Source organism: Brachyhypopomus gauderio, chromosome 16, assembly GCF_052324685.1.
Source record: "Brachyhypopomus gauderio isolate BG-103 chromosome 16, BGAUD_0.2, whole genome shotgun sequence".
In the NCBI taxonomy this organism is placed as follows: Eukaryota; Metazoa; Chordata; class Actinopteri; order Gymnotiformes; family Hypopomidae; genus Brachyhypopomus; species Brachyhypopomus gauderio.
In genome coordinates, this window is record NC_135226.1 from 21147378 (window position 1) to 21219466 (window position 72089).

Genomic DNA, 72089 nt, shown 5'->3' on the forward strand with positions numbered 1-72089 from the left:
AAAGCAGGAAGAAAGCATAAGCTAACAGTAACAACTTGAGGTAAAACAGAGAACATGAATCAGGCAAATAGATAAACAGAGAATACTACGGATCAGAAAAGCAAGGAAAGACTCGTACAAAAACTGACAAGGGTCGACACGGCAGGGGAAACTAAATACACAAAAACATGGAAGTAAATGAGACACAGGTGGAAACACTGAGGATGGGGGCATGGAAGACAGAAGGGAAACCAAGGAAATGGGGAAGCTGGGCTGGACAAGGGAGGAGGGTGGAGCTGGACGTGACACTAGACATGCGCAACAGCGGGTCCTTTTTTGACCAATAGAAATTTCTAGTGGAATTTTTTATGTTTTCGGAAACAAAATTACAAAAGAACCAAGTAAGCAATTTACAACATTGCAAGACTTTTACTAGTAGGTTACCAAATCAAATTTATAAATGGCGAATCAGATGGAAAGTGTAATCACAATACACAGGAAGTGCTTGCTGCTAATCTTTGTGTCAATCAAACTAGTGGAGTTTGTGGAAGGCAGTAAAGCTAAACTATGTTTTCAGCCAGTTGGCATGCTTTTGTTTTTCTTCTTCTAAATTTACTATTTATGAATATAGATTTAATATAGAATATATAATATAATATAGACTTATAGAATATAACAGATTTTTCACAACAAATTATTTAATGTTGGAAACAACCTGTGTAAGCAGAACAGAGTCTGTCAATCTCCAAACTGTTAGTAAGCACAGTGGAGTTCTGTTAACTCCTCCTCTTCAACAGAGCACCTCCAGAACAGTATAAATACATTAGACAAATGACCATTTGACCAATAACCACTCTGACTGTTTTTCTCTTTTCTTTTCTTGCTATCCAGTTTTCTAGTGAAACCCATATCAATTTGTGAGTGCTGTCTTCAGTGAGACTGCTCGGGGTCAGTTGTATTCTTTACTCTTTTTTATTCTGTCTTTGTATTTCCTGGTTGCAGAAATGCAGAGCTCAGGTGTTAACAGCAGCTTAAGCAATAACATGCAATCAAATTTTTCTGTATTTATGAATATTGTGGTTCAAACACTAGTGAGCATCTTTCTCTATGTGAACTGTTTGATGATTTACACGTTTCTGAAGAAGGAGGTGTTCAGGGAAGATACTCGTTACATTTTGTTTGCACAAACCTTATTTGTAGACTCTGTTTTAATGGTGTTGAGTGATACAATGTCAATTTTAAATATCCGGGTTTACCCTATCCACTTAATTGCTTGTATATTTCTGTGTACAGTTACAACTAATCTCACAATTTGTACTCCGCTGACTCTGGTGGCAATGTGTCTGGAGCGCTACGTTGCTATATGCATGCCTTTAAGACACGCTGACATCTCCACCAGCAGGACCAGATTCCTTGGACTTCTTACAATATGGGGCATCAGTTCCATAATTCCACTGTTCACCTTAGTAGCCTATATATCTGTTCTTCCTCCTGGTGCTCTGTTGTCCTATGCTGTGTGCACTGTGGATTTAATGTTAGAGAAAGACTGGCAGGCACAATCACGTTCAACCATTTTTCAGCTTTTTTTTCTCATTATGATCATCATCATTGCCTTTACCTACGTTAAGATAATGATTGCAGCCAGAGCTGCCTCATCTGAGAATAAAAAATCAACCCACAGGAGTCTCAGAACTGTGGTTCTTCATGTCATTCAGCTGTTTCTATGTTTAATACAGTTTTTAAACCCTTATATAGAAATGGTTGTTTTAAAAATAGATGTTTTGGCATATGTTTATTTAAGACATGCCAACTTTATTATCTTCATAATTGCCCCACGTTGTCTAAGTCCATTAATTTATGGACTCAGAGATGAAAAGTTTTTCCATGTTTTAAAACAACATGCTATATGTGGTCTTGACAGTCTTTTCTCAACATTGTTCAAAGCTGATCACTTTAAAATATGTCCGAACCAAACTCAAAACACTTAAAATTATTGCACTTTTCATATTTTCCCAGTGTGCTTTAATTTCTCCACAGTGGGAATCAGTACATCAGTGTTTATAAGTGTGATTTAATTACATTAGTTTTATCATGTAATCAGTATATCAGTGTTTTATATTTTCATCATGTTTGGCATGGATGTTTAAATGATCTATTCTCTGGTTTTTGACTAAGATATGAAACTGGGTTTTATTCAATTCACATTCAATGACGGCATGCGTTTTGTGTGTAATTATTAGAGAAATCACAAGAAAATAATTTTCAAATTGGAATGATTCAAATTGGAATTTTTGGAGTGCAGATTAATTTATAGATTATGAATCAACAAACATTCTGAACATTTCATACAAAAATAGAATGTCACTTGTTTGAAACTCCCTCACCTGTTCCTAACCTGTTTGGCTAATCCACATTAAACACACTTCTTTACCACAAGGTATTTCATTTGATGCTCTTTGGAACATGAAGCTTCACCCCAGCTGACATGTCATGTATGATTTGAACTTATGACTTATGACTGATTCTAGCATATTTGGGTATTTCTTTAGTGCTGATGTAACCATGCAAAATGCACATCTGCCTAACAATGTTTCAATGTTATGATTACTGGTGTTTTTAACATCCTGAATACAACAAAGGGGGGTGCAGAGTAGAGTTATTATGGGTGCCATCCACATAACAGTGAAAGTGTAGGCTATGTTTGCAAATGATTTGACCAAGGGGCAACATATAAATAATGAAGAGATGTGAACCAAGGCACACCTCGAGTAACTGAATCTGCTGGATTTGTCTAACAAGGAAAACAAAATGTGATATATTGGAGATAGCACATGAACAATGTAGTCTCGGTACTGTGCAAAGTACGAAAACCCGATTGAAAAGGTTCATAAAAGATATAACCAGACAGATAGACATACAATTTAAGAAGAATGACAATGAACAAATATAGATGTTAAAGTCCCCAAGTTCAATCAATGCTGAAATCAATGCTGAACATGTAGAACTGAGGATCTCACTGAACTTAGATATAAAATTATCAGTGAGGGTTGTAGGTGGCTGATAGATCAGTAAAAATATTACTGGTGGGGACAATGCAACTGTAAGTGCCATGAACTTAAATTACTTTACATCACCAAAGCTATCATGATGACTAACACTAAAAGCGCTGTTGTAAACAATGGCTAGACCACCACCTTTCCCCTGGGCCCCTATAGTTATAACCACCAAGGGTCAAAAGATTAAGATGGAAGAAATCCCCAGGTTCTTGCCAGGTGTCAGTAAAAAAAAAAGCATGCTGAATTTATTCTGGACAGTAGAGGGTTTTTCATCCACCGAGTTTTTGCGCATTTTGAAAATGCGCATGAAAAAAGCTAGATGGAAAAAGTCCAAAATTCGGAAAAAGCCCCAAATATCGCAAAAAGATTTTTACGCTAGGAGGAGGTAGAAAAGTTAGATTATCGCATCGCCAAAATTTGGAAAAACTGGATGGAAAAAGGTTTTCCGCATAAACGATGACGTATCATAGCTCAAGTCATGTGGTTCTGTACAGGATCGCGATGTAAAGATGGCAAATGCATACAAAAACAGTTCTGGAGAGAGCAAAAATTGAATTTAACTTCTCCATGTATAGAAAAGAAAAAGAAAAAAATGTTTCAAAACCTCAACGTGCAAAAATGCGTAACTGCCAGATGGACGTAAAACCACTATTGTTTGGAGTCCTCTCACGTGATCTAAAGTTTATTCGCAGAACTGTAATGAATGGAAACAAGGCTTAATTCGCATTTTTTTCTGCCGAAACTTGGAAATTGCGCATTATTTTTTCGAAAGGTTTGGATGGAAACCCGGCTAATGATGTCATTACAAAAGGAGTAATGCAAAATTACATTTGTTGGACAGAACAAAGTCACTTTGTTGTGGAATACGAAGATCATTGAGGTTTAGCCGTTGGGTACGTGAAAGGGGTCAGATTGTCAGTCCAGATTGCCAGAATAATCCGAGGCTCCTAGAATTTTGTGAGCGATGAATATATCATGGATGGCATGTAATGCAGTGTGACATTGCATTTCATATATGTCACAAAATCCAGCTGAGAGCAAAATCAAAAACTATGAAGTTGAGCAGACATTTACTAAAGGAGCCATAGTCCATCCGTGGAGAGCAGGACCAGAGTAGATATGTTCCAAGGCAAAACAGAAATATTTGCGTAACAATAGGGAGCTAAGAGGCGGACACTGAGGAGAGCTGAGGAGAGCAGGGTTTAATAACTGGGGTGCTGACATGTAGGGTACAAGAACGGCAGGACATAACTAATTCAAACAAAGAACAACAAAACAGCAAACCAATAATGAGACAGGATAACTCACAGACCAGGAATATAATACACCAGGGATTACCAACACAATCACTACCCACCAGTGTTGCGAATAACCGTTATGTAATACCGTTAGGTAACGGCGTCATTTTGTCAGTAACAGGTTAATATAAACTTTTCCTGTTGTTACAACGCCGTTGACATTAATGGTCATTAAAAGCGGTGCATTACTATATATTGATATACTAACAGTAATGGGAGCAGACAGGCTAGTGAGGAGTAACAGATCTCGATAGGTCACAGTTCTCGGTGTAACGCCTGTTTAACTTAACAAGTCAGTAAGCGATTGGCTAAGGCACCGTTATGGTAACCAATCAGAGCCAGTGTTTTTACACGCGTGCCGAAGCACGCCAGTGACACACCAAACAGATAAGAGGCAGAAATGGCTCTTTTTTTTACTGTAATGCAAATACTTTCCCTGGTAATGAGTTACTTTTATTATAGAGTAATTGAGTTACTAATTCAGTTACTGATTTTTTTTACTAGTGAGTAACTATAACTAATTACTTTTTTAAAGTAATGTTCCTAACACTGCTACCCACAGAGAATCTACAGGAGTAGGCCTATAACACATTGATTTACAAAGAGAGACAGGAACAGAGAGTACAAGTGGTGATGTCAAATTTGAAACGCGGAATCGAACTGAATCGATTAATTTGAATCACGGTGTTTCGAAGTTCGTATCAAAACGGAAAAGTCACGTGACTGTTCCAAAAATGGCTTTCTTTACGTCACGCTGTACATTACGTTTCGGTACATTTCGAACCTTTTTGCGCGTTTTAGTCTGCAATTAAGTTCAAGCAGCTGGTCTGAGATCAGAATGTTTACTGATTACTTATAATTAGTTGTGATTATAACTGATTACTTGTAATGTTTAATAAATAAAGGATTACACAAGCATTTCCCTACCTTGCAATGTAAAATGAATAGTGTCAGCTATAGCATAATGAAAAATACATCTTAGACCAGACCTGGGCAAACTACGGCCCGCGGGCCACATCCGGCCCGTTGTGCGTCCCTGTCCGGCCCGCGAGAGGCCAATCATAAATTAAACAAATATCTATGTCGTGCGTGCAATACAACTGTGACGCTTTTATTTTGAAAGCGCTACGTTTGTGTTAAATCCGTGTGGACGTACCTGCGTGTGTGTGTGAGCTGTGCGAGAAACACTGTAGGTGATCAGCGACAAGTTAAGTGAACGTTGCACCTCGCGCGAACCTCCGCAAATGGCGGAAAATTTACGTGACGAATTTTAATTGTGCATTGTGTTCCAGGTTTGAAAAGTGCTGGAATTTAGGCTAAAGTACTTGAAAATGCTTGAAATTGTAATTGTATTTCGATTCACAACAAATAGCTGACTGAACAGGGGGTATTCCAGAAAGCGGATTCAGTGAAGAAACCGGGTAAGTAAACTCAGAGTTAACGAAAACTCAGGGTTTTCCGTTCCAGAAACCGAGCTTAGAGAGAACCTGAATCAGCTGGGAAATATTGAAATGGACATTGAAAGTGCCGTAGAAGTGCTTTAAAGCTAGGTTTAAGCCAGGTTTATACTTGACGTGGCGCGAGCGGCGCGAGCGTCCGCGCGGTGAAAATTATGTATTCCCAGCAGGATTATATAGAGTAGTGCGGCATCTCTTAATACCATACAGTTGACATAGTTGCTGGATAAGGACACTTTCAAAACTGCGGCCCTGATCAGAATGCAATCGGTTTGGAACACCAAACTTACAAAACCATTCGTTCACCAGGACCTGGGCCACACTTTGAGCATGCTGATCTCGGGTGGGGACAGCTAAGGTGTATTTGCTGAAAACATAGGTCAGAACCAAGACATTCTCTACCCCATTTTGAGATGGCTCTGTAATAGCACTGTAAGCACTGTAAAATCTATGGCTAAAATCTCATTAGGGCATGACGCCAAAAGGTGTCCCAGGTTGAGAGAATTTAATTAAATTTGATAGATGTAAATGCTCTTTATATAGTGTAACTGTTTCCTTTTTTTTTTTTACAAAGATTTGGGAAAGGAACGATAAATCAATGGCCTCCAATTTCTCCTGCAGTGCCACCAGTATCTATAGGCCAAACGTCTGCAACTCCTGCTATTAAACTGACAACCTGGACATCACTCAAGGTGCCTAACAGAATATGAGGACAAAGAGACACATTGTTGGTCCCCATATTAACAGTAGGGACGTACCCCATCCCACCATGCCAATTTCCCAAAGCAGAGGAGGCTAATAGACCTTCCGGTGACCCAGAATCAGTAGGTTCAAACAATACTGAACCACCATGCTGTTGATTCCACCCAGTTACTGGCACAAACTTTACGGAGCCATCAGGAACATGCTGAATCCTTCTGCCACGCACCTTTGCCTTACTCACACTCGAGAGATGGGCTGAGTTGATGCTCTATGACAGTGCTGCAAGGCCTCCTGAACCGAGCTGGGAACCTGTGACACAACAGGTGAGTCAAATAAAAATGGGCCATGTTGTCCAAACAATTCTTGGTAACATTTACTGATTACATTAATTCCCAGCACACCAGGGACATCACCCGGCGAACCTCCTACAGGGTCTTTAACCACCAAAACCCCACACTTTGGTACCACCTTACTGCACAACCCTACATCCAACTCCAGGTACCCAAGGTAAGGAATTGCCAGCCCGTTTGCTGCTCTAAGCTGCAGCCACTGACATGAATGAAGGCAATCTGAACCCCAGGGCTCAAAGTGAAATTTCAGAGAAATATGTATTTGATAACTGGAATAGATGAAATGATGATATATCAGTCTTATTACCGAAGGTGAAGCTCAGAGTCTGTGCAGTGACCTAATACCACTGGTTGAAATATATTTGCCACAGTAATTGGTTTAATGAATAAATGCAAATATCAACAATTTAATGTTGTAATACATATGTTGCATAAGGTCGAATCTGTTTGGTTATCTGCTTAGTTGTTCAATAATCTTCTTATTCTCCCACATTTGCGTCTCACTCGCCTGATACTAACCGTTACAGAATGACCGATGCAGCGGACAGATTTAGGATTGCTGCTTCTTCTCTGGTGCTACTTAATCTCACGGTGGCAGAGAAATGACAAAATCTATTAGCGGCTCACCAAGTAGCCAATGTTATAGACTGGCTATATGAAAGGGACACTACCAGCCTTGGTGAGGCTAGAATCAGCAATATATCTGCTGACGCAACGTCCTTGGTAAATATGTATGCAAAGGCCCACAGAGGACTATTTCAAGCTCTCCTTTATCCGATGAACTGTTGGACCTTTCCGTGGCCTCAGTATCAGTTTCCAGCTTGCTCAATTTCTCTTCTCTGCCCCAAATCCAGTCCTCCAAGGGGAAGGCCTCCAAAGAATATTTTTTTTTGGGGTGGGGGGGGGGGTGGCTATAGGCACCAACTATTCTAGCTCTAGTTCAGGGGTGGCCAACCTGCGGCTCGCGAGCCGCATGCGGCTCTTTGCCTGGTTTCATGCGGCTCCCCAGCCGGTCCGCGGGCTCACCTGCACAAACGGGGCGACACACTGCTACATTTTCGTGGTGCGCGGTTAGTTTACAAGCCTAGCGAGCCGCTAATACTTTTAAAACCGGCGTAGTGGAAAACACGCATTTGACTGTCTTCACAGCTAATAATTTACACTCGCCCATGTACGATGTGGCTCGTTGCCGTAACACAGTAAGAAAAGTGGCTCTTGGTCTATGACGGGTTGGCCACCCCTGCTCTAGTTCAAGCCCCGACAGGCCAACCCCATCAGCTATGTGGGTAGGACAATGGGCCTGAGGGCCAGCACTTGCATGGCTACAGCGCCTCCCAATACCTCCTCGTCTGCTGTGTCCTCACACGCCTCCTCGTCTGCCTCGCTGCCATGCGCCTCCTTATCTGCTGAGTGTCCCTTGTCCCTCGTCGATTGTTTTGACTGTTTGGATGTTTCATTGTTTCATTGCTCGTCGTGTGTTTCCTGGTTTGTAGTTATTGCTTGTTACTCGTGTTTCTGTTTGTCATGCCCGTCTTTGCTTGTTTTTCGGACTGCCCTCCTGTTATGAACCCGGACTGGTTATCAGACGACGATGATGGTATGCCCTGTAATAAATCTCGCTCTTCTCAGCGTTTGTGTCCGTCCCCTCGCTCCGCAGCCCATGCTGCGTTACAATACTTATATACTTAATTCTTGGATTCCCTTGATATTGATGTTTTTGTGGAAATCCAGACACATTTCTTGTAGCGATGTTTTGGTTTCATTCCAACTTCTAATTCCGACTTCCACTTTAATTTGCTTTTCTTACTTTTCTTAGGTTACGAAGTTTTAGTATTGATCCGAGGGCTATGTATATTCAAAGTTAAGGCATTTACCTCCAGTTGGACACAAAAGCAAGATACAGAACCATGGCAAAGATAGAAAAACTTAAATTACATATCAACAGGCATGGAAAAGTGTATACTTTAACTACAGGTTGTCATGGAAATTTTCTGAAAATCGATGAGGACTCATGGTTAAAATTATTCATTTATTAAAAAGATAAAAATCACGCAGACATGAGTCTCATCTAAGCATGACAACTCTGAAAACAAAGGGGCAGTCCCCCTGCTTATATACAATCCTAAACACAATTCAGCAATTCTAGCAAGCAGGTTATCTTTAGCACAGCATGTTCCAAAACATGGGCGCCCAACAGGCTACTTTGTCTCACATATGTGTATCTCCTAATATGGACTTCCCTAGGCTTTAGTGGAAGAAACTGATGTATCAGTTGAACGCAGAGAAAGCTGAATTACCCAAGTATTGTAGACTAGTGACAACCAGTTAACAAAGTACTCTTACCCTTTGCACTCCCCCTGACCTGGGTCACAGTATAGCACACATGCATAATATGAACTGAACATGGTTACACTGTATCACACTACTTCATTATTGTAGTCCTTCTGCTTAGTCAAAATGACAAAGTTCATAATGATCTCTTATAATCTAAATGGCATGACCTAATCAAGAATGACATAATTTATGTCACACACAAAACAAAAACGCAATGACCAACAATGAGAGGTCAAAACACGAAGGTTTAAAACACAGATGGAAGAGATTTGATGAAAGGCACTTTTTGGGGCCTCATGTACAAAAACTTGTGTGGATTTCTTACTAAAAATTGGTGTACGTACAAATCCAGGACATGGCGTACCCATTAAAAAATCCGGATGTATCAAACTGTGTGTACGCCGGAATCCACGCACATTTCTTTTGTACATCCCAATCAACGTAGAATTGAGCGCACACGGTGACACGCCCCCTTTAAATATGCAAATTCATTTAAATTTGCCCTGCACGGGAGAAGTTTGCTCTCTGATCTATCACAAACCATGTCTAAACGGGGAAAAAAGAGGAACTTCACCGAATGTGAAAGTAGAGACGCTCCTGAATGAGGTAGAGGTGCGGAAAAATTTTTTGTTTGGCACGTTGTGGCATTACGGCAAAGCGCAAAAGGTCTGAGTGGGATAGCGTGTGTGAAGCTTTAAATGTTGTGGGGTCAGAATAATGCACACTGGCAGAATAATATAATGCACCTAAAAAATATCAGTGATGCGCTCACTAGCATCAGCGACTCAATAAAATAATTGGTTAAAATTTGCGCTGCGCATTAATTTGTCCTGGCTCTGTGTAACGATGTGTGTCTTGTGCAGCTTAAACTCGGACGACAGGCTCTGGTCAGCTTCTTTCTCCGACTTTATTGCCAGCAGAACATCTACAGCAGAACATCCGTTCAACTGAGTTAATCTGTATGATAATTATCATCAAAGCTCATACAGACATTCATACAAAAAATTAATAAAGTTGACAAGAAAATAAAACCAGAATAACAGAAAACTGTGATCGTATAGTGATTATTACATCAAAAAAACTAACCATATCATTCCTACATTCACAAGGCATTTCAGTGATTGTGCGATTCGACATTCATAAGAAATTAGCTTGCTGTAAAACTCACACCGCTGCTTAGCATATATAGCACGGGTTTTTACGCTAATAACGTCTCAAGGCGTCGTAAAATAGCGCATCAAATGTGGTGAATGAATATCAAACGGAAATAATTGCGACCCTGAAGAGTATTACAACTCATTGATAGATCAAGGATATGTATTGTGTGTATATATATACATATATATTAAAAATAAATCTTTAACACCGGAGCGCTCTCTGCTTGACCTACCTACAGCAGAACATCCGTTCAACTGAAGCAGGGAGCGCGCGAAGACTAGATAGAATAGACAATAGAACCGGAACCTCCAAGTTATTATGGACACAGGGTATTGTAGTTCTTATATACATATGCAAATAAAATGGGAACAATAACTTATTAACTAACTATACATATATTCATTTTGACAGAATTCACACAGGTGTTTATCCTACTTTCATTTTAACTCTGTTACACCCACCCCCACTGAATTCTGACAAAATAAGCACATGAGACTAGCATCACATAACTTCCATCATATGAGTTACACAATCAAGTAAACCGACTGCTCAGTATCCATTTAGGATATAGTGGTAAGAGAGGGACGTCAGACTCTCCAACCATCTACCGGCTGTAGGGTGCCTTGTACACCCCACACAGACTCAAATCACAAAATTTCTTAAATCAGTAATGTCATATGCATACAAACACACCCTCAGTGCTTAAGAAACCAAACCAATGTAACATAACAAAACAAACAAACAAACAAAAAAAGCAACTGATTCAACTCTTAAGAGCTTGAACAACAGAAGTGCAGGCAGAACGAATATTCTTTTGGAAGTCTCTAGCAATTTTCTGGTTTGACATAGTGTACAGTAACCTACTGACGGGCCTAACAACACGTCCTACTCTGGTCCTGCGTCGGGTATCAAGATCCCAACCCTGAACAACGTTGTCAGCGTTACCTGAGTCACTGCAATATTCAGACTGACCTGTATGAACACTAGAGCAATCAGCATTAAGTGAGCTGTCACAGCCAGAAGCAATTTTACCGCCTCGCCCGGAGGAAAGGTCTTCAGAGACAGTGCTGCTTGTTGGTCCGTCAGTAGTCATGTCATCAGACGCATGAGGTTGTTGGTCAGTGCAGTTACCGTCACAAGATGTTGAAACCTGACCCTCACTAGGAATCTGCGTAATCCACTCTCTGGTCCTTGCCGTGGTGTCTGTCTGTGCAGGGACCGGTAACACGCTCACAACTTCCATTCCATGACTATCAGGCACATCCCTCACCTGCAATGTTACATCAGGGGTTACAAGAGGTGCATCAGTACAGCCATCGATCTCAACGCATCTGTCAGACTGAAGCGAATGAGCTTCCTCTCCACTGAATGACGATCCATCAGTCGCAGCATCACTATCGTCGCTAGCAAGTGAAAGCTCAGTAGACAAGGATGGTGCTGGACAAGGCACTTCTGGTCCATCTCCGATAGGCAGGAAGTTCACCAACATCAGGAGATTCCGATGGACAATTCTCTCGAGGCCAGTAACAGTGTCACGAATCTTGTATGTGTGTGTTCCAGCATTTTTATCAATAACTGTGTAGACCACCGACTCCCATCTGTCAGCAACTTTACGTTTTCCTCTCTCTCTCTTATTGGCTACGAGAACTCGGTCACCAACTTCAAGTGTAGCACCTTTGACTCTCTTGTCATACAGCCTAGCCTGTCTGTTCTGCTCTTTACTCACATGCTCCTGAGCAAGTGACATCGCTTTCTTGAGTTCCTCAGTGAGGTCTGCCACATACTTGTCATAGTCTGATGTATCATGGTCAGTTAAGACATTCCGGAACAGGACATCCACTGGAAGACGGGGAATTCTGCCATACATCAAGTAAAAAGGAGCATAGCCAGTAGTTTCATGAATTGTGCAATTATACATGAACGTCAGTGTCTGTAATCGTTTGGGCCAGCTGATCTTCTCCTCTGAAGGCAGAGCTCTTATCATATTGCCTAATGTCCTATTGAAGCGTTCAACTGAACCATTCCCCATAGGGTGGTAAGGGGTTGTGTGCGATTTCCTAATGCCCGATAACCTAAGGAGCTCAGCAAACAGATCACTCTCAAAATTAGGGCCCTGATCACTATGGATCCTCTCAGGGAACCCATAAACACAAAAATATTTGTCCCAGAGGGTCCTAGCCACTTGTTTAGCTGACTGATTCTTGCAAGCGAAAGCCTGCGCTAGTCTGGTGAAATGATCAGTTACAACTAAAACATCCACAGATTTATTGCGCGAGTCCTCAGCTGACCAAAAGTCAATACACACAAGCTCAAGTGGTCTTGAGGTGGTGATACTCTCCAATGGAGCCCTGCCATCAGGCTCCAGCACCTTGCTTACAACACAACGATGGCAATGACGCACATGATCCCTAACGTCTCTATCCAAGTGCAACCAAAAAAATCTCTGCCTAACAATGCTGAGAGTCCTGGTCTGGCCCTGATGACCGGCGTTCTCATGAACTCCCTTCAACACGACAGCTCTGAGGGACTCAGGCACAACATATCGATGACGTTTGGCCTTCAAAACTTTGTCATGAGAATCCCTGAATAAGATGCCATTGCGCAACACTAGCTTCTCCCAATGCTTTAGAAATCTCAACACATCAGCCGGCTCCTTATACCTCTCCCGCCTGGAGGGCCTACGACCCCTATCAACATAAAATAGCACCCGTGAAAGAATTCTATCCTGCTGTTGAGCATCACGTAGGTCACCGTCTGTGTAACCGGGTAGGTCATACACCATATCAGGGATGTGTTGTGGCAGATGACACGCCATCTCTAACGCACGAGTTCTAGCACCTAACTCCCATTCAGTGTGAGATTCCAGAACTGCTGAAACTTCACCCGCAGTAACTGTCTGTGACAAAACATGCACCGTTTGCGTGTGGGTGTGTAGGGTCGGAACATGGTATTGTTCAGAACACATACGTGTGGACTGTGTATCTGTGGTCGTATCAGTTGACAATCTGAACACTTCTTCAACCGCATTACCACACATGTTTTTGGTTTCGCTGAGGAGTTTGCCATAGGGTTCGTTGAGCAGCCTGAGGCCAACACTTGGTCTAACGAACGGCTGGCGGCTAAGGGCATCTGCTACCACATTACGCGGGCCTGGCACATACTTGATGTCAAAGGAGTAGCACGCCAGTTTGGACACCCAGCGCTGCTCGCAACAATCCAACTTAGGCTTGGTCATTATATGCGTAAGCGGATTATTATCAGTCCATACAGTGAAGTCATGACCCTTCAACCAATGACTGAATTTATCGCAAATAGACCATTTAAGCGCTAAAAACTCTAATCTATGAGCTGGATAATTCCTCTGAGATCGTGTTAGGGACTTGCTTGCAAACGCTATTGGCCTAGCTCTTGTCTCGCCCTCTTGGACTTGTGATAAAACTGCTCCAAGACCATCCAATGAAGCATCAGTAGACAGCTGAAAAGGTCTGCTGAAATCCGGATGAGCTAACACAGCCGAATTCACAAGAGATGCTTTAAGGCGTTCGACAGCAGAGTCATGCTCGTCAGTCCAATCAGAAGGGCTCAGCTTGCGATTAACTGGGGAACTCCTGCCTATTTTGCGATGCTTTGATTTCCCCCCATGACCTGCTAAGAGTGAGAAGAGAGGTCGAGCAAGGGCAGAGTAATCAGGGATGAAATGCTGATAATAATTCAGCATGCCTAAGAAGGACCTAATGCGTTTTTGGCAAGGAGTAACACCATCAGCTTCCATCAAGTCTGCTTTGGACATACTAGACACACTTTCCACCTTACTTGGGTCCGTAGATACGCCTCGTTCATCAATGATGTGCCCCAGGAACTTCACTGAGCTTCTCAAAAAGTGACATTTCCTGGGGGCCAACTTTAGATTATGCTCACGCAATCTACTGAACACTGTTTCTAAGCGTCCCAAAGCTGTCTCCTCATCAGGTGCGAACACCAGCACATCATCGAGGTAACACAGCAGGCTGAGGAAGTTCTGGTCTCCAAAGATAGCAGTCATCATACGCATGAAACTCCCCGGACTGTTGCAGAGGCCTTGTGGCAGACGACAATACTCATACAGGCCCATGGGTGTGGTGAATGCAGAGTATTTTCTGTCGTCCTCATGCAACGGCATATTGTAAAAGCCGGAGGTTAAATCCATTGTACTGAACAAGGAATTACCACCGAGCGCAGCCAGACAATCTGCTTGGTGGGGAAGCGGGTGTGCGTCTTTAACAGTTCTCTTGTTCAGCCAACGAAAGTCTGTGCATAGGCGGAGCTCTCCAGTTTTTTTCCAAACGAGCACAATAGGAGACGCATACTCACTGGTCGACTTCTGAATGATCTCCTTCTGCTCCATCTCATTCAAAACTTGTCTCAGCTTCTGGTACTGACTTGGTGGAACCCGCCGGAATGGCAGTCTGAATGGCCTCTGGTCAGTAAGATGGATCCTGTGGACAAACCCCTCCGCCTTTCCACAGTCCAGGTGATGACGTGAGAATATGTCTTCATAACGAAGGACCAAATCAGCCATTTCATTTCTGCATTTTTCTGACACGTCACAGAGACTCAAATCCAAGTCATCAAGGCCAACAGATGCAATCTTCTCCCTGGCTGAACTGTCACGTGTCTCAGGGTCAACAGGTGAAATACGTGAGTGGGTACTCTGAAGACAGCTAGTTGACTCAAAATCCTCTAGAGCCATACAGGGATAGATGTCTGCCAGTTTTGCATTACGTCTCAGCTGGACAGCTTCATCAGAAATGTTCATGATTTTCAGCGGAACCCATCTATCTCCCCACAGTGGTGTCACAACTCTAGCGACCATAATACCCCTTGGTGCCGAACGAGACGATGTAGGCTCAGTCATAACTGCACTGCCCGGCGACATCACATTGGACTTCGGCAGTTTACCCCACACAAGGTATTCACGCCCAGGCTCCAGCAATGTGGCAGAGTTACACTTTACTGTGCCTATCTTATCCGGAATTTCATTTCCCCTCCAGCGGTCTAACCCAGCTAACATGGACAGAAACTGTTCTGCTTCAGGGTCCGAGCAGCATGGCTTGGAAACAGCTCTCCAGTAATCACCACATTTCTTTGACTCCCGCAGAATGTGTTTAATAACATTGGTTCCTAGGATCAGTTCGTCATGCTGTCCCTCTACTACCAAGGTAGGTACGATAATTTTGCAGCCATACACTTCCATCTCAACGTTGAAGGTTGACTTTGGACGGACGCGCCGACCCCCGACTCCTACTAACGTGACATCTGAAGAGAGTCTGTCAGTCTCACTTATGGCACCAGCAACAAGGAGAGAGCGTTCGGCAGCTTCATACATGCCATTGAACCGCTATCTAACATGGCACCCAGTGTCACCGTTCCACTGACTCTCACAGGTGTGTAAAACAAACTGTCGTTTTGGCCCACTATAGTGGTGTTCTGATATACAATAGCCTCACTTCCACTCACATGTGTGTTGTCGTCTGCACATACTGAATCAATGGCCTCAATCACATCTGTGTGGGAGTATACGTCCAGACCTGTACTGCCTCCCGCTAAATACAGGTCATCTAGTTTCCCTGATCAGGCTTCAGTCGCAAGGAAGACCTGTTCGGGCATCGCTGTCTGGAGTGGCCAGGAGCTAAACAGTTAAAGTACAGATGATCAGACTTGCAATGTGACAGAGTAGAATGACTTCTCTCATTACAAACTTTACATGGGGTCGTGTCCAATTTTTGATGTCCTATCCGCTGACGCACAGGTGAGGCTGTACCGCGCTGTTCCACCTTCAACAGTACCTCTTCTAACATACCCATCATACGGCTCAAAACACTGTCGTCGGCCTTGTGGTTGTTATGTGCCACAGGTGCTGATTGGGCGTGTTGAACTAGAGGTTTACATTGAGCTGATGTAGGGTAAGCAGCAGCAGACTGTGGCGAGTATGGAACCTGGGAGGGACAAGTAGAGCAAATAGACGGACTCCCAGCTACAGGCAGAGCCATGGCACCTGGCACCTGACATGATTCCTCCGCCATGACTGCGGTAGGGTGACTCCTAAAGCTTGCGTGTACGCTAGACTTCGCTGAAGCCCTCGATTCCCTCTGAAACTCATTTATTCGCACTTGAATGTCCCTTGACGTCCATTCCCCGACTGGCTTACATCTAAAAATGCATGACAGGCCCGGATCTGGGCAATGTTTCACGAACATGCGAGCCACCTCATCTCTGATGTTTTCCATTTTCCGTCCTTGACGTCGTAACCCCTCATCAGCTGTATCAGCAGCCTTATTGAGCCTGATCCAGTAGTCTACAGGGTTTTCCTGATGTCTGGGCACAGTGGTGTAAAAGTCTGCTAGGGGAAGAGACGATGAAGGCTCACTAAAGTAGCTTATAAGGATGTCATATATGACTTCAGGATCTTGCGCCACATCTATCGACTCGTCGCTCCGCAAAGCGATTTTTACTACATCCTTAGCTTTACCCATCAGCCTACTCAGAATTTCTTCAGCTTGTGCACTCAACTCACAGTTTTGCTTTTTCAGACACGTTTTCGTTATGTCAACCCATTCCTTGACTGAATATTTGTCGCTACCGTCTCCTCTAAATACGACAGGTTCGTATCCGGTTTTGACATGCACAGTCACTCGAGATGCATCCCGTTCAACAGAGCTGGGCTGTGTACTAGTCTTAGATAGGTCAGGTTCAGCGTCTTTGTCCAAAAGTCCAGTTGCCATTAACCTAGCTGCAATTGAGTCTCCTATCTGCATTCCCAACTGACCTACCAAGTCAGCTAAATTCTGCAGACTAACACTGTCACTTACTGGAGTGGAAGTCTGTGGATTATCTCTCAGGTACTGCCCCATAGGAGACCACCCCGGGCTAAAGCCACGCCCTCTGCCCCTACCAAGGCCCAACGTTGACTGAAACTCATGACCCATATGCTCACTTAACTTAACACCTCGATTTCCGTTTACAGAGACATTAACGCCCTCATCAAATTCACTGTCATTAATTTTCTGAGCCATAATATTACTTGTAATGAATGAGCAAAAAAAACAATTGATTAATCAATTACTGGCAGTAAACGATACAGAACAGAACAATATACATAAAGTAGAAAATAATCACGTAAGCCTCTCCACCGGCAATGAGTTCTAACCACTGCACACTTCTTCAGCAGCTCCCTCGGCGATCGGCGATGAGCTGATCTTGGCGAACTGGTCACGAGTCACGGCACCAGTGTAACGATGTGTGTCTTGTGCAGCTTAAACTCGGACGACAGGCTCTGGTCAGCTTCTTTCTCCGACTTTATTGCCAGCAGAACATCTACAGCAGAACATCCGTTCAACTGAGTTAATCTGTATGATAATTATCATCAAAGCTCATACAGACATTCATACAAAAAATTAATAAAGTTGACAAGAAAATAAAACCAGAATAACAGAAAACTGTGATCGTATAGTGATTATTACATCAAAAAAACTAACCATATCATTCCTACATTCACAAGGCATTTCAGTGATTGTGCGATTCGACATTCATAAGAAATTAGCTTGCTGTAAAACTCACACCGCTGCTTAGCATATATAGCGCGGGTTTTTACGCTAATAACGTCTCAAGGCGTCGTAAAATAGCGCATCAAATGTGGTGAATGAATATCAAACGGAAATAATTGCGACCCTGAAGAGTATTACAACTCATTGATAGATCAAGGATATGTATTGTGTGTATATATATACATATATATTAAAAATAAATCTTTAACACCGGAGCGCTCTCTGCTTGACCTACCTACAGCAGAACATCCGTTCAACTGAAGCAGGGAGCGCGCGAAGACTAGATAGAATAGACAATAGAACCGGAACCTCCAAGTTATTATGGACACAGGGTATTGTAGTTCTTATATACATATGCAAATAAAATGGGAACAATAACTTATTAACTAACTATACATATATTCATTTTGACAGAATTCACACAGGTGTTTATCCTACTTTCATTTTAACTCTGTTACATCTGGGTTCGCTGGGTGCTCCACCACCTCTAACAATGGCACGGCATACCTGTGCGCAACATTGTGCAGGACCCCACATGCCCTCACAATATGACACACCTTCTCTGGCCGATACACGAGCATCCCCCGGTCCTGTCCAGCCAGCGCCACCGGCTTTTCAGCTGCCCAATCGCCCTCTCCACGACTGACCGGGTGCGAGAATGGAGAGAATTGTATCTCCGCTCCCGGTCAGTCTGTGGATTACAAAGGGTCATCAGCCACGTCTTGAGCACGTAGCTGCTGTTTCCTAAGTAATTTAACAATTACCCATGTTTAAAATGAATTATTCTAAGCTGGAAATGTCAAATGCTTTTATTTAAATGTTTAAATTTTGTTGCTTACCAAGAAGCCACCCGTCACGCACTCTGCTAGCTTGTAATCTTATCCCAACCATGCAGTTTGTAAGGATGTACTAATCATTGGGTTGATCCAGGCCAACATGCCACTACATTAGTAAGTATTTACATCACAGATTATTTGCACGTTTATGGAATTAAAGTGCTTTCTATTCACATATGCAAAGTCCTCCTCAGATGGTGCCTTTATAGAAATGTGTGTGCAGTCGATCGCTCCGATTACATTAGGGAAACCGGCTATCGCTGCAAATTGTGCTTTAATGTTTGCCTAGTCAACCGCTTCATATGAGAACTTTATATAACTAGCTGACATGCAGATGATCCCATCCAAAACAGGGGGATATCCCCGACCAGTCTGCCAGTTCTCTTTGAAACGAGCCAGTCGCCAGGAAGCCGAGCGTTGTCGCTGGCAATGCGCAACTCCTCGCATTTCTCTCTCCAAAACTGGACCCAACTCAACACAAGAGGACAGTTCTTGGAAATCTGAAACGGCTTATAAGCCAGTCATCATCATGGGCTAAAGAATCATTATGGTCACGGAAAACGTGCTCTCGGCGAATTCGGCCATTAGCGATATCTTCCAGTAATGCCAACGCTGCCATCTCCCAAGAACTCCAGCACAACATTTAATGCATGGACGTAATTTTGATTTCAAAAGTGGGGGGGACATGGATTCGTCGCTATTTAAATATTTGGTTTTAACCGTAAAAACTGAGGGGGACCAAAGCCGGCTTTTGAAAAAGTGGGGGGGACATGTCCCCCCCGTCCCCCCCCAAAATTACGTCCGTGATTTAATGCATGTTTATATAATCTAGGCTAAGTGGAAACATGTTGAATGATTATTTCAGTAAGGCAGTGAAATTGTCTGATTAATTTACTGTTTAATTTTCTCATTAATTTACTTTATTTTACCCAATAAGGACTTACTACAATGTGTGCGTGAAGGATATCTTGTTATAGTTGTAATTTCAATGCATCACCTGTAAGTGTCGCTAATTGACGAAAACACATTAGAAACATGCGTACGCCAGAGGTGAAGGTGTCGTGGGTGTACGCACTCTCTCACGTTCAAATCACATTTCGTACATCTGACCGTTTGCGTGAAACATAGCGTACGCAATGTTTTTGTGTGTACACACCGTTCGTACATGAGGCCCCAGGTGAGGGAGTTTCAAACAAGTGACATTCTGAAAATTTCATAGAAAAATAGAATGCTTGTTGATTCATAGTCTATAAATTCATCTGTATTCTAACAATTCCCATATTTAAATTAGGAAAATTATGTTCTGATGATTTCTCTCTTAATTACACAAAAAATATGCAATTATAGAATGTGAATTTCATAAAACCCAGTTTCATATCGTAGTCAGTAACCAGAGAATATATAATTAGTGTTAAACATCCATGCCAAACATGATGAAAATATAAAACACTGATATAATGATTACTTGATAAAACGAATGTAATTAAATCACACTAATAAACACTGATGTACTGATTCCCATTGTCAAGAAAATAAAGCACACTGGGAAAATTTGAAAAGTGCAGTAATTTTAAGTGTCTTGCATTTGGTTGGGACTTTGGTGTTGCATTTGGTGATCAACTTTGAACAATGTTGAGGAAAGACTGCCAAGACCACACATAGCATGATGTTTTAAAACATGGAAAAACTTTTCATCTCTGAGTCCATAAATTAATGGACTTAGACAACGTGGTGCAATTATAAAGATAATAAAGTTGGCATATCTTAAATAAACATATGCCATTACATCTATTTTTAAAACTACCATTTGTACATAAGGGTTTAAAAACTGCATTATACATAGAAACAGCTGAATGGCATGAAGGACCACAGTTCTGAGACTCCTGTGGGTTGATTTTTTATTCTCAGATGAGGCAGCTCTGGCTGCAATCATTATCTTAACGTAGGTAAATGCAATGATGATGATCATAATGAGAAAAAAAAGCTGTAAAATGGTTGAACGTGATTGTGCCTGCCAGTCTTTCTCTAACATTAAATCCACAGTGCACACAGCATAGGACAACAGAGCACCAGGAGGAAGAACAGATATATAGGCTACTAAGGTGAACAGTGGAATTATGGAACTGATGCCCCATATTGTAAGAAGTCCAAGGAATCTGGTCCTGCTGGTGGAGATGTCAGCGTGTCTTAAAGGCATGCATATAGCAACGTAGCGCTCCAGACACATTGCTACCAGAGTCAGTGGAGTACAAATTGTGAGATTAGTTGCAACTGTACACAGAACAACACAAGCAATTATGTGGATAGGGTAAACCCTGATATTCAAAATTGACATTGTATCACTCAACACCATTAAAACAGAGTCTACAAATAAGGTTTGTGCAAACAAAATGTAACGAGTATCTTCCCTGAACACCACCTTCGTCAGAAATGTGTAAATCATCAAACAATTCACATAGAGAAAGATGCCCACTAGTGTTTGAACCACAATATTCATAAATACAGACAAATCAGGTTGGATTTTTAAGCTGCTGTTAAAATTTGAGTTCTGCATTTCTGCAACCAGGAAATACAAAGACAGAATAATCAAGAATAAAGAATACAACTGACCACGCAGTCTCACTGAAGACAGCACTCACAAATTGATATGGGTTTCACTGGAAAACTGGATAGCAAGAAAAGAAAAGAGAGAAACAGTCAGAGTGGTTATTGGTCAAATGGTCATTTGTCTAATGTATTTATACTGTTCTGGAGGTGCTCTGTTGAAGAGGAGGAGTTAACAGAACTCCACTGTGCTTACAAACATAGTTTGGAGATTGACAGACTCTGTTCTGCTTACACAGGTTGTTTCCAACATTAAATAATTTATGTTCTGAAAAATATATATTATATTCATAAATAGTAAATTTAGAAGAAGAAAATACAAAAGCATTCCAACTGCCTAAAATGAATTCTACAAAACAGACAAAAACATAGTTTAGCTTTACTGCCTTCCACAAACTCCACTAGTTTGATTGACACAAAGGTTAGCAGCAAGCACTTCTTTTGTATTGTGATTACACTTTCCATCTGATTCGCCATTTATACATTTGCTTTGGTAACCTACTAGTAAAAGTCTTGCAATGTTGTAAATTTCTTACTTTGTAATTTTGTTTCTGAAAACATAAAAATGTTTTAATGTTAAATGTGTCTTGCCCTTCTCGGCCACTGTACAAAGGAGAAACTTGAAAATTCAATAAATAGAATTTGACTGTTCTGACTATTCACTGTCACTGCTCTGTTCTAGCCAAATTGCAAAGGATGTTTGGAGATATTTTGTGCTTATTTGCTTTGATGACTTAATGTAGAACTGTTATATCTTGGAGCCTTTAATTTGACAGGTGCTAGTTAAATTTTACCAATTTCTATTGGTCATAAAAGGACCTGCTGTTGTGCATGTCTAGGAAGTGCATTAATAGTATGCTGGTTTTGAGACATGTGAGCAGCTTAGGAGTTTTTCGACAGTTTTTCTTAGTCTTGGTAACCGTGAAATGTGTCCCAGACATTATTCATGTTTGCACATGGATGTTTGATTCATTGAGCCACAAGAGAAAATAAGACACACATGCTATCGGACTCTTTGGTGAGTGAGCAAACGTGGATATTGAGCCAGTTATTTGCTAGTATAGCAGTCAGACCTGCGCACGCTGCTCACCTTGTATATTGCAATTACAGTCATGGTGAGCAAGGGAGGGGACACAAACATAAATGTATACACCATGACACACACAAACACAAACTTAATGACCAACAACGAGAGGTCAAAACACAGATTTTAGAGATGGAAGAGATTTGATGAAAGACATTATTTAGAAGGCAACCATCCATCCATTATCTGCACCTCTTAATCCCACTAGTCAGGGTCACATTAGGCAGAGGCAGGTCCAACATACACAGGTCTACAGTCCACCACATGGCCAACACACACACACACTCAAAGGCAATTTAGAGACCAATCAACCTAACATATATGTCTTTGGACTGTGGGAGGAAACCAGAGTATCCAGAGAAAACCCACACAGGCACAGGAAGAACAAGCAAACTCCACACAGAACGGCCCAGACCGGTAATCAAACCCAGACCACCTTCCTGTGAGGTGACAGCACTAAACACCACACCACCACGCTGCCCTTGAAAGGTGGCATGTCATCTATATAAGAACTTCATGACAATTAAACATGCATAAACATTTCCCAATGCTTATTCCAACAATAATAAGGGGCAGAAACATGAGGGAAGGCTCTTCAAGGCAGGTAGAGAGATGGATGTTGGTTGTTGGTCCATTGAGAGGTCAATACATCTTACATGTAAGTTTGCCACTCTGGCGCTGGTTATCCTCAATCATGAAGGTACCCCAGTAACCAAGCCAATGTGTTTGGAAAAAGTGGTCATCCAGATGTTTAGACATTTTGCCAGAAAAAATTACAGAATTCACCAGAAATGTGGTGTAAAGCCAATAACAATATAGCCTTCAATTTTGGTTGTGAAACAAATTGTCTCCATAAGAATGGTGTTGTGTATTTGAATGAACAGAAACAAAAATTTGGTGATTCCCTGTCTTCATCTGACATGTTTGTGTGACACACCAAGAGTTGTGCTGAGGTTTCTGTGTCTATTCTTGCACCTGACATATTACCCCAAGTCAGAAGGTCCCCTAGAACTTTTAAATACATGGAGGAAACATGCGGTCTTGAATCTGACAAATTGTTGGATGAGGATGTGCCTCTAAATCCGTTGACTTATGGAGTCAGAGATGAAATTTTTTTTCCATGTTTTAAAACATCATGCTATGTGTGGTCTTGGTGGTCTTTTTTTGAGCATTGGTAAAAGATGATCAGTGGAAAATAAGTCCCGTCTTTGACACCTGACCCCATCCCCACCTGTCACTCAAGTCTTTGTTTTATTTCCCCATGTGCTGGTGCTTTGGTTTTCCATGTGTTCCCCTGCCACATCTATGTCTATTTGTAACCCAGCCCCTTCTTTATTGTATTTTTTTATTGTTTTTTCTTTCTTTCTATCCACGGTATCTTATAGACCTGGCTCTAAGAATCTCAAGGCTGATGCTCTGTCTTGCCTGTATGAAAAGGCGTCATACATACGCACGGGATGTCTTGAAGGTAAACTATTTGTTCTCGTACCCTTGATAGGCAAACTCATGCACTGCCCATCCTGGAGTAACTAGGATGAATAATCTTATAGCTAAGAAGCACTGGTGGCCCTCTCTCTTTGATGATGTTAGAGACTTTGTCTTAGCTTGTTCAGTTTGCGCTCAGTCGTGCTCTCCCCACAGAGGAACTCCAGCCTCTCCCCATTCCTCGGAGGCCATGGACTCTTATAGCTGTGGACTTCAGTACAAAGTCTGGGGGGAAACTCCATTGTTATGGTTGTTGTAGATCGATATTCTAAGATGTGTCGTTTGCTTCCCTTCCGATCTTCTTGTATGTATTCCACATTTTCAGGTTGCCAGAGGAGACTGTGTTGGACCCGGTTCTGGACTGCTTTGCTTGGGGGGGGGGGGGGGGGGGGGCAGTAAAACATAATGAGGGGGCATGTTGATAGTCATGTTTTTGAAGCCAGAAATATATTCAAGGCTTGATTTGTGCATGAATGATGACAGCCAAACTATTGACAGGGTTGCCAACTCTCACGCATTGAGCGTGAGACACACGCATTTGACCGTTTTCACACGCTCTCACGCCACACTTCCAATATCTCACGCTGAAAAAAAAGAACTAGTTTATTTACCTCTGATCCACATCTATGATTCAACGAGTTACTAGTTCGCTCTGGCGCCAACCGCCAAAGTTGGCAATAGGGGTGGGCAGATCGATATTTATATCGATAGTATCGATACAAAGGTGAGGATCGGTATCGGATCGATACCATGGCGAAAATATCGATTCTTTTGCTGCAGTTTAGAGGTCTGCGCGTGATTGCTTTTTTAATCCCGCTCCCGCCCGCACCTGCTTGTTTTAGTCCCGCTCCCGCCCGCACCGGCCAAAAAATTGCTTGTTTTAATCCCACACCCGCCCGCCACATACACATTTCTGTCGCCCCCGCCCGCAATCCTAATATGAATTGAATTAATTAGATTTAGTACTTGAAATTTTTTTATGTATTTATTAAAACAGCAATATAGCGATGGATCGCGCTGTCCCATTTCTTACCACAGTCCAAACACATGCCGTCAGGTGACGTACACCAACACTTTCTGATATCAATCACAACAAGCCGATTTCCCTCTCCATTAATTACAATGGAATATGACTTCCATACATCAGACTTTCCTGTAGTTGGCTTAATTGTGGTGTATTCGCCTGTTTTAATTAAATTTTCCACAGCTGAAACTGGTTGACCGTCTACAGCAGGGGTCGGCAACCTATGGCATGCGTGCCACCATTGGCACGAGGCATAATCACTGGCACGCGACATGCTGGACCAGCATCAGCAAAAATATATATAATTTAATATAAATTATTATATTAATGGATTATAATTTAAAATAAAAAGTCCCCCCCCCCCCACGGTTTGGAAGTATCGGTATCGGCGATACTGACGAGTATCGTATCGGTATCGTATCGATACCAAAATTCAGAGTATCGCCCACCCCTAGTTGGCAACTCTGTATTGATGCTGTCTTAAAGTGATGTATTGGGTAAAGAAGTAAAAATGCATATTTTCGAACTTAAACTTAAAACCCAATGATTAAAAAATACATGTTGATTATGTAAATGGAGAAAAAAGATTACCTAATTGTATTTCATTTCAATACGCCCCCTTATTTAAATCTTGAAAGGCTTTATACAAATTTAAGTCAAAGCTGACAAATGTACCTACACACAGACTGAGAATATTCAAATGTGGAAATAGGAATGAGTGAGAATATTTATATTATTGGGAAATTAAATTATTATTAGAAAAAAAAAATCCTATCTACTGCACTTTAATGGTAAAAAATCTGGTAAAGTATTGAAGTTTTTATTGATGTTATGAAACGTACTGGTACAATGCAGTATTTATGCATAGAATAACAATGCTGGCTGTGATGGCGAGGAATGGTTTAAACCATGAGCCGCGACGACTTGCGCGGGGAAAAGAGCAGTCAGCTAAAGCTAGGCTTAAAGCCTGGTTTATACTTGATGCGTCGAGAGCGGTGCGAAGGTCCGCTCGGCGAAAATGACGTAATAGCGGTGGCTCCGCCCATGCGCAAGGGCCAATTGCGCGCTGTTGATTCGCGAGGTCGTGCACCTCTCGAATTTTGTAACTTTGCGCGCACAGCGCTTCAGCGCAATGAACAAAGTCATGTTTGCAGGGTTCATACAGAATTAAAGCAAGTGTATGTCACTTTCAATGTCCATTTCAATATTTCCCATCATGTTAAACTTAATTAAGTTAAATATTTATACACATAATCGTAATGATTCGAAATAATTTGCTTTTTTGTCACATTTTCAAAACACCCAATCTTAACATCTTCACGTTCTCTCATGTTTCGTCCTGGAATTACAAGAGGCTCATATTTGTCAATGTACAGGAGAACTGTTCAGTCAGATAGCCATTTGTTGTGAAACGAAATAGTTACAATTTCAAGCATTTTCAAGTACTTTAGCCTAAATTCCAGCACTTTTCAAATCTGAAACACAAAGCAACATTAAAATTCATCAGGTAAATGTTACTTCCCCTGTTTTTGAGAGGTGTTTCTTTATACTACCACATATCGTTTCAGACAACACTGCAAAGAATGTGATGCGGCAAGTATAAACGTTTCCGCCGTTCGTGCAAGTTTAGGAGAACCAAGTTAGCCTAACCGCTAACAACTAATAAAATAATTTAAGCAACACCTAAGTAAAAGGTAAGTAACATTAAAGCAACGAAAAACCACAGTTTAGCAAATATTACCATGTGGAAGTCAGTTTAAACTAGAAGAGTGTTTACCAGTATACCTGCCTTTCGCTCACACTAACAAAACATATACTACGGAACCGAACTGTTTGAGGCAGTCTGCTGATTTTTATATGACTCAAAGAGCCAATCAGGAATAAGCAAGGAAATATTTTCATGCTGTAAAGCAAAATGCATTTTTGTGATTTTTCGAATTTTGTAACTGCGTGCGCCGCGCCTCAGTGCAATGAACAAAGACATGTTTGCAGGGTCAATACACCTTTACAAGGTGAAATTCAAGCACTTGTACGTCACTTTCAAGGTCCATTTCTATATTTCCCAGGACGTTAAACTTAATTAAGTTAAATATTTATACATATATTTGAAATGATTTGAAATAATTCGCTTTTTATTCACATTATTTAATGGATGTTTATTTTCAAAACCCGCAATCTTAACGTCTTCACATTCTCTCATGTTTCATCCTGGAATTACAAGAGGCTCATATTTGTTAATGTAATACAAGAGAACTGTTCAGTCAGACAGATATTTGTTGTGAAACGAAGTTGTTACAATTTCAAGCATTTTCAAGTACTTTAGCTTAAATTCCAGCACTTTTCAAACCTTTATTACTTTATTCATATTCATTTTCTTTGAAGGAAGTTTGTTTTTATCTGTTTGCTTGTTGAAAAATGTTTTCACTTGAAATTACTGACAGATCCATAAGAAAATATTGCTTTATTCATTTAAGCATTAAATATTATACACTGTGTTAGATCTTGGTTCAATAGGCTATGCGCAATCATTTCAATATGTTTTAATAAACATTGAACCAGTCCGGCCCTCGGCTTGTAGCAAATTTGGTTTTTTGGCCCTCGGTGTATTTGACTTTGACATCCCTGCTCTAACCCATGTTGCAAAGTTATCTTGCCTCACGTGTTCGTTTGTAGAGTTAGTATTAACTAACGAATGAAATTCATACAAATTCTACAGTAGCGCACAAAGACTGGTGAGCAAGCACACCTGTCCAAGTCCACGAAAGCTTTTTCATGTCTCAATGCTCAAACCCGTCTACTACAGCCCCATGTCAGGTCCATCTCCCCCATCTACTCCTCCTGCGCCAATCGAGGTTGAAGGTCAACCCGCCTATCTAGTACATGCTCAGTTTGACTTGCAACGAAGACAGGGACACCTTCAGTACCTGGTGGACTGGGAGGGGTATGGTCCTGAAGAATAGTGCTGGGTGGAATCTCCAGATATCCTGGAACCTTCCAGTCAACAAGCCAGCACCCAGGAGTAGGGACCATCCTAGGGGCAGTTGCTCTGGGGGTACTGTCGTGACTCAGGACCTTAGCCCTTCAAGCTTCTCTAATATATTATTCTCTGAATATTGTAAATATAGAATATTATTCACTGGCTATTCACTCTGTGTTCTACGTGTTTGTGCTCGTCTGTAAATGGTCACTTCATGGTCACTTCCATGTGTCTTGGTGTGTGTGTGTGTGTGTGTGTGTTCATCTGTGTCATTCGTGTTATTTGGCGCTTTTGACTTGTTGTGGTCAGTGTTTTTAAATGTGTGTGTTTTGTCTGCGTTCTTTGTCAGTGTTGCCATTGTGTTATATGTTTGGTACTTTCCGCTTCTGCATGAGAGCATGCCTGGTGTGGATCATTTTTTTTCTTTCTTTTAAAAGGTTGTATTTCCATTTTAGACTAACCTCTTTGAAACTCTAATGGTTTACCTTGGCATATTTGCAGTTTAAACTGCTACCATCTCTGTCGTCAGCAGTATGTTCAGGTGCGTTCGGTGTTGTCTCCTCTCTTGCTGCAAGTCTTCTTCTCATCTACTGGCACTTTGGCTGCTCCTTATGGGTGAGTTCTCAATCGCTTTTTAAGGTGCCAGCTGCCAGTATCCAGATACATTTGGCTGCTGTGTGCATCCACACTAACCTTCAACTGGTTGTTCCTTGCTAGCTAGGTCGAGTAATGTAACGCGCAGAAATTGCTCATTTTGCTCTGTCTAGCATGGGTATTGACATATGGTTTATCGTGCTCCAGTGAATGGGTGTCATGGTATCCTCAGGTCCTACACCACTTCAACTATTTCTGTTTTGCATTGGAATATACCTACTCTGGTCCTGCTCTCCACGGATGGACTATGGCTCATTTTGTATATGTCCGCTCAACTCCATAGTTTTTGTTTTCGCTCTCAGCTGGATGCAGCTGGATGCAGTGATGCAGTGTCACTCTGCATCACCTGCCATCCATGATATATTCATCGCTTGCAAAATTCTAGGAGCATCGGACTATTCTGGTCATCTGGACTGACAATCTGACCTCTTTCACATACCCAACGGATAAACCTCAATGATCTTTGTACTCCACAACAAAGTGACTTCCAGCCAATCAAATGTGGTGGTCTGTCCAACAAATGTAATTTTGCGTTACTCCTTTTGTAATGACGTCATTGTCCAGAATAAGTTCAGCATGTTTTTTACTGACACCTGGGGATTTATTCCATCTTAATCTTTTGACACTTGGTGGTTATAACTACACTGATAAAAGGCCCAGGGGAAAGGTGGTGGTCTAGCCATTGTTTACAACAGCGCTTTTAGTGTTAGTCATGATAGCTTTGGTGATGTAAAGTAATTTAAGTTCATGGCACTTACAGTTGCATTGTCCCCACCAGTAATATTTTTACTGATCTATCAGCCACCTACAACCCGCACTGATAATTTTATATCTGAGTTCAATGAGATTCTCAGTTCTACATGTTCAGCATTGATTGAACTTGGGGACTTGGGCACATCCATATGGACACAGTTTGTTCATTGTCATTGTTCTTATGTTGTATGTCTGTCTGTGGTTATTTGCACTTCTTGGTCTTTATGAACCTTTTGAATTGGGTTTTCGTACTTTGCGCAGTACCGAGACTGCATTGTCATGGGTTCTTAATGATGTTGAGTGCTGCTTTTGACACAATAAATCATAATATGCTCATGTCACATCTCTCTGATATTGGAATTACTAACCCTAGCTCTTGCATGGTTCACCTCCTATATCTCCAATAGATCACATTTTGTTGTCCTTGTTAAACAAATCCAGCAGATTCAGTTACTCGAGGTGTGCCTTGGTTCACATCTCTTCATTATTTATATGTTGCCCCTTGGTCAAATCATTCAGCAACATAGCCTACACTTTCACTGTTATGTGGATGGCACCCATAATTTCTCTACTCTGCCACCCCCTGCACTGGTGTGTTGTATTCAAGATGTTAATGTTTCAATGTCGTGATTATTGGTGTTTTTATGTTAGGCAGATGTGCATTTTGCATGGTTACATCAGCACTAAAGAAATAGTCAAATATGCTAGATTTGGTCATAGGTCATAAGTTCAAACCATACAGAACATGTCAGCTGGGGTGAAGCTTCATGTTCCAAAAAGCATCAAATGAAATACCTTGTTTGGTTCTCTTGGACCATGAACCAAAGGATAGTTGGAGGCAAATGCCATGACACTTTTAAAGCCATGCCGACCCACGCAAAGGTTCCACCCTCCCTACCAAGTAAACCCTAGGGAGGCGTGTCCACTCTTCTACCATGGTATCCTTAGTAGGGGGTCATATCCACCCCACCTTTAATGGGACACCGTCCTGGTGTCCATCTAGTCTTGCCAGGGTCTAAAGTAAGCTCCAACAAACAGTGATGTGGTTTGGGAGGCGGCCCCGCTTATGTCACCTAATAGCCTCCCCACAGACTGAGAGGCATTATAAGGATTAGAGTGCTGGCCCGCTGTAGTCCTAGTCATCCGTCTCAATGGGGGTGTGGGTACATAAATTTGGGTCACCCCTATCCGAGGGACCACTGGCAGGTCATGGTCAAGGCATCTCACCAATTGACCAGCTAGGGAATGATCCTCCTCACTACTAGCGCTATTATTCCAAGGTTGACTTCCACTTATCAGGCTACTACTTCTCAAAGGAGTAGCGTGAAAGGGGCCTCCCGCCTGCTCGATAGGGGGAGTAACCCGAGGGTGGCCAGGTATCACCTTCAATTCAAACCAGTGCAGGTTTCTCTCCAACCCATAAACCTTGTAACGAATGGAGGAGACAAAGAGGGATCCTCATGCAAAAGCGCAGTGCTCTTTATTTGGCAGGTAGATACTACCAGAGAATGCGAGATGTTAATGCATAAACGGAGTTTATCTAGCGCCGTTTGTTGGAGTGGTCAATCCGGTCCGGGGTCGTAACGAGAAGGCAGAGTCCGTACAGTACCTGAGGTCTAGGCAGGAGACGGGGTCAGGGGAACAGGCAGAGGTCGAAACACAGGAGAAACAGCAGAGTAGAATAACGCTCAGTACACAACATAGTTGGTAATACTTCGCAACGAGGTTTTGTGACGGCGGTGTATATGAATGCCTGGAATGTGGGCGTGGTGATGAGGAACAGCTGAGTCCTAAATGCTATCAGGTGTTATTCCTGACAACCCTATACAGGCACAACTGAATACACCCTTCCTTCCTCATCAAAGCAACGGGTGATTTTGTACTAGCCCAGACATCCTGAATTTTATTTCGGCCAGGCAAATGATTCTTCCTATAAACTATCGTTCCCACTGGCAGAATATCAATCCCGCCAGCATTATGGTGTCTTGCCCGCTGTGCTACAGCATTTTCCAATTGCTTTTTGGCATGCACATAAACCATGTGCAGGTGTTCTTGGTGATATTCAACCCATGAAATGCACCAATTGAGCAAAGCTCACAAAGATCACAAAACCCACAAAAGAACAAAACAACCATTAACGACTAGGGAAACGCAGGGACTATAAATACACAAAGATAACAAGACACAGGTGGAAACACAGACGACACGGGCGTGGCAGACGGAGGGAAACCATGACGACAAATGACAAGGCGGGATAAACAGGCAAGGAGAAACACAGACATGAGGAACAGGGGACCAGAGTGAAAGCAAGAAGAGGGAGGCATAACCCTACCTGACACCTGTGTAAACTTAGAAAAGACATCGGTGACCACAAGCACACTCTCCCTTCCAATCACACTAAAATCAATAGCTATAATTTCCAGTGGCTTGGCAGCAACTAAACTTCCCATAAAAGTTCACAGTTCGCTACACAACGAGAACACTCTTTGCAGCATTGTTCAATTTTCCACCACATATGAAGCCAAAAGCATCTCTATCTTGCCCATTATAAAATGCACCAAATTATATATTTTGAATAGCTGGTACTGGTAAAACTATTCTGTAAATATGTATAATTAGGCCAGTGGTTCCCAAAGTGGGGGGCGCGCCCCCTAGGTGGGGCGCGGAGCTATTGCAGGGGGGGCGCGGAGCTTGAAAGTAAAACGTGCACATGTAGGGATGCACCGATTCCGATATTAATATCTGAAAAAAATTCTAGATCGGGTATCGGTGACAATGTGACCGATCCATAAAAACAGATCTATTCAGTCTAGTTCTATGCTTATATTGCTTGCTTTTCGGAGTTAGTTCAACCTTAATACTCGTGCTGGTGGTATTCCACTTAGTCCGTTTATTTGCTGGTTGACCAAAATAAACCTGGGCTCCAGCAATACTTCACTGTTCATGCATGAACTGGTGAGTTGTCCAAATCTCATTTAATGCGTTACTTACAGAAATGAAATAAAGAGCAGTGGTCTGACTCGGCAGAAAGCTAAAAAAACAACAATATTCCATACGCGCACGCAACTCGCTCCCTTAAAGAGACAGTACACATATTTCTGGCCGTTACATGCTTTGTGCTCTGCGTGATGTCTGCGCTTGCAAACTAGCCGCATATGTATTGCTGTTTCTCTTATTTCATCTCCTCATTTATTTTAAATTATATTTAGAATTCTTGAACCATTTAAAAGGTTTCTTGCAGTTTATTTTTTTCATGTTTGACCAAAGTTGTGAACCTATTGTTTTTGTAAGTTTTCAACACATCCCTAGTCAATATGGGGGGGGGGGGGGGTGTAGGGGGGGCGCAAAAATATTCTCATCTACTAAAGGGGGGCACGGCAGAAAAAGTTTGGGAACCACTGAATTAGGCTATGTGAAATTGTGGTGTAGAGGTCAAATAAGAAAACAGGCTGGGCATATATGAATTTTTTAAATCTTGAAATTAATCTAGATTAATATGGCTCATTCAGAATATGCGTGCTACCCAAGTAATGACTAAAAGTCAGTCTTTGAGATAGGGTTTCTAACCGTGCTTATGGGCCGGCAGCTAGTGGCAATCCACTGAGTGAAGAGATTGGTCAACTTGTCTGATAGAGCAGCGCTGCCTCGGTTGCACTCAGAGTAGTTTGGTGGTGACTCTTCCCCTGGGCTGCACCAGTGCTTGACCCAGCGTCAGCAGTATTAGCAAACGGGTGCTTTGCGTTTAAATGGTATTTCAGACTGGTAGAAATCCTACAATAAACAAATTCCGCATTGCATAAGGTGCAAACAACTTTAGTCTTGTCAATGTCTCCATTAGGAAGCTTCTCAAAAATAGATTTTCTATGAAGCAAAGCTCGTGGCTGCATCCATGAAAGCACATGTGCAATTTGTTGTGGTAGTCTAATTCACAGGTTTGAAAACTCGTTCTCACCCCTACTGTGCAATTTGGTTAGCAATACACCCAAGCTAAACTATCAAGGTGAAAGTCATCATAGTTTGCTTACCTATTTTGACCCAGTTTCCAACCCAACTTTAAGAATAGATTAATGGCGATATTTTTTATATCGCCCGATAAGAGTATCACATTATCGAACGCCGTTAACGGCTCACCACTAAAGAAAACACAATCAATCATTGAATCAGTGCAATTAATTTTAACTTATTCATCATTCATCTCCACAAACAATGAAAAAAAACAAACAGCTGAACAAGTTTATAAGAATACAACAAATAAGAACTTGTAAGGTTTTCAGTCTTGAGTGAGAATAATCCAGTCTGTTCTGGGCTTGAACAAGGTCATTGCAATCTGGCTGAATGTCTGAGGTGGCAATGCAAAGGACAGCTGAGGGGTGATCATCAGTGATGGAGGATCTGTGTTTGGATTTGTTGAACTTCATCACTGAGAATGTCTGTTCACATACATAGGTAGATCCAAATAGTACAGGAATCCTCTGAGCATGCCTCCTCAGGTGTGGAAAGTTCTCTTTGAGGGAGGAGTAAAAGTCCAGCAGTGAGACTGACCTGAAGTGCTCTGCCAGAAGCGTGTCAGACTGCAGGTAAATGAGTTCCATTTGAACATCACTTGGTGCATTATCCACATTGGAGTTGAAGGGAGAAGACACCATGTGCATTTCATTCTCAAGAGTTTTGAAATTGCCTTGAAAACTCTTCTAACATGGTTGACTACTTGTGGAGGTAATCGGCTGATCTTGTGGCTTAGTGTTGGCAGGTGGGTCAGAATGTCGTTCTTCACTTGGCTTGAGAGAAGCTGTAATTTTCTCATGAAAGCCTTCACTGCACTGTACGTCTCATGCACAAAAAGGCCCTTGCACTGCAGTTTGACATTTAGTTTGTTCGCGAGTGCACTCACATCCACAGCAAATCCGAGGTCTGCCACCCAGTCTTCATCTGAAAGCTCTGGGACGTCATGTCCTTTCTTCACACAGAAATCCTGAATCTGGTCTCTCAGATCCCAGATACTTTTCAGCACTTTGCCGAGGCTGAACCACCTGATGGTGCAGTGAGAGCTTATGTCACCATGTTCATTCTCATTTTCCACCAAAAGTGCAAGCATCAACAACTTAGATGATTACACAACACTTCCTGATGTATAATAAAATGCAAAAATATCAACTTCTGCACAGGGTTAATTTCTGTCACTTTATCCTGCATTCTCTTTAAAAGTCCAATATTTTGCCTGTCAGATCCCTGTCAGTCTGTTGTCACACCTGCCAGCATGTCCCATTTCAGTCCTAACATGTCCAAACATGCATTTACCTCTGTGAACATGTTTATTGACTGTATGGCTGCCAGCTCTTCCGTGACTTTAAAGTCTGCAGTTATCCCACGCAGCTCTCATCCAAAGCCAGAGGAAAAACTTTCAAATTCAGCCACTCTGTTCTTCAGCTGAAGCTTCAAGTTCCTAGCGATGTCCTCAACCCGCCTCATTCGGGAGAGTGACACATTCTCAAACGCGGCATCTGGTTTGATTGAAAAGTTTTCCATGTTTAATACGTGATTTGACGTCAAATTAATACGTGATTTGACGTCAGTTGTCCATGCAGGGGACATCTCACAGAAAGTTAATTATGACATTTTTTGTTGTTTGCTTTTTAAACCCTGTTTCTTGAACCTTTACTTAGAATTTTTTTGCTGTCTTCAGTGAGACTGCATGGTCAGGTGTGTTCTTTACTCTTGATTATTTTTGTCTTTGTATTTGCTTGTTGCAGAAATGCAGAGCTCAAATTTTAACAGCAGTTTAAGCAATAACATGCAGTCTGATGTCTCTGTATTTATGAGGAGTCTAGTGCAAATACTGGTGGGCATCTTTCTCTATGTGAACTGTTTGATGATTTACACGTTTCTGAAGAAGGAGGGGGGCGGCATGGTGGTGTGGTGGTTAGCACTGTCGCCTCACAGCAAGGCGGTCTGGGTTCGATTCTCATTCTGGGCTGCTCTGTGTGGAGTTTGCATGTTCTCCCTGTGCCTGTGTGGGTTTCCTCCGGGTACTCCGGTTTCCTCCCACGGTCCAAAGACATGCATGGTAGGTTGATTGATCAGTCTAAATTGCCCGTAGGTGTGAGTGCGTGCGTGTGTGTTGGCCATGCGGTGGACTGGCGACCTGCCCATGGTGTACCCTGCCTTCGCCCGGAGATGCTGGGATTGGCTCCAGCCCCCCCGTGACCCCGACTAGCGGGATTAAGCGGTTCAGATAATGGATGGATGGATGGATGAAGAAGGAGGTGTTCAGGGAAGATACTCGTTACATTTAGTTTGCACAAACCTTATTTGTAGACTCTGTTTTAATGGTGTTGACTGATACGATGTCAATTTTGAGTAGTGCTCTTTACCCTATCCACATAATTCCTTGTGCAATTATGTGTACAGTTGCAACTAATGTCACAATTTGTACTCCGCTGACTCTGGTGGCAATGTGTCTCGAGCGCTACGTTGCTATATGCATGCCTTTAAGACACGCTGACATCACCAGCAGCAGGACCAGAGTCCTCGGACTTCTTACAATATGGGGCATCAGCTTCATAATTCCACTGTTTACTTTAATAGCCTATCTGTCTGTGGGACCTTCTGGGTTTCTGTCCTACTATGCTGTGTGCACTGTGGAGGTAATGTTAGAGAAAGACTGGCAGGCACAATCACGTTCAACCATGTTTCAGCTCTTATTTCTCATTATGATCATCATCGTTGCCTTTACCTACGTTAAGATAATGATTGCAGCTAGAGCTGCCTCATCTGAGAATACAAAATCAACCCTCAGGAGTCTCAGAACTGTGGTCCTTCATATCATTCAGCTGTTTCTATGTTTAGTACAGTTATTAAACCCTTATATAGAAATGGTAGTTTTAAAAATAGATGTATTGGCATATGTTTATTTAAGATATGCCAACTTTATTATCTTCATAATTGCACCACGTTGTCTAAGTCCATTAATTTATGGACTCAGAGATGAAAAGTTTTTCCATGTTTTAAAACAACATGCTATGTGTGGTCTTGACAGTCTTTTCTCAACATTGTTCAAAGTTGATCACTTTAAGTCCCAACCAAACGCAAAACGCTTAAAATTAGTGCACTTTTCAAATTTTCCCAGTGTGCATTCATTTCACAACAATGGGAATCAGCACATCAGTGTTTATAAGTGTGATTTAATTACATTTGTTCCATCATGTAACCATTATATCAGTGTTTTATATTTTCATCATGTTTGACATGGATGGTTAAATGATATATCTCTGTTTATTGACTAAGATATGAAACTGGGTTTTGTTAAATTCACATTCTATGACTGTTAAACACTAAGAATTTTTGAGAATGTCACTTGTTTGAAACTCCCTCATTTGTTCCAAACCTGTTTGGCTAATCCACATTAAACACACGTCTTTACCACAAGGTATTTAATTTGATGCTCTTTGTAACATGCAGCTTCTTCCCAGCTGACTTGTACTGTATGCTTTGAACTTATGACCTATGACCGAATCTAGCATATATGGCTACTTTAGTGCTGACGTAACCATTTCTACATTTTGGCCATTTGATGTTTATTTTAAAATTTGAATATTTTGTTTCCAAATAAGTACATGGAAAATGGGGAAAAATCCGCTTGTTATCCAATTTCTGATTTTAGACATGATACTGAAGAGCGAAACACAAAAATATTTTCTTTTATTCCTTTTTTCATGTTATGACTTTATTTCACACAAAGCGTCCCAGAACTGAGGCAACAATTCTCTTGCACACCCATGCCTTTTGCAATGGATTTTTAGGGTATTGCAATGGATTCTTAGGGGAATCGTACATCAAGTCAACAATTCATTGGTCAGCAAACATTATTATTATCTTTATTATTATTATTATTATCTTTATTAAAGGAATAAATTGTGATGCAATGTTACTGGATATGTTAGATTTTGTAGGTCACTGCAAATGTAACCTTCCTGAAAATTTTGTTTGAGTGACAGTGGAACTCAGTGGACAGTGGAAGTTTTCAGATTGTATACTATAATAATAGATTTATTTATTTTTATGTATTTTAGCATTTCTACTGGTACATAAGTATATTTTCAGTAAATTCACAAGCACAAAAAAATCTCACTTGGCCTTGCCATCTTTACATTTACCTTTTTAAACTACACAGGAATTCCTGCAGTTTGTACATCACCGATGTACGTTGTCTGAGAAAACCCATCGTAACGCAAAAGAAAAACACTTTGCAAATACACAAAACAAATTAATCAAAATGACAATGCATATGCAACATTTCTGAAATGCACTGCAAATTCGGAAACGCTACAAGTGCAGTCACAACACAAAGGAAGTGTTTCTGAATTATTATAAGCAGCATCTCTGTAGGTTTTTAGCCAGAAACAAGTAAGTAAACTTTATTTATATAGCACCTTTCACAGACAGAATCATCACAAAGTGCTCAATAAACATAACTAAGAACAAGTCATGGGTAATACAACAATTAAAACGCAATGAACAGCACTTAAAAAAAGCCTGCCTAAATAAAAATGTCTTAAGAGGAAGAGGAATCAGATCAGTGAATGGACAGAGCGTTCCAGAGCTTTGGAGACACCACCTAAAAAGCTTTGTCTCCATGTGTTTTATAACGTGTTCGAGGTACAGCCAGCAGCATTTGATTTGAAGACCTCAAAGTCCTGGATGGACAGAGAGGCTTCAAAAGATGTAATATATATGGGGGCCTGAACACGAAGTGCTTGGAAGGTTAACAAAGGTTTGGTTAACCTTGGAAGGGTAACTAAAATTTTTAAATGACTCCTTAAGTGCACAGGTAACCAGTGCAGAGAGGCCAGAACAGGTGTAATATGGGCCGTCTTATGGGGCTTTGTTAACAGCCTCGCTGCAGTGTTGAATTGAAGCCGAGCCAAGGAGGATTTATTAAGATGTATAAAAAGACTGTTACAGTAATCTAAACGAGAAGAAATAAAAGCGTGAACAACCATCTCTAGTTCCTTCTGTGTTACAAAAGACTTCAGATTTGAAATATTCCTTAAATGATAAAAATAGTTATCAAAAACTACACCCAAATTTCTGAGACTATTTTTTACTGAAGGAGTTAAAAAAGCAAGATGCTGCCCGATTGCAGGGATTTTATCACCAGGAGCAACAATAAGAGTTTCAGTCTTGTTCGCATTTAACTGCAGGTAGTTGTTGTTCAGCCATACTTTAACTTGACAGGCAATTAATGAGATCAGACAAGTTGTAGAATTCAGAGGCTCTAAAGCAGGGGTGCCCACAGTTTTCAGCTTGCGAGCTACTTATAAGATGACCCAGTGAGAAAGATCTACCGGGGTGGCGGCGAACGTAATTTGTTGACCGGGGGGTGGCGAACGTAATATGTTGAGCGGGGGGGGGGAACGTAATTTGTTGAGTGGATTAGTGGATTGCAGATTGGCTACTGTGAATATCAAAATACAACCGTCAGTGCAGATGTGCGATTCATCTACTACTATTTTATGTGACGCGATCTACGCACATTCCTTCGCGATCGACCGACACTTGGTCGATCGCGATCGACGTAATGAGCACCACTGCTCTAAAGGAACAGTACAGCTGAATATCATCAGCATACAGATGATATGACACGTTACTGTAACATTTTAAAATGTCTCCTAAAGGGTAGAGGTACAATAAAAACAGGATTGGGCTCAAAACTAAACCTTGGGGTACCCCACAGGACAGTGGTGCTACATCAGAATAAACATGATTCATAAGAACAGTAAAACACCTTTCAGATAAGTAGGAGATGAACCAGTTTAGCACAGAGCCAGAAATACCAAACACATCTCTCAGTCTGTTGATAAGAACAGAGTGTTCTACAGTGTCAAAGGCAGGAGTTAAGTCCAATAATACCAACACAGTAAAGTTTCTTGAGTCAGCTGCCATCAACAAGTCACTTGAAACTTTTAATAAAGCGGTTTCTGTAGAATGCAATTTGTGAAATCCAGACTGAAAATTGTCCATAAAATTATTTTCCCCTAAAAAGCAGTTGAGTTGTTCTGCTACAACCTTCTCAAGGATCTTTGAGAAAAATTGAATTTTGGAGATAGGTCTAAAGTTTTCAGGCAGATACGAGTCCAAATTAGGCTTTTTTTAACAGAGGATAGACAACAGCTGTTTTGAAGCAGTGAGGTACAGAACCGGAGCCAAGAGATTAATTAAACAATTTTTCAATACTTGAGCCAATACAATTAAAATTTAAAAAGAGATGATGGCAGGACATCAAGGGGGCTAGAGGACATTTTCATTCGACCCAGCAATTTTGTAATGTCCTGAACTGACACTGGGGTAAAAGAAGACCATAAGTTAGAGGTCAGAAAAGGAGGAGGGACCAGATAGGGGGGATGATGGATTCATGCAGGCCCTAATGTTAGCAACTTTGTCTTTTTTTTATTATTTCAAACGATTGCAGTCAGCATTTGTAAAAGCACTTACAGTAAATGTAGTAGGTGAAACAATGTTCTTGATTGTGTCAAACAAAATTTTTGGATTTCGTCCTTTGGATTTGATGAGATCTGCAAAGTAATTTGTTCTCGCATTTTTGATCATCTCATTTAGGGAGCTGATCAGTTCTTTAAGATGGAGTCTATGAACCTCCAGCTTAGAGCTTTTCCTAGTGTTGCCATCTGTCCTGGTTTTCACGTGCCTGTCCTGGTTTTTCTTTTTTTTTTATATTCTGTCTCGGCAAAAATACTAGGGTAGTTCAAACCATGATTCAGACTGTTTTTGCACACTTTAAATCTGTTTTTTTTTCTTGCTGTGTCCATTTTAAACCCCTCCGGTAACATTTTACGTGCCCCCCCCCCCCCCCCCCCCCCCCCCCCCCCGCTCAACAACTTACGTTCGCCACCCTGTATCAGTATGACAGTGTCCTTGTTTTTTGTCGGACCTAGGTGGCAACCCTAGACATATCTGAGGTTGCTCACAGCACAAAATAAAAGACATACAGTATTTGCATACTGCAGCTTGCTGAAGTATCAACAATGCAAAAGCCAATATAGCATAAACAATTAAGAAACAACATTTTGTGCAGTCTTATTAGCTAGGTCGCGCCATCAGCGCCTGTGGTGTGACTCTGCTGGCTGTGGCGACTGAGTGTAATGATCTTGGTACCTCTGCTGGTGCTGATGTCCTCTGTGCCCGCTGTCTGGCCAATCAGATGGTATTGGTTGAGTCGTGAGCCCTCCTCCGCCACCACCACGGACTCAGCGGGGCCCTGCATCCACTTGTACACCACCTCCGAGATGGGGTAGGCATCTGGAGGAACACGCTGGGTTTAGTCGAGCCACACGCTCAAGACGAGCGGTAGAAGAGATTCTGTAGAGCAGCGGTCTCCAACCTTTTTTGCGCCACGGACCGGTTTCATGTCAGACAATTTTTTCACGGCCCGGCCGTTAAAATGCGAGGGGTAAATACGACGAAATAAAATGACTGGCATAAAAACAAATATAAACCGCATAAAAATAAAACTCACTAGACGCACCGACGGATGTAATTGGGAAAGAACCCCAATTTTTTGTATATTTTTCAAAATAAAACATCACTCAGACTCTGATCGTCGATCGAATGACCCACGGACCGGTACCGGTCCGCGACCCGATGGTTGGTGACCGCTGCTGCAGATAGTGTTGCCACCTGTCCCGGTTTTCACATGCCTGTCCCGGTTTTCCCGGGCTGTCCCGGTTTGTCCTGGTTTTTCTTCTTTTTAATATTCGGTCCCGGGAAAAAAAATTAGGGTAGTTCAAACCACGATTCAGACTGTTTTTGCACAATTTAAATCTGTTTTTTTTTCTCGCTGTGTCCATTTTAAACCCCTCCGGTAACATTTTACGTTCGCCACCCCTCCCCCCCCCCCCCCAACAACTTACGTTCAAACCCCCCCGCTCAACAACTTACGTTCACCACCCTGTGCCTGTGTCAGTGTCCTTGTTTTTTGTCGGACCTAGGTGGCAACCCTAGCTTTTCCACTGACACTCACCCTTACGGCAAACTCTCCCCATACTAAGGATTTCATTGTTAATCCAAGGACAGCTTGTACGCTGCACAGTACTCTGTTTTACAGGTGCTATAATGTCCAAAATATCAATACAGTGGGTGTTAAAACATGAAACATATGAGTCCACATCAGTGATGTTTAAATCTAAAGAGGCAGTATCAAAAAGAGAAACTTCAGGTGTGTGCTCATTTATGATCCGCCTTTGAGTCAGATGACTAGGTGGTGTTGAATCAGGACTAAAAAACACATTAAAATATATACAATTATGATCACTTAAAAATATATCCTCCACACAAACGTCCTCCACAATAAGGCCTATGGAGAAAACACGATCCAATGTGTGGCCTTTTTTATGAGTAGGGACACACATGCGGCGTAAAATGAAAAAAGTCTGTGATAGAAATTAGATCAGCCGCTGCCTTACAGGATACATTGTCAATGTGAAGATTAAAATCACCCAATATTAAAACATTCTCCCGCTTAATAATAGAAGACAGAAACTAAGTGAACTCAGCTAAAAACACACTGGCTGCACCTGGATGACGGTTAATTTAAATACAATAAAATCTCAGAGAGCCAACTTTGATTATTTGAAGCTCAAATAAAATGAAGGGGGCTGATTCAACAAGCCTGCAAGAAAAACAATCTTTAAACACGGCCGCTAATCCACCCCCTAGGTCAGACCTGGGCAAACTACGGCCCGCGGGTCACATCCGGCCCGTTGTGCGTCCCTGTCCGGCCCGCAAGAGGCCAATCATAAATGAAACAAATATCTATGTCGTGCGTGCAATACAACTGTGACGCTTTTATTTTGAAAGCGCTACGTTTGTGTTAATTCCGTGTGGACGTACCTGCGTGTGTGTGTGAGCTGTGCGAGAAACACTGTAGGTGATCAGCGACAAGTTAAGGCTTCGGGAGTGAACGTTGCACCTCGCGCGAACCTCCGCAAACGGCGGAAAATTTACGTGACGAATTTTAATAGTGCATTGTGTTTTAGGTTTGAAAAGTGCTGTAATTTAGGCTAAAGTACTTGAAAATGCTTGAAATTGTAACTGTATTTCGATTCACAACAAATAGCTGACTGAACAGGGGGGTATTCCAGAAAGTGGGTAAGTAAACTCAGAGTTAACGAAAGCTCAGGTTTTCCGTTCCAAAAACCGAGCTTAGAGAGAACCTGAGTCAGCTGGGAAATATTGAAATGGACATTGAAAGTGCCGTAGAAGTGCTTTAAAGCTAGGTTTAAGCCAAGTTTATACTTTTAAAGTTAAAATTCCGCATGGCGAAAATTATGTAATCGCGGTGGCGGAGGGTATGGAGTGATTTTTGTTTCAATAGTTCCACAAAAGCAAAAGTAAATCCAAGAGCAGAAAATATATGTTATGAATGCAAAACAGAAAAAAATATATCAAAAGTATATATTTTTTATATAATTGGTTATTTGAAACTTATTTTCGTTTGCATTTTCACAAGTTTTTGGTTCCATTGTTTTTGTTTTTTTGGATTTTCCCAGTAAGGTCTTTTGCTTCTGGAATCTCTCTTTGCTTCTGCTTCGTTTTTTGCTTCTGACTTTTGGAACACGTTTCACGTGTGGGAGGGTCTTAGATGAAGGCGTTCCTCTGCAATCTCCATTGGTCACTGATTCCGGACTGACACAGAGCTCTGGGACCAAGCCACGCCCACCCCACCAGCTTCCCAGCGTTTTCAAACATGGCGGAACGCGGTGGTTCTGTTTCACAGTAGCATGTAAACTAAGTTTTACCATAAAAGTTTATACAAAGGTTATAATTAATTGGTAAATGGTCTGTAGATATTGCAAATGTACACTGTATAATAACTACATTAAGCATGGCAGTTAATATTTAGCACACTTCACCAGCGCGAGCTTTTAAAAATTTTAGTGAACTGGATGCAGGCATGAAAATCTGTCACCTTGCGGCGAAATTCGCCGTTTTGAAGTTTTCATATTTTGCGGTAAAACAAACTCTTATGAAAAATAGGTAGATAGTAAAATAAGAAACTAAATTTTTTTGTAGTTCTAAATGATGAACCCTGGTATTTTTTACACTCATTTTTGCCGCTGATGTTATTTATTGGTTCATTAAGATGTAATGGTTTTGACTGAGCCATCTGGAATGGCGAAAGCGGCTCGCGTTTACGGATCTGGCTCCATATATTGACAAGACAGGTCAATATTTTTCAGCGCGACATTACCGTGAGAGAAGTCAACAGGGAAGAGCGTGTTTAAAGCTAGCCTTTAAATTATTTTTAATTTAATCGCTGCTGTAGCTTCTGTCACCGTTTTGCTACATTCACAATAGTAGCGACTAGTTACTCGCTCCTCCTGGATCATTCGCTAGCGTCCCCGCGGGTCTAAAGTGAGAAGGAAACTAATCCGCACTCTGCGTTTCAATGGACTACTCTTCTTACTCCCACCCCTCCAAGTTAAAATATTTTTGTTTTTATCTCTGAGTCGGACAGTGTCTGGATGTCATGTCTGACATGTTTTATGTTTAGAATCTCTATGTTCAATGGTTCAATGAATATTGTTCACTTCTTAATAAAATATGGACAGCACAAGATGCATGTGATGTGTGTTTGTGTGTGGTACCTGCAGAACACTGAAAAACTGTGAGTGAACAAAGCTGGTTGTATATAGGGTGGCCACTTTTCAGTATTGCTTTAATTTTGGTATTTGGCTTTAATTTAGGTATTTTTTACTATTATAAATTTTACTATATTTGGCATCACCTCTCGTACACCAGCTGCCCCCCACCCCCCGTCCGTCGCCATACCAGATATTGCAAATACTCATATTTCTTCCACACATCAATGTTCTCTCCATCCAGTTCACTAAAATTTTAAAAAGCTCGTGCTGGTGAGCATGCTTAATGTAGTTATTATACAGTGTACATTTGCAATATCTACAGACCATTTAGCAATTAATTATAAACTTCGTATAAACTTTAATGGTAAAACTCAGTTTACATGCTGCTGTGAAACAGAACCACCGCGTTTTCAAACGCGGTGAGGCTGGTGGGGTGGGCGTGGCTTGGTCCCAGAGCTCTGTGTCAGTCCGGAATCAGTGACCAATGGAGATTGCAGAAGAACGCCTTCATCTAAGACCCTCCCACACGTGAAATGTGTTCCAAAAGTCAGAAGCAAAAAACGAAGCAGAAGCAAAGAGAGATTCCAGAAGCAAAAGACCTTACTGGGAAAATCCAAAAAAACAAAAACAATGGAACCAAAAACTTGTGAAAATGCAAACGAAAATAAGTTTCAAATAACCAATTATATAAAAAATATATACTTTTGATATATTTTTTTCTGTTTTGCATTCATAACATATACTTTCTGCTCTTGGATTTACTTTTGCTTTTGTGGAACTATTGAAACAAAAATCACACCATAGGAGGGTCTCACGCGCTGTTGATTCGCAAGGTCGTGCACCTCTCGAATTTTGTAACTTCGCGCGCGCGCCGCGCTTCAGCGCAATGAACAGTCATGTTTGCAGGGTTCATACACCTTTATAAGGTGGAATTCAAGCACTTGTATGTCACTTTCAAGGTCCATTTCAATATTTCCCAGCACGTTAAGCTTAATTAAGTTAAATATTTATACATATATTCGAAATGATCCGAAATAATTCGCTTTTTTTAATTGTTGTTTATTTTCAAAACACCCAATCTTAACGTCTTCACGTTCTCTCATGTTTCATCCTGGAATTACAAGAGGCTCGTATTTGTTAACGTAATACAAGAAAACTATTCATTCAGATGGTTATTTGTTGTGAAACGAAGTAGTTACAATTTCAAACATTTTCAAGTATTTAGCCTAAATTCCAACACTTTTCAAATGAGGGGTGTTTCTTTATACCAACATCCAACACCAACACATCGTTTCGGAGAACACTGCACAGGGGTGGGTTTCCCGAAACGTTCTTAGCGCTAAGTACTTCTTAAACTCATACGTTTCATATGAGTTTACGAAGTACTTAGCGCTACGAACGTTTCAGGAAACCCACCCCAGAATGTGACGCGGCAAGTATAAAGTTTGCGTGAGGTGGGCGGAGCCACTGTGATGACATCATTATTGTTTGTGTGGCCCTCTGACACAATTCAGGTTTCTCATGTGGCCCCTTGTAAAAATTAATTGCCCACCCCTGCCCTAGGTGCATTTCCCGGGGAGTTGCACAGAACACAGAAAAGTTACCTGAACAGAGTTCCAGCAGATGAACATATTCCAGGCATTGCGGCTATGTTTCAGTTAAAAACATAAAAGTCGAGGGACTCCTTCATAATAAGTTTGTTCAAGGCAAAATAATTATTGCTAATGGAGCGGTCCTTGAGAAGGCCCATGCGCAGCGATGACAACTCTGCGGCTCTCCCATCAGAGGTGGAAGTGGTGGAGGTGGAAGACGCACTCTGAAACTGCTCCAACTGTCGCAACAAGTTACCAACGACTTTTTGAACACCAACAGCGCATCCCGATCATAAACACGGGTAGCAGAAAGTTTTTGTCCAGACTAATGGAAACTACATAATTTAAAAAATAATAATAGCATGAACAAGCGTTGTTATACAGTACCATTACGTTGAACTGGACTGAAGTAGTAAAGCTCTTTACATGTAGCTAGCTAGGTATTTAGACAGAAACTAAGTTGTGTTAAATGTGGTAAAGTTTTTGTCTAAAAACCTAGCTAGCATGCTACATTTAAATAGCATTTAGCTTCCCCGTGAAATAGTAAAGCTAGGTATTTAAACCTTAAAAGGTATTAAAGCCTCAGTTTTCATCAACATACTTAGCTAGCTAGGTGCATTTAAGAGCTTTACTAATTCAATCATGATCAAAGAAATGAGATACACAGGATTGCCAACTCTCACGCATTGAGCGTGAGACACGCATTTGACCGTCTTCACACGATCTCACGCCACACATCCGTTTTCTCACGGCGGAAAAAAAATCTAGTTTATTTACCTCTGATCCATATCTATGATTCAATGAGTTACTAGTTCGTTTTGGCGCCAACCACTGGCGATCGATCGATCGCGACATAATATTTAATTTGCGTCCATTTTACACCCCAGCCTGTAACAATTTACGTTAGCCACCCCCTGTCAACAACTTACGTTGGCCCTCCCCCAACCCTGGATACAGGAGTTCAGAATTCACTGTCTTTAACCCACAACACTGATATTTTGTTCATTCCATTATCTGTGTGTCAGCTCATCAGTTAGACGCTTTCTTTCTCTCCACCTTCTTATTGAACTTTGGAAGTCTTTCCTGACACCCGTGTTGTGAATCTGTTCTCCTGGCACCAGCTATGATACACTGAGAGCTGAATACACTTATAATGCCGCTTATGAACGCTAATGGCTATGATCTATGTCTCGACACGATATCAAAATCTTTATACTGTATTACACAACTCTCATGAATAACAATCTGTTAGCCAGATTTAGCCAGAAACACGAGTTGTGATATACAGTATCTCATTAGTTTGAATTAGACTGAATGAGTAAAGCTAAACCTAGCTAGCTAGCTACATATGATAACATGCACTATATTGCCAAATGTGTAATCGCTCACCTTCCTTGACTCACATATGAGCTTAAGTGACTGTCCCTTTGTTAAGATGGCACAGAGTATGGCTGCAGTGTTGCGAGCTCCCGTCTACTTTTGCAGTTTTTCCATTGTTTTTGTGTTTATTACTCTTTTTGCACTAAATGCATCTGGTCTCATCACCTACGACCGACAAACACATCTGGGAATCAGGTCAACGATCACTCACAGAAAACCGGACCCTGAGTTCAATGCCGATCCCTTGTTTGCTTACCTCGGAGAGGCTCCATTCCTTTGGGTCGCCCAGCCACGCACCCGTTGCAAGACGCCGGAAAAGAGGAAAGAGAGCCGGCGTGCTTGTCAGACTGAGACACCAACCTCACCGGCCACGTCTTCCCACCATATTACTGGCCAACATGCAGTCCTTGGAAAATAAGCTATGCGAACTCCAAGCACGTGTCTCATACCAGCGAAAGATCCGGGACTGCAGCGTTATCTGTTGCCCTGACCTCCATTGTAAGCAAAAGCTTTGAGAAGCTGGTCAGGGATATCATCAATTCCTCACTGCCTACCACCCTGGACCCACTGCAGTTTGCATATAGGCGAAATAGATCCGACGATACAATCACGCTGACACTACATCTGGGTCTGAACAGCACACTGTGCAGTTGGATCCTGAACTTCCTGACGGACCGACGACAGGTGGTAAGGATGGGCAGTATCACATCCTCCTCTTTGACCCTCAACATCGGAGTCCCCCAGGGTTGTGTGCTCAGCCCGCTGCTGTACTCCCTGTACACCCACCACTGCACAGCTACACACAGCTCCAACATCATTATAAAGTTTGCTGACAACACAACAGTTGTGGGCCTGATCTCCAATAATGATGAATCAGCCTACAGGGAGGAGGTAAAAATCCTGGAAGTCTGGTGCTGGGAGAATAACCTCTCTCTAAATGTCAGTAAGACCAAGGAGCTCATCGTGGACTTCAGGAGGCGGGAGAGAGTACACCCATTGATTTACATCAATGGGACTGCGGTAGAGAGGGTCAGCAGCTTTGAGTTTCTCGGCATAAACATCAGCGAGGACCTGACATGGCCAGTGCACACCACACAGATAGTGAAGAAGGCCCACCAGCGCCTCTACTTCCTCAGAAGGATGAGGAGGTTTGGTCTGAACCCCAGCATCCTCAAGACCTTCTACACCTGCACAGTGGAAAGCATCCTGACGGGCAGCATTACCAACTGGTATGGGAACAGCGCTGTTCTTGAGAAGAAATCTCTGCAGAGAGTAGTGTGAACAGTAGGGGTGTATTCAACTAAGGATTTTCATAGTCGAATCTGATTCGTCAGCTTTTCCCCTTTAGTCGACTAATAGTCAAATAGGGTTATTTATTTATTTATTTAGAGCACCTTAAACGGGATCCAGTTCTCATTCAGGACTTTTTTCCTCTTCAAAGTAAAAACCTAAAACACTCAGATAAATGACTAAACATGGTAGGTTGGCTTTATTCAGCTTTTATTTATTTACTTATTTATTTTTTAATGAATAGAGAACATTAAGTTAGAGAACATTAACTGTCAGTGCGCATATTGAACTGTCAGACAGGCACTGTGCAAAATGTCTAAAATATTTTAAATAAAATATGCCTGCCTGAAAATATAAAAAAAATTGCCACACAACAGCAAAAAAATATAAGGAAAGGTTCAAGTAACAGGGTTTAAAAGTAAACAATAACAAAAAATGTTTATCGGCCTACTTGCCGAGACGCACCGCGACGAGACGAGATGAAATGACCGAAACAACAAACGGCTGAACTGTTTTTTTCACCTTATGCGTTTTAAATGGTATGCCATGTTGGTTGTTGTCCAACAACAATTTTTGACAATTGACAAAGACAGACTCTGTGCAGGCCTGTCAAGTTCATCCACATCAGACTCCATGTCTTTATGGCCCTTGCTTTGTGCACTGGTGCACAGTCATGTTAGAAGAGGAAGGGGCCAGCTCCAAACTGCTCCCACAAAGTTGGGATCATGGAATTGTCCAAAATGTCTTAGGAACTCTGAATGCTTCAGCATACCTTCACTGGAACTAAGGGCCCAAGTCCAGTTCCTAAAAACAACCCCACACCATAATCCTCCCTCCACCAAACTTTACACTTGGCACAATTCAGTCAGACCAGTACCGTTCTCCTGGCAACCTCCAAACCCAGACTCGTCCATCAGATTGCCAGATGAAGAAGCGTGATTTGTCAATGCAGAGAACGTGCCTCCACTGCTCTAGAGTCCAATGGCGTTGTGCTTTACACCACTGCATCCGATGCTTTGCATTGCACTTGGTGATGTATGGCTTGGATGCAGCTGCTCGACCATGGAAGCCCATTCCATGAAGCTCTCTGCACACTGTTCTTGAGCTAATCTGAAGGCCACATGAAGTGGCAGAAAGTTGGCGACCTCTTTGCACCATGCGCTTCAGCATCCACTGACCCCACTGAGTTTATGTGTCCTACCACTTCATGGCTGAGTTGTTGTCATTCCCAACACTTTCATTTTCTTATAATACAGTTGACTGTGGAATATTTAGGAGCCAGGACATTTCAGGACTGGATTTGTTGCACAGGTGGCATCCTATCACAGTTCCACACTGGAATTCACAGAGCTCTGGAGAACGACTCACTTTCACAAATGTTTGTTAAAACAATCTGCATGCCTATGTGCTTAATTTTATACACCTGTGGCCATGGATGTGATTGGAACACCTGATTTCGACAATTTGGATGGGTGAGCAAATACGTTTGGCAATATGCACATGTTGGGCAGTCATGGCCTGGTGGTTAGGGAACTGGTCTTGTGACCGGAGGGTCCTGGGTTCGATTCCCAGACCTGAGGCCATGACTGAGGTGCCTCTGAGCAAGGCCCTTAACCCTCAATTGCTCACTTGTATAAAAATGAGATAAAAATGTAAGTCGCTCTGCATAAGGGCGTCTGCCAAATGCCATGTAAATGAATGTAAATATAGTGTATATATATATGAATCTTTGCATATGTACATACATTCGTCTTTAGCTAAACTATTTCTATCAATATAATTTTAAATTATCCCTGAGTATTATTTGTTCCTCTTTGCATGATGAAAATTCTTATGCTTTAATTCTTTGAGAAAACACTTAGAAAAGACTTAGCATAGATTTATCTTATTTACATTTTTTTAAATGTATTGTTTAAAATAAAAACCATATTTGTGTAAATTAAAAATATATTTGTGAACACATTTCTTTATCATAATTGTTTTTGTGCATTTTGATTTGTTCAGTTATGTTTATTGACACTGATGTTTTTGTGTGTCTTCTTGTGGTTCTTTTTTTAACACAGCTAATTATTGAAACCATGTTTGATAAATTAACCATAAAAATTATGTATCAAACAATTAAGGATGAGCAACATCATACTTTTTTGTTGTGAATTAAATAAAAAATATTTAACATCTATTTAACAATCTATTTTTGGTGATATAATTATACTGCATGTAAATCTTCTGTACAATGCTTAATAAAATAACACAATAAAAACAGTATGTACTTGTGTAATGTTATTAATACTTGATTAAAACATGATGGAATGTTAGTGCTAATGTTTGAAAGGACATTGTAAATATATACACACACATTTTTTAGCCAGGTCTTATTTTCATTTTACTAAGCAACATAGGAAAAATGTTATCTAAACCACACAGAGCATAATGTCTTAAAACAAGGAAAAACTTGTCATCTCTGAGACCATAAATTAACGGACTAAGACAACGTGGTGCAATAATAAACACAATAAAATTAGAATACCTCACATTCAAAAACATCATCACATCAACCTTGAAAACCTCCATCTCCACATAGGCATTTAAAAACTGCATCACACACAGAAGCAGCTGGACACCATGCAGGACCACAGTTCTGAGACCCTTGCTGGTCAGTTTCTTATTCTCTGATGATGCCGCTCTGGCTGCCGTCATTATCCTAATGTAGGTAAAGGCGATGATGATGATCATGAAGAGAAAAAGGAGCAGGAAGATTACAGAACGAGCTTGCGCCTGCCAGTCTTTCTCTAACATTAACTGTACACTACACACAACATTGGACAACAAAGAAACAGGAGGTACCACAGATATATAGGCTACTAAGGTGAACAGTGGAATTATGGAACTGATGCCCCATATTGTAAGAAGTCCGAGGACTCTGGTCCTGCTGGTGGAGATGTCAGCGTGTCTTAAAGGCATGCATATAGCAACGTAGCGCTCCAGACACATTGCCACCAGAGTCAGCGGAGTACACACAGACAGAATGGTCAAACCTGTACAGGTTATTATGCAAGGAATCAAGTGGATGGGGTACTGGTAATAACTCCCCATCAGGAGCAGGTCTGACAGCACCATGAAAGCAGAGTCAACAAATAGAGTTTGTGCAAATAAAATGTAGCGAGTGTCTTCCCTGAACGCCCGCTTGTTCAGAAAGGTGAGCATCATCAGACAGTTCACATACAGAAATATCCCAACCAGTATTTGAACCAACATCAGCCTGTCAATCGTAGGCTTTGCAAAATTCATGAACGTATTACTGCTCACACTGCTGTTAACCACGGACGTCTGCATTCCTGAAACACTGAAATATTTCTTGACAGCACAAAAGTGGAGCAAAAGATAAACCTGTAAAGATAAAACAACACAAACACTCAAAAAAAAAAAAAATGATTACAGTTGATCATTCTTCTCTCAGGTATTTATATTGTTCTTAATGAGCCTTGGGGTAATAAGACAGAGTCTACAGTTCATAGGTGGAGCCTATGGCAGTGTAGTTCTGTAAAAAATAGCATAACAGTATTGTGACAGATTCTATTATTAACTAATGATGTTCTTGGCACTGTATGTTATATATTTAAAGGAATAAGCCAGTGTTGAATAAAAAAAGTAAATTAAATTAAAATTCAGCATTCTGGGATATTTAATGTTAAATGCTTGATCCCTTAGCCAGTAGTAGATCCCTTAGTTAGAGAATTTACATCAACTGTGTATTACCGATAAAGGAACTAACATAGTAACAGTTGCAAAGACAAAACTGAATGAGAGATGAAGTAAACCCAGGAGTAGATGGAAACATACTAGATCATAGCACTGCAGGAACAGCAATGCCAGTGCTGGGAGCTGCTCAGATGGACAGATGATCCAGGGATCTGGACAGACGCTGAGGAGGGAGCTAGGGCACAGGGAACTGGCCAGAGAGTGAACACAGACACAGGACGAGCAGTGTGGAGGTCTGAGTAGACGCTGAGACACCAGGCAGCCTGTGGATCTGCTGACCACAGCTGGTTCCTTCTGCCCTTTCTTGTATTTCTTGTTCCTCATTTTCATTTTGGTAATAAATGTATTTCTTCACGTACGTGTTTTATTTATTTATTTTTACCACTGTAACACCTTGGTTTTACTAGAGGAAATTCTAGTAGAGTTATTCTGTAGCTGAGCAATGATTCGTATTGTATTGTCTCATGTTTCACCAGTGATCATCTTTACAAGTTCAATAACAGCATGAATGGATCTCTCAACTAAACCATAAGAAGATAAGTGATACAGGCCTGAGGTGATGCGTGTGATTCGGTCGTTGGCCATGAAATTTCAGATGAATGCTAAAACAATATCTAAGACAGGACAGCACAGCAGTGGTGGTTGTAGAGATCAAGTCTCATTCCATTTGTAGTGAGTATTCACAAACGATAAGAAAAGTCTGTTCACGTTTGTGTAACTTCTCTTCCATGGCTGGTCACGTGTCACACGCGGATGATGCTCTTATCTGTGTTTTACTCTGTTCATGACAATGTACCAGATTTGACCTTTGCTTCACTATCTGCATCCAGGTGAAATCACCACAGATTGTGTTCCTTACCAGAACCTTCAGTCTCGTAATGTAAGGATGTGATTGGTGGACATGGATTAACAACGGTGAGAGTTCACACCCATACAACGCAAGTTATTCTCAGCACATAAATATCTTCATGCTCAATATATACTGTTTCTATAGACAAGAAATAAGACCTGGTTCCCCCAGATGATACGCAGGGCTGTCAAGTCCCACGCATTGAGCGTGTGACACACGCATTTGACCATCTTCACACGCTCACACGCCACACTTCCGATTTCACACGGCGAGAAAAAAAATCTAGTTTACTTACCTCCGATCCATATCTACGTCGCACTCCACTGGCGATCGATCGCGATATACAAACCCCCCCCCCCCCCCCCCCCCGCTCAACAATTAACGTTCGCCACCCCCCCCCCTCCCCGTCAACAACTCTCACACTCTGACATGAATCCAAAACTTGAGAGCCCTGTGATACGTTAGTCTTTTATCACAAGCACATTGACTATACGTATGTGTTAAATGTTAGTCATTTGAGTTCAGACCTGAGAAGTGTCTTTCACCTAAATGTATGCACAATGCTGAGCATTTAACTCACACGACCATGTTCACTGTAACTAGTTTGAATGGAGGTTGACAATATGACTAGCTGGAGTGGAAAAACACCCCTGATAGGTTAAAGTAATTGATACAATTTACAAATGTACAATAAAACAACAAAAACTATGTAAATCAACGTATAGGTGGGGGGACATATAAATATACTATATGGACAGTACACCACATACATTAATAACCTAATAACATAAAAAAATTGCCAAGATATGGACCATCTTGCTTTATCTATTCATGTTTACTGAGAATTGGATGCCTCCAACCACCAACCACATGATTTCTGAGACAAATGTTTCAGGCATGCATTCCTAACATGATGCAGACTCCTCTCACACAGTACACATTGATTTAGTAGTTCACATTAGGTTTGAACTGTTCATGAAGAATATTTTTGGAAGCTTAGCCAGGTCTTACTCTCCATTTACTGCACGCAGTAGAAAAAAGATCTAAACCACACAGAGCATAATGTCGTAAAACAAGGAAAAACTTGTCATCTCTGAGACCATAAATTAAAGGACTAAGACAACGTGGTGCAATAATGAACGTAATAAAATTAAAATATTTTATATTTATAAACACCAGTACATCAACCTTCCAAAAAATCATCTCCACATATGGGTTTAAAAACTGCATCACACACAGAAGCAGCTGGACACCATGCAGGACCACAGTTCTGAGACCCTTGCTGGTCAGTTTCTTATTCTCTGATGATGCCGCTCTGGCTGCCGTCATTATCCTAATGTAGGTAAAGGCGATGATGATGATCATGAAGAGAAAAAGGAGCAGGAAGATTATAGCGCGAGCTTGCGCCTGCCAGTCTTTCTCTAACAGTAACTCAACACCACAAACAGCGCTGGATAACAGAGCACCAGAAGGCACCACAGACAGATAGGCTATTAAAGTAAACAGTGGAATTATGGAACTGATGCCCCATATTATAATGAGTCCGAGGACTCTGGTTCTGCTGGTGGAGATGTCAGCGTGTCTTAAAGGCATGCATATAGCAACGTAGCGCTCCAGACACATTGCCACCAGAGTCAGCGGAGTGCACACAGACAGAACGTTTAAAATTGTACACATGATAATGCAAGGAATCATGTGTATAGGGTATTTGTAATAGCTCCCCATCAAGACCAAGTCCGATAACGCCATGAAAGCAGAGTCAGAAAAAAGAGTTTGTGCAAATAAAATGTAGCGAGTGTCTTCCCTGAACACCCGCTTGTTCAGAAAGGTGAGCATCATCAGACAGTTCACATACAGAAAAATCCCAACAAGTATTTGAACCAACATGACCTTCTCTGTATTCGATCTTGAAATAATTGCCAAGATATTATTGCTCACACTGCTGTTGCTCACCACTGTAGCTTGCATTTCTGAAAAGCATATAACGGAGAAGCAAAATACACCTTCTGTAAAAATAAATAATGACGATGTAACATTGAACACTCCAACTGTAAAAAAAAAACTAATTTGCAGTTCAAGATCATATTTCTCATGCAGGTATTTATATTGTTCTTAATGAGTCTTGAGTAAACAAGGTGGAGTCTATAGTAGAAAGGTGGAGCTTTCATTTCAGCCAAAAAATAGCACAGCAGCAATACTGCGGCAGAATATACTAACGTGAGATCACTCATCTAATGACTTTCTGTGACGTCTGTCTCCGCCCCCAGTCTGTCTGTCACATATGGCTCCGCCTCCATCCTGTCAAGGCTTCTGTTTACTTCCTGGTCTTCTCTGCCTAGTGTTCAGTAACTCCATCCCTTCGGTTTATTCTTTGTGTAGCATGTCAGCTAATACTCGGCTAATAATAAAGTGTTGGTTATGTTATGTCGGTTCTAATTATATGACCATGGACCATCTTAACAACTACTCTTTTGGATTTGTCCATAAAAAAAGTCTCACAATGAAGCTCTTCTCAGCGTTTGTGTCTGTCCTCTACTCACTCCATTACACCACTGACCTTACAGTTCCCCAGTCATTGAAGTAAACCCAAGTGCCGGCTCACACGAAAAGAACAAAATAATAAAACTTGCTGACAAGCAAGACTGATGGGAAAAAAACCACAGCAGACAGTGGGGAAAAAACACAAACGGAAAGTACGCAGAAAACTCAATGTGTGAAACCAAATATAACGCTTTATGCATTGCAGAGTGAAGGGGCGGACGCTGAGGAGAGCGAGATTTAATAAAGGGAATTCCGAAATCAGGGTCAAACGAGAAAGCATTGGTCAAATCCGATAAGGAGTCAGAACACGAAACACAGGGAGACATAACTGAACGCAAAGTACAACAAGAGACTAAGACACCCAACGATACAAAACAAAACACGCTTTAAACACATAACATACTAAACAACTAGGATACTGAAAACGAAGGCTAAAGAACACAGACCGACAGGGCAGATAAACTTGAGAGTACTTACAACACCGAGCACAGGATAATACAGGAATGTACAATGACTGACACCAGACTAGGAAAACACAGGGACTATAAATATACAGAATTAACAGGGACTAATTAGACACGGGTGGGAACACTGACGAGAGGGGTGTGACAGAGACACAGGCACATGGAACAGACGACCGGAGTGACAGCTAGAAGAGGAGGGCGGAGCCCTACGTGACAGTACCCCCCTCTGAGCGTGCCACTCCAGGGGACGCAAGGACCGACAAGACAGAAGACAGACCAAAGGAAACAAGGCACTAGGACAAGACAGGGAACCATGGGGCATGACAAGGCACAGGGACAGTGGACACGGGACAAGACATAACAGAACAGGCCAGAGGGACAGGACTGGGAGAAACTGCAGGGACAGGGCCAGGAATCAAGATCAAGAAACAGGGCGTGGGACCCGGGGCATGGCAGAGGGAAGAGACATGGAGACGGGCAAAGAGACAGGCGGGGACACAACACTACCAACAGGACAAGAGACTAGGGGAGACCGGACAAGACCAGGGCGATGCATGGGAGCAGGGCTAGACAGGACAGGACCCGGGGCAGACATGGGAGTGGGGCCAGGGAATGGGGCTGATGTAAATACAGAGGTAAGAATGTGCCGGAAGACTGACACTGAGATGGGAACAAAGTGGGCCACAACCTTGGGGACAGACACGCAGACAGGAACAGAAATAACTCCACCGGACACTAACACAGGAACAGGCACACCGACACGGACCGACATAACAGGAACAGGGACCAACAGAAAACCAGGGATAGAACAGGGGACAAAAGAAAACATGGGCACAGGGAAAGAACAACCATAATGGGGAACAAACATATAATCAGCCTCTGTGGGAACCGGTGGGAGCCGCAGACGGGTTGCGGGGACTGGAGGGACCCGCTGACGGTTCGTGGGGTCTGGGGGAGCCAGCTGGCGAGAGGTAGGAAACTGCTAATGGGCAGCAGGGACGGGAGAAGCCGGCTAACGTGCAGAGAGGACTGGGACAGTCGGTGACCTCTTCCGGGTTGTTGGGGCAGGCATGGCTGGTAACTCCTTCTGGGTCACGGGGTTAGAAGCTATGACTGACCCCCTCTGGGACGTGGAGGCAGGAGTGGACAAGGAGGCTCCAGGGAACGTAGCGGCAGAGGAGACACTCAGGGGAGGTGCTGCAGCTCAGGAGGCGTCGGGAGATGCTACAGCTGAAGAGGTGCTCGGGTGCGTTGGGGCCAGCGAGGAGACGCCAGTGATGACCCACTCAGGGCCGTAGGAGACGTGAGTGACCCCATCTGGGTAGCGGGAATAGGAGGTGACCCAATCTGGGTCGCGGAAACAGTGATTCTTTCTGGTCGCGGGATCAGACGTAGACCACTCCTGGGCCTCTGACACTCGTGTAGACCACTCCTGGGCCTCTGGCAATCGAGCACCACCCGCCACCAAAAAAAATCCAGAGGTGAGGCAGGTGGGATCAGTGGAGGGAGGTCTGTAGCAGGGGAGACATCATCAGTGAGCCTGGTTATCCCGCTGATTGCCTCTTGGGGCGTTGAGGCAGCGGGGCTCTGTACAGGGGGCATGGTCTTCTCCACCAGGTCCTGGTTGAGCCTGGAAGAACATACAGACACAACTGCCTCTCGGTTGCTCTCTCTGTGATGGCTCTGCCTCACTCGAGGTACCAGAAGCTCGCAGTGGCTTTTGAAAGCCAACTGAGAGCCAAGCCAATGCTCATCTGTATATTCATTCCGTCTGCCCGAATCTTGTACTACAGGTTGCTCCTCCCTATAGTGTTCACCAAGTCGGGCAGACACTTGGTGAACTTGGCACTTGGTGAGCGACGAGACTCCCTTGTTGTCCCGAGACTCCCGAGGCATTCACACAGAGCACACTAGATCGACCGTCAACCACCACAGACTTCCTGTTTCACCGGCGCACGGCAGCACGCTTGCACGCAAACGCGGATTCACGTATCATATTAGCATAGCTTAGCTATAGCCTAATACACTTACATTAAACACTACGATTCTAAATCAGTGTAATACACTCAGGGGTGCAATTACAATTACTTACTTTCTGAGGTGTATGCAAACATACTATCGGCGCCCCCCGAACGAAAGTTGTTGACTTGGCGAACGTAAGATGGACACAAATTAACACAAATTATATCTCATTGATTTGGCGCCCCCTCTAGTGCAGCACCCCTATGCGTCGCATACGCTGCATGCCCCCTTATTGCGCCACTGAATACACTTACCGATATCTAATTATTTTATCCCATTTCTGTTTTCTCCCTCTATTTTCTCCCCGTTTCTTTCTTTCTCCCTCCGTTTGTCTCCCGTTTTTCATGGCTACCACTGAGGAACGGGCTCTCGTCAAGCTCAGCTCGGAGCTGGACAAGTTGGGTCGGCAGATCCAGCGTCTTCTGGAGAAGCAAGCGGAGCTCACCCAGGAGAAGACCAGGCTCGAGGCCGCCTGTGACGCTGACGACTGTTATCTTGACCCGGGCACCAGGCTGGGAGCGCCGGCAAGGACGCGGAAGGCAGCCGGCGTCGTCACCCCTACCTCAGCCGGACTTCTCCTCTGCTAACCCGTTCGAGGTGCTCAGCTCCGGGTCCTCCACCTCGCCCTCACCCCTGCGTCCGACACCACCCTCACCAGCGCCGGCACCGAAGAAGAATAAGGGCGGTATCCTTGTTATCGGCGACTCGATAACACGACACTTAAAGATTCACCTGCCAGGTGCAAAGAGAAACCCCACTGTGTCCTGTTTTCCAGGTGCTCATGTCCTGGACGTGGCCAGGCGGCTTCCCTCGGCGCTGAAGCAGCGAGACGACTTCGGCACCGTCCTTCACGTGGGGGCTGTCGACACCTTCGCCCGGCGCAGCGAGATCCTCAAGGAGCACTACCGCTCGCTTCTGGACACCGCGAGGAAGAAGACGTCGGCCAGACTCGTTGTCTCTGGGCCGCTTCCAACGTTCCGGCGAGGGTGCGAGTCATACAGTTGTCTTTTCTGTCTCCACAGCTGGCTCCGGGACACCCGTGCCAGTGTCGGCGTGGACTACGTCGACAACTGGGAGAGTTTCCGAGAGCGTCCATCACTCTACTGCCGAGATGGACTTCACCCCAGTCGCCTAGGCTCGGCAGTCCTCTCCAGGAACATCGAGGACGTGCTATGCCGGGCCTGACCAGCCACAACAAACCACGCAAATCAGCTAAGTAGAACTTATTTCCCTAACTACCAAACCATTGAGACTGTGTCTGTTAGCCGTGGCAGATATAGGAAAAATAGGGTGATATGTTTTAAAAATCTAATTAAGATTAAATTAAATAATCTACATGAAGTGAGCAGCAATATTAAGCTAAGGCTAGGACTTCTAAACATTAGATTGCTTGCACCAAAAGCTGTGATAGTAAACGAAATAATCTCAGATAACAGACTAAATGCACTCTGTTTAACAGAGACATGGGCTAGAGTGAACGAATATGTAAGTTTTAATGAAGCAGCTCCTCCTGGATACAGTTATGTTCATCAGCCCCGTATCACAGGGCGTGGAGGTGGAGTAGCCACAATATATGACACAGATATAAGTTTTACTGTAAAACCAACAACCTCTATTAACTCATTTGAGGCTTTGATAGGTGAAATAGGCAATCATCTTATAAAACAAAGCTTAAATTAGTGACCATCTATCGACCGCGTTCGACTCCATACTAGATTCAGTAGGTATAGCCCAAAATGTGACAGGGCCTACCCACCGCTGTAAACACACCTTAGACTTAATACTTACTTATGGATTAAACATAGAACATTTGGCAGTCATCCCCCAAAATGACGCCATTTCAGATCATTCCCTACTGATATGTGAAATAGCTTTATACAATGTACATCAGATGCGCCATACAAAAACCACACGCACCATCACATCCGACACCGCAGCAACATTTATTAACATACTACCAGAGCTACCGAACACTTTGCCACTGCAGCCAAATGAATTGGAACAGGCAACACAACAGTTTAATTCCACACTCAGCAATACCTTAGACAGTGTAGCTCCAGTTAAAACTAAATTAATTAGGGAGAAAAAGCTTTCTCCATGGTATGACGACCACACTCGTCTTCTAAAACAGGCAGCTCGAGCAGCGGAGTGAAAATGGAAATCCACCTCACTAGAAGTGTTTAGAATCACTTGGAAAGACGCCATAGTCAAATATAAACATGCCCTAATAAAAGCTAGAGCCGCATACTATTCGACACTAATAGAAAACAAAAATAACCCTAGATTTCTCTTCGCAACGGTATCTAAACTAACAAGAAATATCAACGACACTAGTTTTAATACAGCACTTACGCACACTAGCGATGAATTTTTAAACTTTTTTAATAATAAAATAGATAATATCCGACTACAGAGTCATAATACATCGCAGCCTAACCTCCAATCCAACCCCAGTAGTTTAGTTATTGTCACGTTGTGGGGGGGCCCCTACCGGTCGCCCCCGGTTACAGCGGCAGTGGTCCTGTTTTTGGTCACGTGATGTTCGTCCCTCAGGTGGGCGGGACCCGTGATCCATCTCACCTGAGGGTCGTTTGTTCGTCTATATATGTCTTGTCTTTGTACCAGTTGACTGCTGGTTATTATTTCCTTAATCTGGAACCATGCACGCGTTTTTGGTTTGCACACTTTCTATTAAACCATCCTCTTTCCCTGAGACTTGGCGTGATCGCTTCCTTTTTAGTTGCTCACACCTGCCCGTCACAGAATAACCAGCCACCTTCGGAAGCCGCCAGTCTCCCTTACTTTCTCCTTCGTTCGTGGTCATGTCTCGTGGTAAGTGTTTGTCTACGTGCTGTGTGTTTGTCGTGTATTGTCCGAGAGTGTGTTGAGTCTGTCCCCACTCGTCCCGCCGTGTTTAACTGTTGTTTGTGTAAAACCCGTAAAATCACACGGCGGTGACTAGAGCTGGGGACCGGTAGACTCCGCTCTCGCCCAGCGAAACTACCGGTGCCTCACATTACATTACGCATGTCCGTTGTCCATTATCGTCTGTATATGTGTGTGTGTGTATGTACGTTGTAGTGTTTTGTTTTAATAACAACGCGGACGTGAGCGAGTGTGTGAGTGTGCCGTGGTGTGTGTGTTTCGCTGGTGGTGTTCGTGTGTGTATGTAGTCGGGTCCACCGGTGCGTGCCGCACGCTAGACTGCGTTAGACGCGAGGGTCTCTCGGCGCCTTTCGCCTCGCTCACCCGATATCCCGTGGTGACGGGGGTGAGCGACTGCGAGCCCGAGAGACGCGTCGCTGTGGGCGTGACGCGTAAGCCGCTCGCGTATAGCTCTCTCTCTCTCCAAAGATCTACGGATCCCGTGGTGAAAACGGTGAGAGAGAGAGTGCTGGAGTGGGCGCGTCGCGCTCCACAGAGCGCGCGCATCTGTGGGTCCTGTCCGTTTGTTAGTGTTCTCTGTCTTTGCGTGTTCGTTTTGTCCTAGTGTGTAGCGTGCTTTGTTTTATGTAATTCCTCTCTTGCGCCCCTCTTCACTGTGTGTGGGGAGGGGCCCATTAGAGGTCCCGTGCCACTGGATGTGGCACGGAGGGCATCTTGGGTGCATCAGTGTTATATGTTGTGTTTGTGTTTTTTGTTTTGTTATTCCCCAGAGGGGCCCCCCCTAAATATGTTTTTGGGGGGGAGCTATGGGGTTCCTGAGCCACAGCATGTGGCTCAGAAGGCGCTGCTCCGTTAGGAGACCTGTCCTGTTGGGAGGGACCCCTGAGCAGGTAGGAGCCCCTGTACCCCTTTAAGGAGGCAGAGGATGCCTGGGGTGTTAGCGGCAGGGTGTCTCCTCAGGCTAAGAAGGGGTCTCCTCCCCCCTGGGTAAAGGGGGTTTTTTAACAGGCAGGGCAGTGCGTGTTATGTGTTATGTGTTGTCTGTGTGCGTGTGTGTGTGATGTGTTGCAGGTCGCTCCTGGTGGTGGACTGCGGCACTCCCGGACCTAGTGGGGTCTCCAGGAGGAGACCCTCTCCTTCGAGCTCGGGGTGACCAGCGTGTCCCTGATACGGATTGCCAGGGCCTGGTCTCTGGCGCTCCTGGGTTGGGTGGAGGAGTCCATCGTGCGATGAGGGGCCCCGGGAGGGGTTCACTCCCCAGGAGTCTGGGGTGAGCCCTAGCGAAAGGGCAGGGGTCAGCTCTGAGCGAGGAGGTAGGTTCGGGAGGTGGTTGGTAGAAGCCGTGGCCGCACCCCAGTGTGGCGGCCTGCACACATCCACACCTATGACGTTTGTTGGGCCATGTGCTCCCGGTCCGCACACAGCGGTGGGGCTGAAGCGGCCTAAGGCCGGTTAGGGCGCGAGGGCCCTGTGACCGACCAGGGCATGGTTATTGTCTTGTTGACGGCCCAGTCGGTCCAGGGTCCCGCCCAGGAGGCGAGCTAACCTGTATGTGTTTTTATGTTTCAGCTCCAGGACTGCAGGGAACGGGTCCCTGCCTGGTCTGCGTCCTGTGATGAGGAGCTTGTGTTTTGTGTTTCAGCTCAGGACGGCAGGGAACGGGTCCCTGTCTTGTCCCCGCCCTCCCGCCCCTTTGTTGTGTTTTGTGTGCTGCCGCTGTAAGCCGCACATCCGGAGGGGAGTGCGGCTTTGGTGGGGGGGTCTGTCACGTTGTGGGGGGGCCCCCTACCGGTCGCCCCCGATTACAGCGGCAGTGGTCCTGTTTTTGGTCACGTGATGTTTGTCCCTCAGGTGGGCGGGACCCGTGATCCGTCTCACCTGAGGGTCTTTGTACCAGTTGACTGCTGGTTATTATTTCCTTAATCTGGAACCATGCACGGGTTTTTGGTTTGCACACTTTCTATTAAACCATCCTCGTTCCCTGAGACTTGGCGTGATCGCTTCCTTTTTAGTTGCTCACACCTGCCCGTCACAGTTATTAGTAACTATGCATCCAGAAATATTACTGAGCTAAATGGCTTTGATCCTATATCACAAAAAGAGCTCACAACTCTGATTAATTTGTCTAAGCCTACATCATGTATATTCGACCCAGTTCCAACTTGTCTATTTAAAGACCTACTCCCAGCCATTGCAGGGCCCTTACTTAATATGATTAACTCCTCCCTTAATCTAGGGTACATGCCCAAACAATCAAAATGCCCCATAATTAGACCCTTGATTAAAAAACAGAATCTCGATCTGCAGATTCTAGCCAACTATAGACCCATTTCTAACCTCCCATTTATCTCTAAAATTCTAGAAAAAGCAGTTTCCAATCAGTTAAACCACTATCTCCAATCAAATAGTATCCATGAAAAGTTCCAATCAGGATTTAGACCAAACCACAGCACTGAAACAGCTTTACTCAGGGTAGTGAATGATTTACTAATATCGGCCGATAATGGGCTCGTCTTGTTCCTTATACTGTTAGATCTTAGTGCAGCTTTTGATACTGTAGACCACAACATTTTGCTGGATAGACTAGAAAACACGGTAGGTATTAAAGGAGTCGCACTCTCCTGGTTTAGATCATATTTGACTGATCCCTTCCAATGTGTAAGTGTTAATAATAAAACCTCTAAATCTGTGCAGGTTAAATATGGTGTCCCACAAGGGACAGTCCTAGGACCACTTCTATTCACACTGTACATGTTACCCTTAGGCGAGATTATGCATAAGCACGACATCAGTTTCCATTCCTACGCAGACGACACTCAGCTATATTTATCGGCAAAACCCAATGATTTAGGCGCAAACAGTAAAATCGAGAAATGTGTGGAAGAGATAAAACATTGGATGGCATGTAACTTTCTAGCACTAAATCCCGATAAAACAGAATTAATATTAGTTGGGTCTAGGGCTGCGAGAGACAAGATACGTAATGTAGCATTGAATCTACATTTGTTTACTATAACCACCAGCGCAGAGGTAAAGAACTTGGGCATCACAATAGACCCAGATCTTTCGTTCGATACACATATTAATAATATAACTAGGGTAGCATTCTTTCACTTGCGCAACATTGCTAAAATTAGAAACATATTAAATACTAGTGATGCGGAAAAACTAATCCATGCATTCATATCCTCTCGTTTAGATTATTGCAACAGTCTCCTAGCTGGATGTTCGGGTAAATCGATAAACAAACTCCAGCTGGTACAGAACGCAGCAGCACGAGTTTTAACGAAAACCAAAAAGTTTGATCACATTAGTCCCGTACTATCGTCATTACACTGGCTGCCAATTAGATTCCGTATTGACTATAAAATACTTTTATTAACATATAAAACGTTGCATGGCTTAGCTCCAGGCTATCTTAGTGAACTTATTGGACAATATAACCCAGCACGTTCACTTCGCTCGCAGGACGCAGGGTTATTAACTGTTCCTAGGATCAAAAAGATCACAGCAGGTGGAAGAGCCTTTTCTTTTAAAACTCCACAATTGTGGAATAAACTTCTTGCCTCTATTCGGGACTCAGACACAGTCTCAATGTTTAAAACTCGATTTAAGACTTATCTGTTTAGTTTGGCCTTTGATTAATCTGTTACATATTTACTACATCACGTATCTTTTCTCCGAGGTTCACCTGAGGATTAGCACTGCAGTCGGAGCCTACAATACCAGCATCACTGCTCCGACACGGAATGAAAGCCTGGCGTTCATCAACAGACATTTACAGTGACAATATCAAAACCCAGAACTTTCATTTTTACCTTTACTTAGTCTGATTGTGTGATTTATGTGTGACTTGTGTATTTGTCTGTATTTTGTGTAATTTGTGTGTTAACGGGCCACCCAATGGAGGATGGGTTCCCTTTTGAGTCTTGGTTCTCCCGAGGTTTCTTCCTATTCCCCACCATCATAGGGAGTTTTTCCTCGCCACTGTCGCCATTTGGCTTGCTCATTAGGGTTCTGGACCCATAGTATTGTTAACCTTTTAAATCCTGTAAAGCGCTTTGTGACAACATGTGTTGTGAAAAGCGCTATACAAATAAACTTTGATTTGATTTGATTTGATTTGTTCCCACAGTGCCAGGGGAATTCCTGTCTCTGGTTTGTTCGCGTTGTAATACCGGAGATTTGAACCGAGTGGAATCAGCCAACATCTCATTGAACTCACCAGAGTCTCGCTCCCATGCTGTCCTTGTATGGTCGGTCATTATGTAATGCTTTACGTGTCGCGGAGTGAAGGGGTGGACACAAACGCTGAATAAATTTCGAAATCAGGGTCAAACGAGAAAGCATTGGTTAAATCCGATAAGGAGTCAGAACACAAAACACAGAGAGACATAACTGAACGCAAAGTACAACAAGAGACTAAGACACCGAATTATATACTTTAGGCTTGTCACGATACTAAGAATTACAACTTCGATACTTAAAAAAAATATTGAAATTCGATACCATTTTCGATACCAAAGTCAGATACTGTGCTCATTTCCATTTTAAAGCCGGTCCTTCAGGTGTTTGGCCAGATTCGTTGTGTTAAGCTAGGTTTATACTTTCGCGAGTGACTGTAGCATGCGAGTCCGCACACCTTGCGCGACCCGCTTGTCCGAAACGATGTGGTAATATAAAGAAACAGCCCTCAAAAACAGGGGAAGGAACATTTATTTGACGAGTTTTAATGTTGCTTTGTGTTTCAGGTTTGAAAAGTGCTGGAATTTAGGCTGAAGTACTTGAAAATGCTTGCAATTGTAACTTCATTTCACAATCAATATCTGTCTGACTGAACAGTACTCTTGTATTACATTTTGTAATTCCAGGACGAAACATGAGAGAACGTGAAGACGTTAAAGATTGGCCGTTTTGAAAATAAACCACCATTAAATAATGTAATAAAAAGCGAATTATTTCGAATTATTTTGAGTATATGTAAAAATATTTAACAATTAAGTTTAAGGTGCTGGGAAATATTGAAATGGACCTTGAAAGTGACGTACAAGTGCTTGAATTCCACCTTATAAAGGTGTATGAACCCTGCAAACATGACTGTTCATTGCGCAGCGCACGCAGTTACAAAATTCGAGAGGTGCACGACCTTGTGAATCGACAGCGTGCGAGGCCACCTCGATTACATCATTTTTGCCGCGCGGACCCTCCGTCAAGTATAAACCAGGCTTTAGAGCCCTTCGTTGAAATGTTCCAAAAGCACCGCTTGCAAACTGGCTTGTTCGTGTCCTTCGGTTTTTTTTTTTTTTTGCCCACCTCCACCCCCCCATCTTTGGAGGACAACTTTGTTTTTATGTACAGATTAAATGGCAATTATAACAATTCTGTATAATATATAGTATAGTGATAACAATATATAATATAGTGATAACAATATGCAAAGTGATATTGGGGTTAGGTGGACCAAGAAAAGAGGGGGAGAGAAATAATAAAAAGGGAAAAGACAAAGAGGCAGGAAAAGAAAGAAGAAGAGAAAAATAATAATAATAATAATAATAAATAAAAATAATAATGATAATAATAAAATAAAACACGCAACCAGCTCAAATGACCACTGCAAAGAAGAACAGAAAGTAAACCAAATACATATAGTACAAATGAGTGCGATGTATGGGTGTGTGTGAGTGTGTGTTTATGTGCAACCTAAAAGTGCAACATAGGATAGATGTATGGAATGTACTTACCAGCCAGGGTGGATAGCTGCGACAACATTCCCCCAGAGGCCAGAGGCGGGCAGAGAAAGACCCGGGAATCCCACCCGCCCACGGCCCCCCAAGGCGCGGTGGAGTACCAGAGCCGCACTTCCCAGAAACCCTCACATGCCCGCCCCCACAGGCGGGAGAGAGAGACCCCGGACAGCGCCCCACCAGTCAAGGAGCGCAGATCCGGGGGAACCAGAGGGAACAGAGCCCCCGAGGGAACAGAGCCCCAGAGTCCTTCGGTTTTCCAAGTATTTCCACACAGCACTTCTGCTGCTTTCCTTGTTTATTAAGATGAGCTGCAAACACACTGTGTTTGCTTTAGCTTCCATTTTAGCATTACAAACTGTTCTGTGCATTACGGCAGCTTGTGTGGGTCAAACGAAAGCACATTTTATGTAAAAAGAATCGATACTTGTAGAAACGAGTATTGTACCATTTCAGAATGTTCAGTATCGATATATCGATTTTTTTGACAACACCAATATACTTTAAACAAAACAAATTTGAGGGAGGCCAGGAAGCGGCGCAGGAGGTAAGTACTCGAATAAGCACAGAAACAGAGAGAGAGGGAGAAAGGTGACGAGACACCAAACGCAACTCAAGACCAACGAGAGAGAGAGAGAACTGGCTGGCAAATGCACGGCATGAAAACTAGGGATGCACCGAAAATTCGGCCACCGAAAATTTTTGGCCGAAACGGCTTAAATTTGCATTTTCGGTTTTCGGCCAAAATACTTTCATCACCGAAACAACACGGCCGAAACAACGTGTTGTGATGACGCAAGCAAAAATCACCACCTGCACGTGCTTATTTGGACAAAGGCTAGCAAAAAAGTTTTCCAGTGATGGCGCCAAGGCAAAGGACATTACACCAAAAATTGTGGAACTTGTTGCCTTAGACGATCAGCCGTTCTCGGGCATAGAGGATGTGGGATTTCATAGGCTAATAGAGCACATTGAGCCTGTTATATTTTGCCGAGCAGACGACATTTCTCAGAAGCGTGTTTACCTGAGCTGTTTAATATTGTTGCAACTCACGTCACGTTTTTATGAGAGAATTTATATTTATCTTTCAGGCCAGTCAGTTATAATTAAATTTAACTCGTATAAAATACATATATTTATCCTCTCAGATAAAAACGGTCTGCAAGCGAGTTAAATTTAATTAGTGGTCGGCCATTGTCAGCTTTATTGTCGTTAACGGCCCACCACTAATTTTATTTTATAATATGCATTACTGTAATGTCAGTGCTTGTAACGTGGCTCGCGCCACGGAGCGAGAGGACGGACACAAGTGCTGAGAAGAGCAAGATTTATTCAGGAGAATACCGTAATGATCATCCGAAAGCCAGGCAGGGTCGATAGCAGGAGGGCAGTCCATGAAACATGCAAAGACAGGCATTACAAAGACAGGGAGCACAGGTAACAGGAGAAACACGAATACGGTCAGGTACAGAGAAACAGCAATGAAACAGACACGATCACAAATCAAAATACCGGACGAAGGACAAGGGAGACTCAGGGGCTTATATACACTGACATTAAACGAGGGGCAGGTGACGGTAATAACAAGGGGCGTGAGAACAAACGAGGTAATCACAGAGACAAACGAGCGGGGCGGAGTAAACAGGTACGGAACACAGACACGAGGGAATCCGGAGTGACAGCTAAGGGAGGGGCTGCGGCCATACGTGACAGTGCTAAATAAATATTTTCAAATCAAATTTTGTAGTTGATTTCTTCTTTGAATAGCATTGCCTTGATTTTAGTGAGGTTAGCCATAAATCTAATGTTACTAATAATTGGCATAATGTATTTCGGTGTTTCGGTTTTCGGCTTTCAGCCTTGATTTCCTCATTTTCGGTTTTCGTTTAAGAATTTTCATTTCGGTGCATCCCTAATGAAAACCAAATGATTCAGCAGTGAACTGCCACAACTCTCTCCCTAAAGTAGGGAGGGAGACAGCTGTGGCAGATCACCGCTGATTGCGAGAGCTCTGCCTGGAACTGGCAGGAGGAACCGCACTGGAGCCAGCCCTGACAGCCGTATTCCAGGCTGAGAGACCTATTACAGGAGAAGGACTTCAGAGTCATGTTGGTTTTCTGCTGCACATGTAGCAATTTACTCAAAAATGATCTTCCTTATTCCTTTGATGTTTTACTATGTCACTGTAGGCTGGTCCTGGTCCTCAGGAGAGACGCCCACACCCAGACACACCTGCACAAGGACACTCCCTTGCTCACAGTCCCCCACCTACTGGCACTTAGCCCCCTGCACTTACACCTGTCTCTCTAATTTCCTCCTTCCCATAAATATCTGCATGCCCCATCATCCCGTGCTGTACATTCCTCAATGCTGCCGTGAAAGAGCCACGTCATGCATCTGTACTTGAGTGTTCTTATAATACGCTGCTCCCTGCCCACCGCGTAACTGAACTATTTAGCGCTTTGCCCTGCGAGTTGAAGCTTATTTTGGTAACATGGATAATAAAAGATGTGCCATCACCTCACCCGCCTCCTGTTGCTTCGGATTTACGACACACTAATTTGATGCATCAGATGCATGATTTATTGAATATGCCCAAAAGATTTCCATTTTCAAGTCTGTGTCAGGTCGACAGCCTTTAAGGTGGAAGAATGGATAGACAGGGCAGAGTGGGTGTATGTGAGACAGCAGAGACTGTCTGAATAGAAATGAAAGCTGTATGAAAGCACAGAGATTTCCATTTCAATCAGTAAGTGTAAAAGGCCTATAAGGATAGTGCATTTAGCATGATGGATAAGGTAACTGAACTGGGGGCTCAGAGGAAGGTTGTTTCCAATAAGGGAGAAACTATGGTCTGCTGTGGCACCAATCCTCTGAACTTCTACAACTGGAAATGAGAGAGAATGATGATGATTATGTTACAGTGACCTGGTTTTTGTGTGGCTTTAATGATAAACTGCTGCTTAACTAATTGCTGTATAAGCAATGACATGAGAGTAGGGGTTTAGAGAGTTCTCCATTTATGGAGCTGACAGCAGCCAGGTTGCAATAGTGAATGAGGACAACGAAGTAAGGCAACAATAACAGGCTAAAGCACTCGCAAGGTGGAAAAAGGAAGCCATTGCATGGTGACTGGAAACCTCTGCCCAAGTGTCAAAATCAGCAGGTTAAGGGTCGGAGAACCAGCAACCACAGTAGAAGCCACCAAAGCTTCAAACGGGGCAATGTCAGAAAACAGCCGCAAGTCCACAGTGGAAGAGGAAGAGACTGCATCCTGAACGCATACCGTTCCAGCGCAGGAGGAGGAGAACCCAGAATCGTATCTCCATGTGTCGGGTGTCTTCCAGGGAGAGTAAGTTGTGGAGGGAGGTGAGGGCGAGGATGATGAAGCACAATCTCTGGGGATAACGGAAATGACAAATTTGATGAGTGGAAGTCAAAGATGAGGATGTCGTCCAGTAGATGGAAAACTAGTGTGTAAAATAGCCTTTTCCTATTATTTCAATTATCACCAAATCCAGTATGGCATAAAAAAAGTTCCAGGAATTATTCACCAGGTTTCTGAGTATCAGAATCAGATGTCGACATCACTCTGATCCACAGTTTTGTTGCAATATTGCAACACATGTCATAATTCACTTTTATATAAACCACCAGTGCGATGCCCCCATGAATCCATCTCCAAGTAAATTTGCTAAATGTTGTCAGAATATAATGTTGTATATATGTACCAAATTGGGTCACAATCAGACAACATCTTTTAAAGTAATTTGTAAAGTAATTGCACCTAAAAAACAGCCACAGTTTGAAGAATTGCAGCCATAATGTATTAGACAACTTTTAAAAAATGATTCTTTACTCAAATACTCTGAAGATTATTTTAGGATACATTTTCAGATGATTGTGTGAAATCTTTAGGACTAATTTGAAAAATGTGTTGTAAACAATAAGCAAAAGCATAATAATAATAATTTAAAATACTAATAACAGTTGTCAGTCACTCTGGGATGAATTTCAAACATTTAAAGTAGCAGCAATAAACTGTCTAGGATATATGCTTGGGTTTTTTATTTATTTATATCTTTTCTATATCTTTTTCTTTTTAAATACATTTTAGCCACAGTAATGGTTATGGAGAAACAGCTGCAAATTACATCTTTCCATAATGATAAAGATGCACCAAATCTGTTCACCATTTAATTGTATTACACAATTAATTCACATTTCATTTTATTTCAAAACTGATCAGTGTGCACTTCCTAAATGGAAGTGCTGGGTAGTCCACTGGAACATCAGTGTTATGTCAAAACATCTTTGTTACTTTTTGAGGACCAGAACCCAGTCCATGCAGTTTGGGCAAAAACCTCAAGATGAGTTTGCAGTCTAATTTTAGCATCTTATGTAAATGTAATTGTAATGATGCAAAAGAATTCAAGAGAAGGCAGGGTTTTATACAAAAACAGAAATTTGTGAGCATGATTCACAGAGAACATTTTTATGGAGAAAATTTAAAGCTGCACAATACTGCTCCCTTTAGGCAGAAAAGGGTTCCTGCATGTGTTTGTGGAGTTTAACACATACTGAACCTTTCTGCCAGGTTCAGTGATCCTGCTCATATACTTTTAACTAACAATAAAAAGCTTACACATTAAACTCTGATTGATCAATGTTTAATTATTTCCAAGTTAAAGATGAAAGCTGTTCAAGTCTAAACATTTTGTGGTTAATTGGGTCGTTAGCCAGGTCGTACTTTCTCTTTACTAAACAAAACTAGAAGAGAGCTGTCCAAACCGCACATAGCATGATGTCTTAAAACAAGGAAAAACTGTTTATCTCTAAGACCATAAATTAATGGACTAAGACAATGCGGTGCAATAATAAAAACAATAAAATTTGAATACCTCACATTTACAAACACCATGACGTCAACCTTCCACAATGGCATTTCTATGTACGGACTTAAGAACTGCATTACACACAGAAAGAGCTGAAACGCATGCAGAAGGACAGTGGTCAGACCCTTGGAGATGGTTTTATCTGAGGAGGCCACTGCGACTGCAGTCATTATCTTAATGTAAATAAAGATGATAGCAGTGATCATCAGTACAAAAAGGAGCAGCAGGATTATAGCGCGAGCTTGTGCCAGCCAGTCTTTCTCTAACATTAACTCAATACTACACACAGCATAGGAGGACAGAGCACCAGCAGGTGCCATAGACAGATAGGCTATTAAAGGAAACAGTGGAATGATGGAACTGATGCCCCATACTGTAAGAAGTCCAAGGACTCTGGTCCTGCTGGTGGAGATGTCAGCGTGTCTTAAAGGCATGCATATAGCAACGTAGCGCTCCAGACACATTGCCACCAGAGTCAGCGGAGTACACACAGACAGAACAGCTACAACTGTACATATGATTAAACAAGGAATCATGTGAATGGCGTACTGGTAATGGCCCCCGATCATGAGCACATCAGATAACACCATGAAAGTAGAGTCAACCAAGAGAGTTTGTGCAAACAAAATGTAGCGGGTCTCTTCCTTGAACACCTCCTTTTTCAGAAATGTGTAA

At 42.6% G+C, this 72089-nt stretch overlaps 1 protein-coding gene and 6 pseudogenes across 1 annotated transcript; 2 read left to right on the top strand and 5 right to left on the bottom strand.

The window, feature by feature from the left end:
• Positions 1-983: 983 nt before the first annotated feature.
• Positions 984-1967, top strand: LOC143477423 (odorant receptor 131-2 pseudogene; annotated as a pseudogene).
• Positions 1968-17589: 15622 nt separating this feature from the next.
• Positions 17590-21250, bottom strand: LOC143477424 (odorant receptor 131-2 pseudogene; annotated as a pseudogene).
• A 10218-nt stretch (positions 21251-31468) lies between these two features.
• LOC143477425 (general transcription factor II-I repeat domain-containing protein 2-like) lies at positions 31469-34860 on the bottom strand (annotated as a pseudogene).
• Positions 34861-35086: 226 nt separating this feature from the next.
• On the top strand, positions 35087-36807 carry LOC143477427 (odorant receptor 131-2 pseudogene; annotated as a pseudogene).
• Positions 36808-50614: 13807 nt separating this feature from the next.
• LOC143477428 (odorant receptor 131-2 pseudogene) lies at positions 50615-51586 on the bottom strand (annotated as a pseudogene).
• A 2272-nt stretch (positions 51587-53858) lies between these two features.
• Positions 53859-54830, bottom strand: LOC143477429 (odorant receptor 131-2-like). The gene has a single exon (XM_076975996.1). It carries the CDS (start codon positions 54828-54830, stop codon positions 53859-53861), a length of 972 nt encoding a protein of 323 aa, XP_076832111.1.
• A 16424-nt stretch (positions 54831-71254) lies between these two features.
• LOC143477430 (odorant receptor 131-2 pseudogene) overlaps positions 71255-72089 on the bottom strand; it is a 963-nt pseudogene continuing 128 nt past the window's right edge.

What these genes read in the sequence shown, in the direction of transcription:
- LOC143477429 (XM_076975996.1), bottom strand. Translation starts at nt 54,830, where the DNA reads ATGCAAGCTACAGTGGTGAGCAACAGCAGTGTGAGCAATAATATCTTG.